The sequence below is a fragment of the Zeugodacus cucurbitae genome, chromosome 3 (assembly GCF_028554725.1).
Source record: "Zeugodacus cucurbitae isolate PBARC_wt_2022May chromosome 3, idZeuCucr1.2, whole genome shotgun sequence".
Lineage (NCBI taxonomy): Eukaryota > Metazoa > Arthropoda > Insecta > Diptera > Tephritidae > Zeugodacus > Zeugodacus cucurbitae.
This window is the reverse complement of record NC_071668.1, coordinates 42535974-42608062: the sequence shown is the minus strand read 5'-3', so window position 1 is coordinate 42608062 and position 72089 is coordinate 42535974. Positions and strand designations below refer to the sequence as shown.

General features: G+C 38.2%; 2 protein-coding genes and 1 pseudogene across 7 annotated transcripts; 2 read left to right on the top strand and 1 right to left on the bottom strand.

The window, feature by feature from the left end:
* The first annotated feature begins 8955 nt into the window (after positions 1–8955).
* On the top strand, positions 8956–17726 carry LOC128920130 (uncharacterized). Its single transcript, XM_054226644.1, has 2 exons — positions 8956–9299; positions 17302–17726. Exons 1-2 carry the CDS (start codon positions 9152–9154, stop codon positions 17724–17726), a joined length of 573 nt encoding a protein of 190 aa, XP_054082619.1. The 5' UTR covers positions 8956–9151.
* A 6333-nt stretch (positions 17727–24059) lies between these two features.
* LOC105219768 (cyclin-dependent kinase 5 activator 1) lies at positions 24060–69883 on the top strand. Of its 6 annotated transcripts, XM_054226639.1 has the most exons (7): positions 24060–25330; positions 25476–25616; positions 43858–44113; positions 46119–46959; positions 49830–49967; positions 55901–56106; positions 69561–69883. In XM_054226639.1, exons 4-7 carry the CDS (start codon positions 46138–46140, stop codon positions 69706–69708), a joined length of 1314 nt encoding a protein of 437 aa, XP_054082614.1. In that variant the 5' UTR covers positions 24060–25330; positions 25476–25616; positions 43858–44113; positions 46119–46137; the 3' UTR covers positions 69709–69883. The 6 variants fall into 6 exon arrangements, with proteins under 6 accessions (XP_054082614.1, XP_054082612.1, XP_054082613.1 ...); XM_054226637.1 differs by lacking the exon at positions 43858–44113; XM_054226638.1 differs by lacking the exon at positions 43858–44113 and having other exon boundaries at positions 25473–25616.
* Positions 31335–31926, bottom strand: LOC128920131 (tRNA (adenine(58)-N(1))-methyltransferase catalytic subunit TRMT61A-like; annotated as a pseudogene).
* Positions 69884–72089: the final 2206 nt, after the last annotated feature.

Genomic DNA, 72089 nt, shown 5'->3' with positions numbered 1-72089 from the left:
AAACATATATCTAGTAAAATAACTTGCATGAAAGCTCTAAACTTCTTCTTCTTGACTGGCGTAGACACCGCTTACGCGGTTGTAGCCGAGTCCAAAACAGCGCGCCACGTATTCCTCCCTCTTGCTCGGCTTCCACCAGCGGGTACTGCATCGAATACTTTCAGAGCTGGAGCACTTTCATCCATTCGAACAACATGACCTAGCCAGCGTAGCCGCTGTTTTTTTATTCGCTGGACTATGTCTATGTCGTCGAATAACACATACAGCTCATCGTTCCATCGTCTGCGGTATTCGCCGTTGCCAATGTTTAAGGGACCATAAATCTTCCGCAAAACCTTTCTCTCGAAAACTCCTAGTGCCGTCTCATCGGATGTTGACATCGTCCACGCTTCTGCACCGTAGAGTAGGACGGAAATGATGAGAGACTTGTAGAGTTTGGCTAGCTCTAAACTTAGCCTAAACAATATAGTGCTTTTATACAATGCGGTCATAAAGCCGATTTGGATGTAAGGCATTCAACTGTGGGGTACGACCTGTGCAACTAATATTGATATAATACAGAGGTTCCAATAGAAAATGCTTATATCAATCACGTCTTCGCCATGGTATATGCGCAATGAAAATATCCATTAAGATCTTGGTATCCCTATCTATACTACTATTATAAAGAGGAAAGATTTGTATGTATGTTTGTAATGAATAAACTCAAAAACTACTGTGTCGATTTCAAAAATTCTTTCTCTATTGGAAAGCTGCATTCACCAAAGGGTGCTGTGTAAATTGCCGGCTAAAAAAGCTCGCGTAATTCTTCGGGTCCGAGGAGGTATGACCAGCGAATTGAATTTCAACTCGGTCATCATGTCTTCTCGGGTTGGATAGGGATTTGACACTCTAGAGCTTACCCACACCTACTCAGTAGCAGCTGCGATCGCCTTATGGAATTGACGTGCGCAAACGAATACGTCCGTAAGCCGACCCAGTTAGCTTTTTTGAAGTTAATGAAGGGACGGTTTTCCACAGAAATAAAGTCAGGAGGTTTTTCGATAGAGACAATTATAGGCAGATGGTCTGATGCCAGAGTTAGCATAGGTCACCAGGTCATGCTATTTATCAGACCACCGCTAGCGATTGTATTATCACGCGAGCTATTACAGGTGCCCAAAATTCTGGTGGAGGCTTCGTAATTTATTGTGCAGAATGTCGTATCGTCAATCTGTTCAGCCAGCTCCATCCCCCGACGATAATTTGGCAGTGAAGAATGCCAAAGATCGTGATGCGCGTTAAAATCGCCAAGTACCAATCGGTTTTTACCACGAAACAGCGCACCGATGTTCGGGTGATATCCTGTTGGGCAACATGTAACAGGATGTATATATTAAATATTTCGAGCTCGACATCGCCTGACCGGTTAGCTATGCCCTGACATTCTAGGGTTATATGCCTGTGGTCGATGTCTCTCTAGATTAAACGATACTTCACAGTGTTGTGCAAGATGAATGCCAGGCCACCACCATTGTCTCGTTCGCGATCCTTATGTATAACGTCGAAACCGGCACAGCTCAGAAGATCTGAGCGGCCGTTTAGCTTGGTTTCTTGGACCGCAGCTATCAATACGCCTTCCCGACTCATTAACTCACCTCGACCCTCCTGGGCGTGAGAGAGCGATGTACAGGTGTTGGTTGTTGCTGCTGCAAAACCCGCACAGGAAGTTATCGCATCCGGGTGTTGTTTGGCGACTCCGTTTGAGACTGTTGCGGGGGCAGACTCCTGCAGCATGGGGCAACAAATGACTCACTCTACCCACGGGTGGTACGCATGCCCTTGGACCCAGGTTTGGCAAAAGGCAACCTTGTTGCAAGGTGTTGCTCAATTGATAACAATTTTAGACTAGAACTTACCGATCCAGACAGGTCTGGGTCGCCGAAATAACAGACTTTGGTCGAATCCGAAAATCCTACCTATTTGTGTATATAACTATTATTTTTAATTATTTATTATTTTATTTATTTAATTATATTATTTTTCGCCAAGAATTAATATCTTTCATCGGTGGGCCGGCAGAGTTAAGTTTTAGTGTCAATGCATAAATAACAGGTCCTGATGCTGTATGATGAAAATAGTGACCAAAACGAAACCGGAGACGAATAAGACACTATTGAAGATGATTTGTCAGAAACAGTCGTCAGTTGGTCTGAGTTTTCCTCGGGCTGGAAATCGTTCGAATTCACTGGTAGATCAGGTTTGCAAAACAAAGTCCGATATTTCTTGTTTGGATGCATTTATTTTATTCATTGACAATGAAGATATTAATTTTATTATCATAAAACAAATACATAAAATAATAACAAGCTCTGAAATTTTACGGCGTTCTACCTTGAATGTGCCGTATCTATACAGATTATTAGTCCATAGATGTGCTATACCAGGCGATAATATTGTAATCGATGGCACACACGTTCCATGTCGTGGAAGCTTTTAGACAATATATACTCAATAAGGCTCAACATTATAGTATAAATCTTATCAAACTCTGCTCTTCTGAATGATTTAATAGATGGGTAAAAATATATCAGGGAAATCTTCTACTGGATTAAGACAAATTGATTTGGCGAAAAACATTTGCGAAAAGCTATGCGCTACATTGATAAGAGGAGGTCAAAAGCTATTTTTATTTTATTTTATTTTTCGACAATTTTTACACGATTTTTGACCTAGGGGTTACTGTGTAAGGCGTTGCGCAAGTGAAAATAATCGCCATACTCTGTAAAGCGACTATGTATTTCGTTTAACCCATTTGTCTTTTCTCCTTCGTTGGTATTATTGCACATATTACTTAATTATTTAAGGATGTGGTCTGATTATAAAACACATTTAAAAGCAAAAATGTGGCGGAACAAACAGAGTATTTCTGGAACACGACCAGTTCCAGTCCATCAAGCCATGGTTTTTTTTACACTATTTGAGGAGCAGGTTAGTCAACTCTTGGCAATGCAAGTATTCATCATTGGAATAAATGACACTTTAGAATTTGGTGCGGCCCAGTTGACGCAACCAATTTTGTTAGACCCCACAGAACAAAATGAACCAACTCCGGTGGAAGAAATTTCATCTTGCTCACAATAAAAAAAACTCCGCGAAAGAAAGGAACCCTTTTAAATAAGCATGTAAATAATCAAATTGCTTACCATTAAGGTTCTTTAAAAGATTTGGCTGAAATAAGTGATTTGGTTTTCACGTGATTTAAACATTTATGAAAAAGCAACATGTATGTGCATGTGATTAGCGTTGCAACCGTTTAGCCGGTTATAGCCGAATCGACGATAGTGCGACACTTCTCTCTCTCCTTCGCAGTTCGGCGCTAGTTGGAGATCCCAAGTGTAAACAGGTCGCTCTCCACTTGGTCCCTCCAACGAAGTGGAGGCCTTCCGCTTCCTCCGGCGGGTACTGCATCAAACACTTTCAGAGCTGGAGTGTTTTCGTCCATTCGGACAACTTTTTTTTCCTCTCGAAAACTCCTAGTGTCTTCTCATCTGATGTTGACATCGTCCAAGCTTCTGCACCATAAAACAGGACGGGAATAATAAGCGACTTGTAGAATTTGATTTTGGTTCGTCGAGAGAGGACTTTACTTTTCAATTGCCTACTCAGTCCAAAGTAGCACCTGTTGGCAAGAGTGATTCTGCGCTGGATTTCGAGGCTGACATTGTACGTGTTGTTGATGCTGGTTCCCAGGTATACGAAATTATCTACGACTTCGAAGTTATGACTGTCAACAGGGACGTGGGAGCCAAGACGCGAATGCGCTGACTGTTTGTTTGATAACAGGAGATATTTCGTCTTGTCTTCATTCACCTCCAGACCCATTCGCTTCGCTTCCTTATCCAGTCTGGAAAAAGCAGAACAAACGGCGCGGTTGTTGCTTCCGATAATATCAATATCATCGGCGTACGCCAGGAGCTGTACACTCTTATAGAAGATTGTACCTTCTCTATTTAGCTCTGCAGCTCGTATAATTTTTTCCAGCATCTAGTTAAAGAAGTCACACGATAGTGAGTCACCTTGTCTGAAGCCTCGTTGGTATCCAACGGCTCGGAGAGGTCCTTCCCAATCATTACGGAGCTTTTGGTGTTGCTCAACGTCAACTTACACAGCCGTATTAGTTTTGCGGGGATACCAAATTCAGACATCGCGGCATGAAGGCAGCTCCTTTTTGCTGTCGAAAGCATCCTTAAAATTGACAAAAAGGTGGCGTGTGTAGATCCTCTTTTCACGGGTCTTCTCCAGGATTTGGCGCATGGTGAATATCTGGTCAGTTGTGGACTTTCCAGTTCTAAAGCCACACTGATAAGGTCCAATCAGTTTATTGACGGTGAGCTTTAGTTTTTCACACAGTACGCTGGATAGAACCTTATAGGCGATATTTAGGAGACTTGTCCCACGGTAATTGGCACAGATTGTGGAATCTCCCTTTTTATGGATTGGGCAGAGCACACTGAGATTCCAATCGTCAGGCATGCTTTCTTCCGACCATATTCTGCAAAGAAGCTGATGCATGCACCTTATCAGTTCTTTGTCGCCGTGTTTGAATAGCTCGGCCGGTAATATATCGGCCCGTCTGCTTGTTGTCCTTCAAGCGGGTAATTGCTATTCGAATTTCCTCCTGGTCGGGTAATGGAACATCTGTTCCATCGTCATCGATTGGGGAATCGGGTACGCCATCTCCTGGTGTTGTACTTTCACTGCCATTCAGCAGGTCGGAGAAGTGTTCCCTCCATAATCCCAGTATGCCCTGGACATCGGTTACCATATTACCATCTTGGTCTCTACTTGAGGATGCTCCGGTCTTGAAACCTTCATTAAGCCGCTTCATTTTTTCATAAAATTTTCGAGCATTACCTCTGTCTGCCAGCTTCTCAAGCTCTTCGTACTCACGCATTTCGACATCTTTCTTGTTTTGTCTGCAGATGCGTCTCGCTTCTCTCTTCAGCTCTCGTTATCTATCCCTTCCCGCACGTGTTGTGGTCGTTTGCAACGTTGTCTGTTTTCTCTCCGCTGCGAGACGGAGATGGGTGTCGTTGCCGAAATCCATTGGTTTCGGCTGCAGCGGTACGCGGTGAGTTTGAGATGCCGTTCTACAGTTCCCTTATACCGATATGCTGATGAGTGCTCTCAGAGAGCAGGAATGCAAGTCGAGAAGATTATTTCATGGCTGTCTGTTGCAATTGCAGCTTTTCGTCGTCGAACTTTCCTTGTGTTTGTTGACGGGCATTCTTCACTGCACAGAGGCGGGTGCGTATCTTCGCTGTAACCAGATAATGGTCCGAGTCTATATTTTGTCCTCGGAGCGTACGCTCTACGTTACGTACGTCTAAAACACAGGAGACATATGTTTCGATCAGGAGACAGCCATGTTGTTTGGTGAATTTTCTTGTGCTGGAATCTGGTACTACAGGGCCCGAGCGAAGTCGATCAGCCTCAGGCCGTTTGGCAATGTTTCGTCTTAAGGCTGAATTTTCCGACTTAGACACCTTCCTTACCCACCCTAGCGTTGAAATTGACAAGCACGATTTTGACATCGTGGTGGGGGCAGCGCCTGTAGGTGCGTATCATTGGTCACATCGTCCTTCTCTTCCGTTGGGGCGTGGGCGCAAATAAGCGATATGTTGAAGAACCTCGCTTTTATGCTGATTGTGGCTAGACGTTTAACCACCGGGGTGAATGCTTTCTTGGATGGCGGTGATGTCAGCTTTTAGTCGTATGAGGACATCAACCAGCTGGGTAGAGGCACTTTCACAAATAAGGATCTAGACATTCCAAGTGCAAAGTCCAAGGTTTCCGTGATTCTTATGTGCCCTTCACTTGGACCTTTGTGCATCTCGTAGCAAACTTTAGGTGATCTATCGTTTCGAACAACCACGAGAGATCGGGAGCAATATCCTCTATTGCCTTTCCACACTCGATGTAAGCAACCAGCCACCAACTTAAAACTGTTCCACTGTGCCTTTGCGACTAGAGGTTCTGCAGACATTTCATCTTTCTTTGGACGTTTCACAACTGGAGCTTTATCTTGAGATTCTCGTTCCTTCATATCACAATCTTTTGTCCATGACATGTCTGTCTTCTCTGGGGTCACCTGCGTCAATATATGTGCCTCCTGCTCCTTCAATTGTGTAGACACCTGTGCTGAAACCTGCGATGGTACACACTCTCCATACACTTCCAGCTGTGTTGACACCTCTTTACTTTTTAAGGTCACCTCCATCGATTTCTCCTCTTTCAACTGTGAGGACACCCCATTCACTTCCAATTGTGTTAACAAAATCTCTTTATGCACTTCATGCTCTTCAAGCTGTCTTAACATGTCTGCTCTATTTGAGGTCACATACATTGACTCCTCTTCCTGCTTTTCCAACTGTGAGGACACCCTATTCGTTTCCGACTGTGTTGACAAAATCTGCCCATGCGCTTCCCAAGGCTTTGACATACGCAACTCATTCGTTTCGGATTGTGTTAACAAAATCTCTTCATGCGCCTTAAAAGGTCTTGGCATACACGTGTCATCCAAATATGTGAACTTATTCTCCCCTTTTAACTGTGAAGAAAATTGAGCTAATATTTCCGTTGACAGTTCTTTCATTTGATCCTTTATTTGGTCCTTTATTTGGGCTTTCATCTCCTTCATTTCGAATGACTGCGCCTGGAGCTGTGACGATATCTGCGACAACATCTGTGATAATGCAGACAAAAACATTTGTATGTCTGATGCCCCTGATGAACCTGGAGAATCTTCCTTTTCCTCTATTTTGGTAGTCGATTCCTCTAACAATGACTCGAAAACAAATTCGTCCACGTTGATGTTTTCTTCTTCCATCGCCTCTCGCAAACGAGCTTGTAACTCAGCTTTCAACCCATTCGTTGCCAAGCCTCGTTGTTCCAACTCCTTTTTGAGTTGTGGTATCTTTAAATCGTTGAACTTAACCATTATCTCATATGGAATTTTATTTGTCAATCCCACTTCTGACACCAATTGTAACGAATTTCCAAAATCTGTCGTTTACTCTAAAACTCTACCCTGAGTTCGATCACTGGATTGTCAAATAAAAGTCACACTTTAATGGCTATACACTAATCTTTATTTCTAATTTGTTATAACTTAACACTTCAGTACTCAATACTCTACTTTACAACTCTAACTTATAACTTGTTTACACTTTGCTCAACAACTCTCTCCTTAGAATTGTCCTCATTCGACAACTCTCTTATCAGAACTGTGTCTTGCTGCCAGTCCGACAGCCCTTATATAGTCGATTGCTAGCATGTTATCGTCACTCGAACATTCTGGCAACTACGAGTATCGATGTCTAGATACATCTGGCAAGTTATCGATTTCGATAGTTAATTCTAGTTTGTTCTGGTGCCATTTTCGTTACAATATCATTTAAACTTACCTTTTATCGCTAAGGCTCATAACATTAGACTTGTCCCTTATAATTTTACGCTCAATTCTTTCGTTTGTAGTGCGCTCCTCCCATAATGCAACAGAATCCATATTTACACACTTTATACAATAAAATTAGCACAATTTATTTAAAACACCACACCATTGAATATTTTGATTTTTCTGTTGTATATATTGTTTTCATTGTCACTTATTTCGGTCAGTAAAATATGTTTACGAAAACAACACTTTTCACAATACGGAAGTTTTACAGAGTACCTATTTATCTTCGCAACGCAATTCACTTTCGTAACGCCTTAAGCGACCACCAGCATTCTGGCGCAATCAACTGATGGTGTCAACAAGTTGTTGGTGCAAAATCATTTTTTTTTACAAATTACACAATCTCAATTTTCCATAAGCACGGCATTGATTCATATAAATCAATAAATTCTCCCCAAATATATATATTTTTTAGAGGATATGCTAATGGTATAGGAAGGATAAACGTGGAAGGATATAGGAAGGATAAACAGTATAGTTTCTACGAAACATGCAACAATAATGTTCTCCACATCGAACGAAGAAATTAATATATTAAATATAAACCATTACCCAGTCGACTGAGAAACCGGTGGATCTGATTGCATACAATAAGAGAAAATCGGGAATTGATCTTTCCGACCAAAGTTCCTCTTACCTAAACAACCTTCGCCAAGTATAAAAATGGTATAGAACATTCGGAATGAATCTATTGCGTTGCACGCGTTGCAAAGGATATTTTAGAATATTTATCTTCGCAACCCATTTTTAAAAGTGCCGGCTGGCATCACGGAATGCACAAACTGATAAGGTGTGCCGATGAACGAACGAACGATATAAGGAGGCAGTCTCTCGAGTGGGGGAGAATTGGAAGGGAGCTAAGCTGGAGGCCGTGGATAAGGCAGATCTGCCGCTACGCCCTAAGGCTCGTGTATGGCTGCCTGCCGAACCCTCATCCCCGGGGGAAATCGAGGATATTATTCGGTATTGTCTTTGCCTCGCTGCCAACGCTCGATCGGAAGGTAGTACGGGTTGAGAAGACCGCGGAACCTTATCCGCAAGCGCTGATTCTTCTAAATGCGGAGTCCCTCGGTCATCTCAAAGAATAAAAGGGAATCATAACCTATGGGTTTGAGAGAGTGGCTCTAAGGATCCTCTCTTTGGATCCCAAGACCTATGTCCAACAACCTCCAAGTGCGAAGAAGAAGGAGGAAGCGGATGGTCAAACGATCATGGAAGTAGAGCACGCTCCATCAGACCTGGCCAGTATTGGCGGCGGCTCGTCGATTGATGAGCTTGTCGTCGCGGAGCAGGACTAAACCAGCCCAAGCGCTGAATTAGCGCTCTTGGAGGAGCGTCCGGAGAATGAAGTTTCTCCAGATTAACCTCCAACATACAAAGGCTGCCTCCGCAGAACTATTACTTTGTCTGGAACAGGACGGAGTCGATGTCGTCCTCATCTAGGAACCGTGACTGAGCAGTAACGGCATTTCTCGATTGAGGACGAAGATTCATAAGCTGTTAGCGGTAAATGAATCAGGTAGAATCAGAGCCTGTATTCTAGTACGAAACGAACTAAAAGTGTTCCTCTTGCCTAATTACAACAATGGAGACGTTGTGATTGCTAAGCTGGAGAGTGGTGGAGATGGACTTTGGCTGATATCAGCCTATATGTCTCATGAGGATGAGTTGGAACCACCCCCCATGTTGCTAAGAAGGGCCCTAGAGGAGGCGGATAAAGCCGGAATCAGGGTCATCACAGGATGTGACGCGAACTCACGACATCAAATCTGGGTCAGCTCGGATACAAATAAATGGGGTGAGTCACTTTTTGAGTTCATCGTAGATGTAGATCTTTTTGTCTGTAATAGGGGAAACACCCCTACCTTTGGCTCCTTGACGCTCACTTTCCGAGCAATCCTTCCCCTGGTGGAGCGCACCTTGGAGTGCTCCTTTCTGACCACGCAACCTTTCCGGACCTTTTGAGTGAGCGGAATATCGTATGGGCGATAAACTTATTTAAACCATTCAAGTCCCCTGGGCTGGATGGTAACATACCAGCGCAGCTGCTGAAAGCCATCAAAACATCATGCAGCTGGTTGGCCCCTATCTATGCGAACTGCATTAGATTGGGTCACATTCCGGGGTCTTGGAGACAGGTTAGAGTTACGTTCATTCCCAAGGCTGGAAAGAGCTCGCATGTCGCGGCCAAGGATTTCAGGCTCATCAGTCTCTCCTCTTTCTTATTGAAAACTTTGGACAGGTTAATTGATCGGGGGAAGGATACCAGTAGTTCTTTTATCAAGCGCGCAGCACGCTTACTTTAAAGGCAGGTCAGTAGGTACTGTGTATGAACTTACACAAAGTTATCTTGGCGTAGTAACGAAATGGGCTGCGGAATGTGGCCTATCAGTAAATCCAAGCAAAACTGAAATGGTTCTGTTCACAAGGTGGTACAAAATACCGGAAGCACCCTTGCCATTGATGGGCGGAACTTGTCTCCATCCAGCGGATAGAGTCAAGTACCAAGAGCTCATCCTGGATAGAAAGCTCTCATGGAAAGCTAATATAGAGGAGAGAGCTAAGAAGGCCTCGGTTCCCTTATATTGCTGCAGAGGCGCCATCGGAAAAAGATGGGGTCTCTCACCTAAAAAGGTTCTCTGTGGTGGAAGTCTCTGGAAAAGGCTTCACTAGCCAAAAGACTAGTAAGTGTTCAACGAGCGGCTCTCGCAAGTATGAGTGGCGCGCTCCGAACGTCACCAATCTTGGCACTTAACGCTTTACTGCATATAGTACCCGAGGGTATAGCTGGACGGTGTTTGGCTGCGAAAGCGGCTGTTAGTCTTGGGGAATCCGATTTTTCAGACGAGTGCGTGCCTGGGCACTCATGCCGCCGAGCTAAGCCCTGGCAAAAATTTCTCTGCTCTTATTCCCTCAAGGGTCGTATGGGCAGGAAGGAGTCGTTGGAGGCGAGGCGCGGTGAGCCTCTTTACGGATGGGTCGAAGTTGGCGGGGGAGTTTACTGTCGGGAGCTTCGCATCAACCTTAGTTTCAGGCTTCCCGATTACTGCAGCGTTTTTCAAGCGGAAGTTGCTGCTATTAAAGCAGCGATGGATATATTTCTTCGAAACGCAACAACCTTTAGGGAGATGGCGATCCACTCGGATAGTAGAGCGGCGATACTAGCCCTGAGTTCATTGACCATGCGCTCAGGGTTGGTTAAGGAATACCTATTCTCACTGTCGGTGGCATCGTTATACTTTTTAATTGGATTAGTCTGGGTTCCTGGCCACTGCAGAATCGCGGGAAATTGTAAGGCTGATAAGCTTGCAAGTTCGGGAACGACGAACTCACTATTAGAAGCATGGAATCATGTAGGTGCACCATTGTCCTATTGCGGTCTGCTATTGGACAGATGGGCTTCGGTTGAGCTAGGTAGGCGCTGGTCAGTTACCAACACATGCTTAGTCGCAAGATCCTTCTGGCCTAAGGTAAACCGCGTTTGGTCTACTGAACTTTTTGCCTTCAGTAAACCTTACCTCTCCTTAGTCGTAGGGTTTCTTACTTTCCATTGCCCCATTGGGATCCACGCTGTAAGGTTAAAAATCTTACCGGATGCTAGCTGCAGAAGCTGCATGGAGGAGGATGAGGTTGAATCGTCTCATCACTTTCTTCTGGAATGACCCACCTTTGCGAGATCAAGAAAGAGATTTCATGGATTTCACTTTTAGAACAGGATCGCGAAATAGCGAAAATAGAAGTTAAAAATCTCTGCAGATTTGTAGTAGGTTCAGGGCAGTTTGTCGACTAATAATTGTTAATCTAGGGGGGGATCCAGGCTTCACAAAGGACTATATTTTAAAGTCTACGTGTGTTTGCCCTTTTGGGAAACCGCCTTACAACCTAACCTAATCAACCAAATAAAAAAGTAAGGAAAGGCTAAGTTCGGGTGCAACCGAACATTTTATACTCTCGCAATTTATTGAAGATATTTTATTTTTGAAAAACCTATAATTAGGTATATGAGAGCAAGGAGATGTTATGACTTGATTTTAATAATTTTTGGAACAGAGACACACTGTTAGAAGAAAACAATTTCCTCTGAATTAAATTAAATTATCTGAGAGATTTACCCATATTTTCGGTTAAAATTTATCCTTAGGTGCTGAGTTCAACATGTTTGATATCTGGGGCCTTGAAAAGTTATAGTTCGTTTTCGACAATTTTTTCACAAGTGAAACCAGAGAAGATATGCACTATTTGTGTAAAGTTTTATTCCGCTATCTTAATTGGTTCCTTATGTACACATTATAAAGTTAAGAAATCGGATGGAATTCAAAATTGAGTTATAAGGAAAGTAGTCGTGGTTGTAAACCGATTTCGCCCATTTTTTATCCGAGTTATCAGGGTGTCAAGAAAATGTCATTGAAATCTGTTGAGTAGATCCTTAAATGTGGTTTTTGACCAATAAGTGGGCGATGCAACGCCCATTTTTCATTTTGTAAAAAAAAATCTGAGTGCAGCTACCTTCTGTTATTATTTCTGTAAAATTTAGTATTTATGACGTTTCAAAATACCAGATTTAATTGATTTCGCTGTAACCAAAAATATAGATAGATCACTTGTGACAGTTGATACATGTACAGACTTATCTTCAGATCATTCACCTGTACTAATAAAGTTGTGTGAAGAACCCATATTCGTTGAGCCAAAGGTGGGTCTAACATCTCAAAATAGATACAGAAAGAGATATTGATGAAGGTATAAGAGAATTTAATGATGTAATATCAAATGCAGCTGTCATAGCAACACCAAACATAAGCAATATAAGAAACAATGGGCGATGCAACGCCCATTTTTCATTTTGTAAAAAAAAATCTGAGTGCAGCTACCTTCTGTTATTATTTCTGTAAAATTTAGTATTTATGACGTTTCAAAATACCAGATTTAATTGATTTCGCTGTAACCAAAAATATAGATAGATCACTTGTGACAGTTGATACATGTACAGACTTATCTTCAGATCATTCACCTGTACTAATAAAGTTGTGTGAAGAACCCATATTCGTTGAGCCAAAGGTGGGTCTAACATCTCAAAATAGATACAGAAAGAGATATTGATGAAGGTATAAGAGAATTTAATGATGTAATATCAAATGCAGCTGTCATAGCAACACCAAACATAAGCAATAAACCGATTATCCGCAGAAAACTCACTAATAATGAAATAGAAAAGCTTGTAAATGAAAAAAGGCGAGCTAGACGTGAATGGCAGTTAAATCGCTCCCCTTCTACTCAGCTGCAACTAAAATATGCTGTACGAAAACTAAAAACAGCGCTTAAACGTGAGGAAGAATACCACACTCACAATTATATAAAGAAACTGTGTCCAAATTCAAACAAAGGAAATTCTCTTTGGAAAGCCCAAAAGTCAATGAAGCCTCCAGTCGACTCCAACTTGCCTATAAGAGGCTTGGGTGGAAACTGGGCAAGAAGTGACGAGGATAAGGCAAATTGTTTCGCAAATCACCTAGAAAAGGTATTTCAACCTAATTGCCCAAAGAACAGCTTTAAGCTGCCAATCATCTCCAATAGCGCTAACGAGTCGCTTGGGTCTATTCAAACGTCATCTTCTGAAATTATTAAAATCATAAAAGAGCTGAATCCTAAAAAGTCGGCAGGACACGATAAAATTACTCCAAAAATGCTAATTGAGTTACCATATATTGCTTTAACAGTACTCTCCTTGCTCTTTAACGCTATTCTCAGTTTCGGGTACTATCCAAGTTCATGGAAAAAGTCGCAGATCATCATGATAGAGAAAACAGGTAAAGACTTGACACAGCCGTCTGCATACAGACCAATCAGTCTTCTACCCTGTCTTTCTAAAATATTTGAAAAAGTGTTACTATCAAAGATGTCTCCTTTCCTCCTTGAAAATAATGTAATACCAACGCACCAATTCGGTTTTCGTGCAAAACATGGCACTGTAGAACAAGTAAATAGAATTACTAACGAAATCAGAAGGGCGTTCGAGTATAGAGAGTACTGTTCTGCTATATTTCTAGATGTGGCTCAGGCGTTCGATAAAGTGTGGCATGACGGGCTTTTATATAAGATTAAAAAAAGCTTACCTCTCGAAATGCATAAAACCTTGGAGTCTTATTTAAAAAATAGAAAGTTTACTGTCAAAGTAGGAGACTTCATATCTGAAGAACGACCAATAAGAGCTGGTGTACCTCAGGGCAGTGTTTTAGGGCCAACTCTATACATAATATATACAGCAGACCTTCCAACAGCTAGTAATATTTTGACATCAACTTTTGCGGATGACACAGCTTTAGTGAGCCGAAACAAATGCCCAATTATAGCATCAAAAGTATTAGGAGCGCATTTGATTTTTGTCGAAGAATGGCTAGCAAACTGGCGTATAAATGTAAACGAACAGAAGTGCAAGCATGTTACATTTTCTCTAAGACCAAAAACGTGTCCGGCAGTTAAAATGAACAATATTTTAGTACCCCAAACGACTGAAGTAACATATCTTGGTATTCACTTGGATAGAAGGCTCACGTGGAGAAAACACATATCGAGCAAAATAACCTGCATGAAGATAAGAGCAGCACATTTAAATTGGCTTTTAAATAAAAATTCAAAACTTAGCCTAGACAACAAAGTTCTATTATACAACGCGGTCATAAAGCCGATTTGGATGTACGGCATCCAACTGTGGGGTACGACCTGTGCAACCAATATCGATATAATTCAGAGATTTCAATCAAAAATGCTTAGAACAATCACGTGCTCACCATGGTATATGCGTAATGAAAATATCCATAAAGATCTTGGTATTCTCATGGTAAAGAAAGAAGTAGAGAACAGCAGAAATAAATATTTGTCCAAACTCCGCGATCACCCAAACCCATTGGCTAATGCTTTATTACATTCTTGTAATCAATCACGTCTAAAAAGAAGAGATATGCCAGCACACTGAGGAGCAACGTTTCACCAAAACAACTCAATCAATTGGTTGAGCTTGTCTAGTTTTAATTAGAATTAAGATTTTATAACTTATTGTTAGGCTCCAAAGAGCAGATTCAATAAATAAAGAATTATATGAAAAAAAAGTGACGTTTTTCTTTGGTGAGTTAGCCCACTATTAGTAATAAATCTAACCTTTGTATGGGAGGTGGGCGTGGTTATTATCCGATTTCAACTATTTTCATGATGTGTGGTGGGGTACGTAAGATAACTGACTGCAGAAATTTTGGTTTATATAGCATTATTGGTTTGCGAGTTATATAGAAATAACCTATTTGTGGGCGATCCTTTATTCCAAATTTTACTTTTATAACTTCATTTATGGCTTAGTTTTGACACTTTATGTGTTTTCGAAATTTCGAAAGCAACCCTCTCACGGTCCCAAGGAATATTTGTGCCAAGTTTCGTCAAGATATCTTAATTTTTACTCAAGTTACAGCTTGTACAGACGGGCAGACATCCGGATTTCAAATCTACTCGTCACCCTGATCACTTTGGTATATATGACTCCATATATCAAAGACTTTTAGTTTTAGGTGTTACAAACAACCGTTATGTGAACAAAACTCGAATACTGTCTTAGCAACTTTTGTTTAGAGAGTATAATAACAGTGTTCATAAATTAAATGAGCCGTTCATTTTGAAAGTTACTTAAGTCCATTTCTCTTTAATTTGAAATACTTTTCGTTTCGTTTTTACAATATTAAAAATATACGTAAGATATATGTATGGTTGACTAGCAATGTTAAATCGCATTTAATCCTATTATAAAGTTGCTATTATTAAGTTAGGTCACTTTCAAAATAAAAATGTGTTTTGTTACAAAAAGAGAAAGAGCTTAAGTCCGTTACATATAGCTTAAAAATAGAAAAAAAACATTTAAATTATAATATATTTTTAGATAATAGAAATAAATTTAGTAACAAGTTATTTGTTAACATTATCAGTATGAGGGAGTGACTTGAAGTAGTTATGGTGTTCCGAAGGTATATACCCCAATAAGTCCATCATGTGTCGGTATGTTAGTGATGAGATGCTCCTTATACTTTTATACATATAACGATGGCAATACAATATTCCCAAATTTTTAGGCCTACCCCGATGTGGCAATAAATCAAGAATTTTAAATTATGCATTCTCATCCATGGTTGTTTTGTATAAAGTTTTATAAGGTTAATTTCTTAATTTGATGTTTCTGTTTTGTCCTCCACACCTTTTACTATATGCAATGATGTGTTGTTCACCTTTCAGGGTTTTTAGATGTCTCAAGAGGCATGACGCCACTTCTTGTGAACCTTTAGCTTTTGTTTCATCCCAAGCGTACATGGATACATTATTGTTGTGGAAATGGCATTCACTATTTAAAATAAATATACATGTTACATTTATAATAAGCTACTGAAGTAGTTGGGAATGGTAACGCTTTCTGCAAATCGATTGAAAAGCCAAAATAATGATGTGAATTACTTGATACTCACTCTTGATCTTGTTTTAACGCATTTCTAGCCGATTCTGCAAGCTTCAAATGCGTATCATGTTTTTCCAAACGTGTTTTCCGTTCTTCATGGTTTTCTGATGCTTTGATATTAATGTTTAATAGTTCACATCTTTGACATGTGTCTTAGCGTGGTTGGTGGAAATGTAGATTAAAATCCTTTTTGAATATTTTTCTATAAGTTAATTCATAACTGCTTTTGAATTATTTTCTTCACAGCATAGCTCATAAAAATTGAATATTTGCTTATAGGCAGTTCGGGATGAAGATATTTTCTGTCGGGAATATGGTCCCTAGTATAATGGGATTCAAATTTCGGCAAACTGTTAATATGGTTTTGAACAATCATATTTGCTTCATCACATATTTTTCTTAACGAACCAAGCAAACGCCCACGTAAATCGTTGCCAACGTTTTTAGATTTTAATACACGTTTCAATCGTCCTTCGTATATTTGAAAAAAAAATTACAAATAGCAACTTTCATCGTTTTATAATTTACCAATACGTGAAATTCTCTTTTCTACATGAACCTTTTCTGTTTCTCTGACGTTTCCTTTTTACAACACTGCGTCCGGTCGCTTCGCATAGCAATATTTTGCTTATCAAAGTCTCCTATGTTCCAAAACATTTCGAAAATACGTTTTCTTTCTGTTTCATTTAAATTTATCAAGCAGTCTTTTTTTTTTCTTATTCTAAATTATTTCCTCTTCCTCTGTTGAAGAGTGAACTTCTAAAATTCTCCTTCTTTCTTTAAATCTGTTGTATGAGTTTAATTCCTCTTCACTTTCAGAGTAAATATTATTTTTGAAGTGAAAACTTTTTATGGCGCGTTGGGCAATTTTGTGGGTGAGCATATTCAGCCGTTCTCGCGACAGATGAGTTTTTACACAGATATACTCCGCGTGTATTCTTATAATATATGTATACTATACGGGCTCTTTGCATGGGCATTCGTTCGTGCTCCCGCGACAGACGAGATTACATACCTATTTGTATACTCAGAGTGTATAGGTATAGGTATGCGAGAGCGCTGCATTCTATACACAGTCTTTGCATGGGCATTCGTTCGTGCCCTCGCGACAGACGAGATTTAGAGTTTTTTATATTTATTTTATAAATGAATATTAAACGGAAAATTTATTAATTTAAATATTTCATTTGACTTGTGTTGCTGCTATGGTATTGTGTTAAAAAAAAAAAAACAAATCTAAAGTATTAATAAATAACGGCGGTACTGGTAAGCAAAAAGCTGTATTCCCATGTTAACTTAAATCTCTCCACAGATGACCTGACGGTGGTGGCGGTAAAGGATTGCAGGGATGAGCTCATACTCCTTGCATCCTGTTACCTGCCACATGACGGCGAGGCACCGACTGTAGAACTCCAGAAGCTGGTGGCTACATCCAGCAGAAGGAAACAGTCGCTGGTAGTTGGGGCTGACGCTAACGCGCACCACACGATTTGGGGAAGCCGAGACATCAATGCAAAAGGTGAGTCTCTATTAAACTTTATATTAATGAGTAGTCTAGTGATAGCAAACCGGGAGGAGGAACCTACGTATATAGGACCAACCTCGAAAAACGTCCTAGACTTTACACTTTACACCAGTAGGGGTACAACGGTTGAGAACTGGAGGGTGCTAAGTACACCGTCATTCTCTGACCATAGATATATACATTTCTCTATTAGAAAGGGGGTTAAAGCCTGACTTGAGGCTAGAAGAAACCCCAGAATTACAAACTGGGTACGTTACCGACAAATACTGTTTGGTAAAAGACTTAGACCGTGCGTGTTCAACTCTCCACAAGAGTTAGAGGAGGGTGTGAATCTCTTCTGTAGCACTCTTACTAAGGCTTATCATTCCGCTTGTCCTATGCTGCGGCCCAAACGCAAAACGAGACCCCTTGGTGGAACAAGGAGCTCGAATCGTGTAGACGCAGTGTATGGAAAATCTTCAACTTGGCCAAGCTAGCGGAGAGCGAGGAATGTTGGAATGAATATAAGGATCTGTTAAGAGACTACAAAAAGTTAATGCGCAGGAGCAAACGACAGTCCTGGAAAAATGAGGTGGCAAGACTTAGAAAACTGTTATCTAAAAGCCCCCCTTCGCCAGGCCTGGTTCGCATAAATAACGGAGTGTGGACGGAGAATTGCAGGGACTCCTTAGAGGTTCTCGTTAGCGCACACTTTCCGGGATGCAAGAACCCGGTTAACACTCCACACGAAGGAAATACTGATCTTATCCTGTCCGAGTGTATAATCACGGAGGATAAAATAGAATGGGCAATCCGCTCCTTCGACTCTTACAAATCTCCCGGTACGGATGGCATCTTTCCAGCCATGCTAAAGAACGCAATGCAGCTGGTCGTGCCGTGGTTGCGAGTGATATTCAGAGGATGTTTAAGGTTTGGTTATGTACCGCACTCATGGAGAGAGGCTAGGGTGGTTTTCATACCGAAGGCAGGTAACTTACCTCTTTCCTTCTGAAGGCGCTGGAGAAAATACTAGATGCACATATAAGAGACACAGCGCCATTCATTGGTATATAACATTGAAAAAGCTCTAGAATACAAGGAATATGCTCTGGGAGCATTCCTGGACATTTCGGGAGCATTCAATAATGTGTCTACGGAATCCATACTGCGAAGTATTGAGTCAATGGGTGTTGAGCCTGTCATACAAAGGTAGGTGAAAAACCTCTTGATGTCTAGAAAGATAAAAGCAGAATGGAAAGATGCCAGTGTGACCAAAGCTCCCAAGATAACAGCGTATGCGGATGACATCGCCATCTTAATAACGGGAAAATGTCTGCACACTGTCAGCAGTATAATGACCAGCACTCTCAGCACTGTCAATAACTGGGCAACACAAGCGGGACTGGGGCTCAATGCGGAAAAGACAGACCTTCTGGTGTTTACTAGAAGGTACAAAATACCTGCATGGAGGCCCCCGTCGCTAAATGGGACCGAGCTCCCGCTCAAGGACCGTACCAAATACCTAGGGGTAGTCTTGGACACCAAACTTCTGTGGAAGTACAATCTGGAAGAGAGAGTGAGGAAGGCCAATAATGCTCTGTATGCATGCAGGAAGATGCTTGGCACTACTTGGGGGCTTTCTCCCACTCACATGCACTGGTGCTACACAGCAATAGTGAGACCAATTCTGCTCTACGGGGTTCTGGTATGGTGGACGGGTACCAGAAAATCTACGTATCGGAAGCCGATGGAAAAGGTTCAGCGGCTTGCAGCGCTATGTATAACGGGGGCCCTAAGAACCACCCCAACGGCTGCTCTAGAACGAATATTAAACCTGCCACCTATAGATCTCTTTGCCGAAAGCTGCGCGGCGAAATCGGCGGGTCGACTGATGGCAATAGGGGAATTCACATACAGATCCTTCGGACACATCTCGGTTGCTAAGAGCAGTCTGACAGGTATCGACTATCTGGTCCCATTCTACAACTGGGAAAGAGGTTTCATGGTAAATATGGAAAAGGATGGTTGGCGCAAGGGTACCGTAACTACACGCAACACCTTAAATATCTATACGGATGGCCCTAAAATGGATGAAGGAGTAGGTGCAGGAATTTACTGTCCGGAATTAGGCATAAGACAACCGTTCAAACTGCCGAACCACTGCAGTATATTTCAAGCAGAGGTCTTTGCTATTGGAAAGGCAGCAGAGCTAGCCTCCAGCACACAAGGCCAATACTCTAAAATTAACATCTACGTAGACAGCCAAGCGGCAATCAAGGCAGTAACATCGTGTCGAATATCGGCCAAAAGTGTCCTGAGCAGCAGGGCAGCAGTGGTGAGGGTCGCCAGAAATATGAGGCTACACTTCTACTGGGTGCCAGGCCATAAAGGCATCGAGGGCAACGAAATCGTAGACGGGATTGCCAAGAGTGGTGTACAGCTGTCACCCGGAAACATGATCAACATCGCTAAACCCATGCACATTCTATACGATGACATAGACAAGTGCATGGCAAGAAGAATCATATCTCGCTGGAAGGATCTGCCGGGGTGTAAAACTGCAAAAGTCATGTGCAAAGCGGTAGATCAAAAATATACAAGGTTCCTACTGGAGCTCGATAGAAAAGGCTGTAGGACCATGGTTGGCATTCTTACCGGTCACAGCCTTGTAGCGGCGCATGCCTATAAAATTGGGCTGTCAGATAGGGAGGAATGCAGAAAATGTCAAGAGCAGGGCACCAAGGAAACAGTGGAGCATCTCTTGTGCGTTTGTCATGCGTTAGCGAGACAGCGTTTTAGGTACTTAGGGGCCCCACAGTACGATAAGTTAGAGGAGATATCGTCAATAAAGCTTCATAAACTATTGAAATTCACGGCGCAGGCATCCTGAACGATGACTACTACTAAGGCAACACGTAAAGGTACTCCATTCTGGTATCGCAAAGGACCATAACTGGTCTATGCGTGGCCTGCAGGCCTACCAGACTAACCTAACCTAACCTAAAGTATTAATAGAATTAATAAAAACATTTAATCAGTTTGAACTCAAGAAAGTAATGCGACAATAGACTATTTTCTCCGATTTTAACGAAAATAGGAGATGGAACTATTTTAACACAAGAAGAATTGTACCTTGATTTGTTACTAAAGAATATGCGCAATCTGTATGTCCGGAAGGGACAAGACTTATGTTTACAAATATTGCTGTCAACGAATACAACAATACAATTTTGAATAGTTATCAAAATAAAATTATTTCATTGGCATCGGATGTTTTCGTTGGCTGTCATAATGCCGACCAAGAAGCTTATGTTAGACAAATGTTACACAAAATGAAACCGGACGAGACCGGCGGCTTACCATACGAATTAATTCTAGTTCCCAACCGGCCTTATATGATAACTACAAATGATGGTTTATCTAATGGCACTGTAGGTACATTAATTCATATTGAATCAAATGAAAATTATGAAATTACAAGAATTTGGTTAAAGTTTCAAAAAAACTGCTGGTCAAAAGCGCAAAACTAAGGCAAGAAATGACATTGAACGCTTGGGAATCGACAGAGATGCTGTGCCAATTTCTGCTCAAACATCATCAATACCACTGAACAACAACAAAACTATTGTGGCGAAAAGAAAACATTTTCCACTAGTTTCGGCTTTGGTTATGACGATTCACAAGTCTCAGGGAGGTACTTTTGATGCTATTGTTTATGAATACAGTCGTTCTCACTCAAGAGAATTGGTTAACGTAGCCTTATCAAGAGTAACTAATATAGAAGGTTTGTTCTTACTAACTAAAGAAGATACAGGAGCGAGCTGAAATTTTCATCATGGCAGAGAAGGAAACGCACCGACGGATGATTCAAACACAAACAAAAACCAAAAGACAACTCATCCAGATGATTTATCCACCGAACGATTACATGATAATAACTTACAAACTGTTACTAAAACATTTATTGATTTCATTTCTACAAAAAAGGGTTATCTATTTTTCATTCAATTGTCAAAGCTTACGACACATATACATGACCTATCAGTTGATGCTCTTGTTAAGAAAATGAGTGTGTTAATATTATCAGAAACTTATGTGAATAACGAACCATTGACATTCCAAATTTCAACTTTATAGCAAGTTTCAAAAAAGAATCGGGTGGCAGGTGGCTATTTATCATCGGTGCGATGATACTATGGCCGCATTTTCTACAGATCATATGGAAGTGCATGCGAGATATACCAGTATGTTTAGCACTAATGTTTCGAGTATTGGTGATAATGTATTTCCCAATGCCATTCTAATGGACATACAATAATAATAGCTGCCGTTTATATTTCACCAAAACAGTCTATACTTTCTTGTATTCAAATTTATTCATTTATTCTAAAGCTGCTTCCGCACTATTTATAATGAAAATTAATAGAAGATTTGATCATTATCCTATGATTTTGAATGGAGATTTCAACATAAACTTTGCAGATGTAAAAAATCAATCAATAATTGAATTTTTATACTCTCGCAACAAAAGTTGCTAAAGAGAGTATTATAGTTTTGTCCACATAACGGTTGTTTGTAAGTCCTAAAACTAAACGAGTTAGATATAGGGTTATATATACCAAAGTGATCAGGGTGACGAGTAAAGTTCAAATCCGGATGTCTGTCTGTCCGTCCGTGCAAGCTGTAACTTGAGTAAAAATTGAGATATGTTAATGAAACTTGGAACACGTGTTCCTTGGCACCATAAGAAGGTTAAGTTCGAAGATGGGCGGAATCGGACCACTGCCACGCCCACAAAATGGCGATAACCAAAAACACATAAAGAGCTATAACTAAGCCATAAATAAAGTTATGAACATAGGATCGCATTAGGGAGGGGCACATTTGAATGTAATTTTTTTGGAAAAGTGGGCGTGACCCCGCCCCCAAATATGTATATTGTATTTTGGATAATAACCACGCCCCCCTCCCATACAAAGGTTAGGTTGAAAATGACTAAAAGTGCGCTAACTCACTAACGAGAAACGTCAGAAACACAAAATTTCACAGAAATGATATCAGAAGGAAGCTGCACTGAGATTTTTTTACAAAATGGAAAATGGGCGTGGCATCGCCCACTTAGGGGTCAAAAACCATATCTCAGGAACTACTCGACAGATTTCAATGAAATTCGGTATATAATATTTTGTTGACACCCTGATGACATGTGTGGAAAATGGATGAAATCGGTTCACAACCACGACTACTTTCTTTATAACTCAATTTTGAATTCCATCTGAATCCTTCACTTTATAATATATACATTAGGAACCAAAGATGATAGCAAAAAAAAACTTTACACAAATACAGTATATGATCTATGGCATCACTTGTGAAAAAAATGTCGAAAACGGACTATAACTTTTCAAGGCCCCAGATTTCGAACATGTTGAACTCAGCGCCTAAGGTTAATTTTTAACCGAAAATATGGGTAAATCTCTCAGATAATTTAATGTAATTCAGAGGAAATTGTTTTCTTCCAATAGTGTGTCTCTGTTCCAAAAATTATTAAAATCGGGTCACAACATCCCCTAGCTCCAATATACATAATTATAGGTTTTTCAAAAATATCATCCCCTAGCTCCAATATACCTAATTATAGGCTTTTCAAAAATTCGTTGGGCTTTATTACGCATATATGTATTGGTTAATATGTGAAATATCTTAGCAAAATTAAATGAGCGTATAGTATTGGATATAGTGTACCTTGCTGATGAAATTGAATGAAATCGGTTCAGGAATTACCTCAGCCCTCATATCTATATATGACGATTTTCGTTATTCTATTCAAATTTATGCCGAATTTATGGGTAAATTTAGGCGTTATCTTAATAAAATTTCTTCAATAAATTGCGAGAGTATAAAATGTTCGGTTACACCCGAACTTAGCCTGTCCTTACTTGTTATATGAAAAATTTGATGTAACGATGTCCAATGATCGCAATCTTAGTACAACAAAATTCAAAACTACTATTGATGCAGTATTCACAAGATATATAAATAGATTTAAATCCAAATTGTTCATTTCATACTTTAGTTACCATAGAACTATTGTTTCAGTTTTAGAATTTGATGAAAATTCTGATAATAATGATGAAAATGCTGATAATGATGATGTAAGAGTTGTTGAAATTATGGATGAGAATTGATAAATTTTTTATTTATTATTTACTAATATTTACTCATTTAAATAAAACCATTTCCTTACAATTTCTATGTCGCGAGCGCATCTAAAATAAGTTCAAGTTTTCACTTCTGCCTGCACTCCCGGAGTGCAACCCTAGTTTTAATTTCAATTTTATAACAAAACGTAATTTAAATTACCTTCATCACTGCTTTCAACATTTTGGGCCTCACTTTTTGACATCGTCAATAAAAAGTGGACTTAGGTCTGTTTCAAAATTAGGATATTCAGTATTTACATTATTTTGAAAATGTACGTGATATAGAATTTTCAAATGTACTAAGTATATTTCAATACTATTTATTTTTTGACAGTTCAGCATAAATTATAAATGTCACAACTACCAACATGATAAAAGAGGAAAATGAACTTAAGCCACTTTCAAAATAAACGGCTTAAATAGCAATTGAAAAAAAAAAACAACCTTGGAGTGGCCAGGAACGGTTATTTTGCATATGGCTCAAGCAGCTCACGACTTCCGGTTTTAGACGAAGTATCCTAAAAAGATGAGCTAAGGTAATAACAAAAGGATTATTACTCCAGGAGGAACCCACGCAAGTGGCAATCCACCCAGAGCTTCGGCTGTGGCCGGGGCACGGATTCTGGAGGCCCCAACCCCGCCCAAAGACGAACAAAAATGTTCGCCAAAACAAAAAACAGAAAGTCTATCAAACGCTCCGGTGGCGCTAGACGCTAGACGCGCAGCGCGCAAACATGGGCTAGTGGCTGCCGGAACAAGCCTTCATGACAGTGGGACCCCCCTCTCGTTACGAACGAAATTCCGCTGGAGTCAGGGAAAAGCCCTCAGGTTCGGGGACCAGCAAGGAGAGCAACGCCAGTGCAGAGAAGGACAAGAGGTCCTACGCAGAGGTGACCCTTCCTTTCAACTATGCGATCCTAGACGCGGGTAGACCCGGGGGAGAGCATGTCGACGAAGCAGCAGACCTTGTTTGAGGCGGCTTCGGTGACGATCTAATGGACCTAATCCTATCGTCGACTTCCAACAGGTTTGTCTTCAAAATCGACATGGCTCGATTCGAGAAGGGTATCTTCCGCCTGGCCATCAACTCCTTGGAGGACACTTCAGCCATCCATTCCATGGTGGAGAGTCTGCCGGAGCTATGCGGGAACTGTAAGCTGCGCATCATGTCCACGGAGTCCATCGTTAAGATGCTGCCCAAACAGAACACGGCACTGAGGACGGATCTGTGGAAGATATTTCATCGCAGCAGCACTCCGGAAGGGGATGTCATCGTGATGGGTATAGATCCAGATTCATACTCGTTCCTGGAATCTGTCCGTCCTGACGAGGACCATTCTGCCAAGGCTAGTGCGAGGACACAGGTGGTACCACCACCGGTTAGAGTGACGACCGGAAGACCCCCGGGAACCACGTCGTCGACAGCACTGTCGAGGGTACTTAGGGATCCTCTCTCAACACACAGCGCATTGGGACAGGAGACTGAGACCGACGCGGAAATGGTGGACTTCTCAGGGCTGACCCCTTCTCAGGAGGATAAGCTCCTGAGTAGCCCTAAGCAATGCTGATCATGCAGATCAACTACCACCGAAACAGTGTGGCGTCCATTAATCTGGTCGACAGACTAATAAAAGGTAAGGTTGACATTTCCCTAATTCAGGAACCAGCCGAGTTACTGAATTAAGCTTGGAAAATCTTAAAATATTCTATGGTAATGGCAGGTCCAGTCCAAGGACCATCATTTTATGCAAAAATATTATAACTTTTCTCTTTCAGCAGACGTGTCGATAGAGGACATCCCAGTGGTCAAAGTAACCGACCATCCAATGCTTTTAGTGGTATTTTACCTGCCCTTCAACTCCCCATCTCCGTCCCCACGGAAGAGCTAACGGAAGATAACGGAGTACGCAGAAAAAACAGGTATGCAATGCAACGGACACTAATTCCCATCATACGGGCATCAGACTGTAATCTTAGGGGATTAGCCCTTTTCGAACACTTTAATTCTAAGGACCTTCTGACCATGAATTTAGGTAATACTCCCACCTTTATTAATAGGCGAAGAAGGGAAGTCCTAGATATAACGATATGCAATACTAATGGAGGGTCTCATTGGAGCACTCATTTTGCGGTCACCGGTACATTGTCTTTAGAGTCAACACCGGGGGCACAGAGCAACCGACGTTTAGGAACCAATCAATAACCAATTGGTGCAAATATCTGGCTGAACTAAGTCGCCTATTAGGCAGACTAGCAATTACAGGCCAGTTGAACTCCGAGTCAGCTTTTGACATAGAAGTGGGGAATCTCACACAGTAAAAAGCTTGTTCTTCTTCTTTTGTACAATCTACTCAGGTTGACGACCTCTTGTTCACTCCGGAGATGGTGATCAGGGCTTTTCGGAGTTTCAAACCTTTCAAAGCAGCAGGCACTGATGGTTAATTCCTTGACCTATTATAATACGGGGCAGACTTACTATCAATCGGGATGACAAAAATATACCCCGCCTGTGTCTAGCGTACACCCCAAAATCTTATAGGTCGATTACTCTAACCTCCTTCCCACTTAAAAGTAAAGAAAGAATCTTAATTAAACAACAAATTCCACCCAAACGTTTGGTCTTACAATTGTACCTAGTATACAATGATTAAATACTATCAACAATTCAATTATAATAACTTAAAAATAATGATTAAAAGCTAAATGTTAGATAAATTCATTTGTTGCTAGAGTTGCCTTGCTACGTTTCAGTCTTTTTTCTCGTTCAGCAGTACCGATGAGTCTGGATGCCTCTTCATTTACATGCTTTATAAGCTTCAGTTCGTGAGTCTTTGCAAGTTTGGTTATTTCGTTTACTACTGAAATCACACCAAGATCACGGTGAAGGTTAGCAGATCTAACATACATACCAAGGAGCATTAACTATACTTCTTAGTACCTTATTTTGGAAGCGCTGAATGCAGGCAATACAGTTTTGACCTGAGCAACCCCATAGTTCAGCTCCATATGCCCAAATTGGTTTTAGTACTTGATTATATATACACAGCTTGTTTGCAATTGAAAGCGTGAATCTCCTACCGACCAAATGGTAAAACTTAGCAAATTTTAAATTCAATACTCTTTCCAGCGAAACTTAGCATCTAGGGTAATTCCTAGGTACTTAGCATTATTGTGATGTGGTATAGGAGTACCATTTATATAAAGGGCTGTGTCATCCGCAAATGTCGCTGTCACATAACTTGAGTCAGTGGAGATATCACTTGTAAAATGCAAGTAAAGCATTGGCCCCAATACGCTTCCCTGGGGAACACCCGCTTCTATCGGTTGCAAGTTTGAGTATTCATCCTCTTGCTTTATGCGAAAGTATCTATCTTTTAAGTAAGAAGCAATTATTTCGCAATATTTTTTGGGTAATATGCATTTCAGTTTCAGCAGTAGACCCGAATGCCAAACTCTATCAAAAGCCTGAGACACGTCTTGCAAATACTGCAGCTTTTTGTGCATTCGTTTTGGCCCATTCAGTTTCGTTTAATTTTATTGGTGCGACATGTTTTATGTGTTTATTTAATTCCTTGCAGCTTTAAAGAGCGAATAATCGGTAGTTTTATCAACAGTGAGTTTGGACAAATACGTTTTGAAGGACTAGTTTTTAAACTGTTTAAATTTTGTTTTTAGTTCCGCTGTACATCTATTAAGCTCTGTTTTGAGAGCATCCGACATAGTTTGCTGCCATCTTCGTCGAAGTTTGCGTTTTTTATGGATGCCATCTAAGATGTATTTTGGGAATTTGTTTCCACTTAGATTCACGCGAATATTCGGTGTACTGTCCCACGCAGCGTTTTGAATTACTTTTGTGAAGAATTCAACTTCACAATCTAAGTCGGCATCTGTGCGCTTTAGCTTAAAATCGACTTTATTTAGTATAGTCTTAAATTTATACCAATCAGTATGTTTATTAGATAAAGAACACGTGCCGGACGAAATTACTGGTTTTTCACATAAAATTACTGTTACATAAACTGGTGAATGATCAGAGCTATCTTCAATACGTAAATTTTCGATACTTTGTTGATGACAAAAAAGTCAAGTAGATCTGGTAATTTCCTACTATCTGCAGGCCAATAAGTGGGTCTCCCTGTCGAAATGACATTGCATCCAATAACTTGTATAGCTTTCAGTAGTTCTCGACCTTTGGTTGTAGTTAAACGTGATCCACAATGAGTGTGTTTTGCATTAAAGTCACCACCCATGATGTACCTTCCGTCTTCTCTTCTTCTCTTTCTACAAATAGTTTTTATAAACTTTCGGTTCACTAACAAAATCTTATAGGCCGATTAGTCTAACCTCCTTCTTACTAAAAAGTAAAGGAAGGATCTGTGGCGATTTCATTAAACAACAAATTCCACCCAAGCGTTTGGTCTCCAAGCAGCATGCGTATGTCAGAGGTTAGTCGGTTGATTCCGCTCTACATGAAGTAGTCGGGACCATCGAGAGTTCTTTGGATAAGAAAGAGTTCACCCTCGCGGTTTTTATAGACGTGGGGGGTGCCTGGCTAAGTTGAGTCATGTGCTCAGTAACAGACGAGCCATTTACGATGGAAGAATAAAAATCTCTCTCCAGAACACTTGTGGAACCCAGCAAGGAAGAATCCTGTCCCCTTGCTGTGGGTCACTCTGATCAACAAATTGATACTCTTACTTGACAGGGAGAATGTCGTATGTTATGTGGATTCACTGTTCAGGGAAAAATATCACGGCTCTTAGAGAAAGCCCTGGAAAACTCCTCTATTTGGGCAGAGAGACATGAGCTCTCGGTAAATCCGGAATAATCAGAAATCTGTCTTTTTACGAGAAAGACGAAAATTCCACAATTTAATCCCCCATCTTTAAGGGTAAAACCACTAAACTCTCTAGCTCCGTAAAATATCTTGGGGCTATCCTAGAATCTGGAGCTTTCGGCCACAAACGGCTGTATACAAGTGTTATTCGACCGATACTAACATATGGTGCACTAGTTTGGTGGAAAGCACGAAAAAGTGCCGGATTAAACCATTGGAACAGGTTCAGAGGACCGGTTTAATAGGGATAACCGGTGCTATGAAAATAACTTCAACAAAGGTCTTGGAGGTTATCCTAGATATCCGGCCAATACATATCCATGTGAATTATGATGCAGCGCTCACAGCGTGTAGGCTAAAGATCTTGGGCCATTGGACCCAAACATTGCACCAATGGGGATAAGGTATCATACTAAATCTTGTCACTGAACTCCGTTTAGGTTGGTTTTGAGACCGGGAAACTGAGATTGTTGGGCAAATAAAGGCACGGCGGTTAACAGAAGGTTTCTAGACCGAAGCATTCTCTTATAGGACCCCCAGAGGTGATCTTGTGCTTGATGCCCAGAGTATACTGAATTTTTAGGGAGAACATTTCTCCAGCCTGCTAAATGACAGTGAAAGTATAAACAAATTCGAATAGTAATTACCCGCCTGAAATACAACTTAGCGGGGGAGGCTAATGGATTGCCGGCCGATCTTTTAAAATGCGGCGACGAAGAACTGTTAAGGGACATGCATCACCATTCTGCAAAGAGGTCACACGAACGCATGCCTGACGATTGGAATCTCAGTGTACTCTGCCAAATCCATACATAGAGATCGCATAGAAGTTCCTGTCGTATTGTGTGAAAGACTAAAGCCCATAGTGTCCATGGATCAAATATTCACAATGCGCCAAACCTAAAAAAACGATACATACCACCTTATCATCGTGATGTATTTAATTTGGTATCTCCGCAAAACTAATACGGCTGTATTGAGTAACACCAAAAACTCCGTCAGGATCGAGAAGTACCTCTCCGAGCCGTGTGGTACCAAACACCTTGTGTGAACTCACTCTCTCTATCTAGAGGAATTAATACGAGCTGCTGAGCTAAGTAGAGAGGGTACAATATTCTATAAGAGTGTGCAGCTACTGGCGTTCGCCGATGGTATCGATATCATTGGACACAACCACCAAGTTCGGCTTTTTCCAGACTAGATAAAGATGCGAAGCGAATGGCTCTGGTGGTAAATGAGAACAACACGACATCATGACATCAAACAAACAGTCAGCGCACTCGCGATTTCCATCATGTTTTATGGTGTGTGGAAGCGTGGACGATGTCAACAGTCGATGAGAGGGCACTAGGAGTTTTCGATAGAAAGGTGTTGGGAAAGATTTATGGTCCTTTGAACATTAGCAGAGGTGAAAGCTGAGAGGAAAACCTCCACTCCGTTGGAAAGACCAGGTGGTATTACCGCCAAACAGCGAAAGGAAGAAACGAATGACGTGCTGCTGTTAACTCGACTATAATCTTTGTAAGCAGTATCTACGTCAGTAAAGAAGAAGATGTCATCACTTTCAAAAATCATCACTTGACGTTATAGCAAAGGGATTCAGAAGTTTAAGGAGGCAATCGGCAAAGACCCACAAAACACAATTAAATCAATTCAGTTCAGCATAGACAACATTTTTAATCAATTCGAGTAGCCGCCAGCGTCAACTGATCTGATGCAACACGAACAATCTGTTCTTCGGCAATCACGATCGTGTAAATGGTATGGCTGGCCTCGGTTGCAATCGTATCATGTCAGTTCATAGCGTTGCGACGATTGTTTGAATTGAAGTGAAACTTTGGGTAAACTATTTATAAGTAAATCTACGAGTAAAGTGCTGAACACAAAGACGACGTAGTGACGGCTGATCACAAATGTTGCTTTGAAGCCAGCGCCTTGAACATTTTGAAGACGGCAGCGACATATCAAACAGCAATTTCATTGTTACCGTACTAAAATCTTTCACTTCAATAAAATTTACATATTTAGTTTAAAGTGAAATTATTTGTGCAAAAAATTAAAAAAATGGTCGATTTATTTGTTTTAAATAATCGATTGTTATTATAAATGATATATCAAAGCCATTTTACGTTTATGCTGGCAAAATAACGTCATATTTGTTATAACTTTTAATAATTTTACATTTCATATATTAGTGGCAACTCTACAGCTGCCCATTGTCGTCGCCAAAATTAGAAACATTTTTAATTTAGCGACAACGACAACTACAAGCCTGTTGTCGCGTAGTCGTGCTGTTGTCAAAAAATCTGTGCCCATAAAAACGCGTGTTTTAATATTTGACAGATGTCGCTCGTCGATTGATACACGCTTCACTTGCCATAGCTATACCCGCTATTTTCGGTTAGTTCTACCAAAATCCCAAATGAGAATTTAATAACAAAATCATTAATTATATTTCATATTTATTTAAAATATCATGCCATTTAGGTGTCTTTTATTATATTTACTTTATAAATGTATTATCGTACTACACTATATATGTACATATGTAAAACGTATTGAATAGTTGAACAATTTTTGCTATCTGACAAAGGCTGGATGAAGAGTGGCAAATGTCAAATACCCCGAGCGGCCTGGAAGTGTAAGCTGCGCACATTATGTGAGGACTCTTTTGGTTTCTTTAGGAGTTTTTGTAAGATCTGTTCTTTCATTAATTTCACTAGTACTAGATTCTATAAAATATAAAGTAAAATTTGAATTTTTACAACATTAAAGTTGGTAATAATTACCTTATGTTTCAGGAATTCTAAATATATCACGGGCAACGTTCTAGTCATAACATCCATGCTTTTGCTGTAGTATTTCCATTGAACTAATTTCGGTGAATCCATGTCCTTGTAAAGTGATACAACAACGTTATGATTGCTCAATACAAGGTGAAAATGAATCAAAAAAGTTCTCCTAATTGAACATACAAGAAGTTTTTAAATTTCTATGATCACAAACATTCACTTAAATTTAACCTTTAATTTCTGAGTTTTAGCTGCTAATGGCACGGCCAACTGAGGGGCCGGTAATTCTAAAAATACTGCAACGGCTTTGCCCTCTAGCACATTGGCAAAACACAGTTTACACACGTCGCGATGATAAACTGTTACAAAAGCACCTAAACCATGTCGTTTCAGTTCTTCCCGGGCTTGTGTTGAGCAAAAGGTTTAATTGCACGTAAAAAAGTTACATTAAACCTAATATCTGGTGTGTAAATGATTTGTGTTCGATGTAGCAGCGTTTGCATCCATAGTTCTGGATTTGATTGCAGCACATATTCCATCGATTCGAAAGTTCTACGCTCCTACCATAAGTGACACCACTTAGGTTGCGTACCTTTAACGCGCCGTATGAGGTTTGAAATATCTGTATGGAAAATTTTAGAATTTAAGGCATGATAATATTATTATATTCAACAATTACTTACGTATTCAATGGTTCGCCCTTGATGTTGACCATTGTTGGCGTAGCTTCTATTGTGTGCTTCGAATTGACAATTCAATGAAGTATTACTGTATCAATCTCTTCAATTCCATATTTTGGCTTTAGAAAACTTTTATTTTACGTTTTTAAAATGCGTGCTTCAATAATTTAAACTTTAATTAGGCTGCAGATCACTGATTTAAATAAAACACGCAAAATAATACTTCACAAGCAGCCATGATATAGCTCAAAACAAAACTTGTTCAAACACACGAGATCTTTGGTTGTTTCTTTCTCTCATTCAGGGTGCTCTACGAGAGAAAAGTTGAGGTAAATGTTCATGCACATTTTACCCTTTGTTGCATATGTGTGTACGTAGTGGTGTTATTAAAATTTCTTTGAATGTGATGGAGTTTCAGTACCCATGACTTGCTGGGTAGTTTGTATCACTTCGGGTATTTGCTGCTGATGCGAACATTCATAAACAAATCAGGCATAAGCTGCTCGCTAGTGATTTAAATTTGTTCTCTTTCCCTTATTTGAGAAAGTGCCTCTGCCCAGCTGGTTGATGTCCTCATACGACTAAAGGCTGACATCACCGCCATCCAAGAAGTGCGATGGACGTGATAAGGACCGAAGAAGGTGGGTCCTTGTGACATCTACTACAGCGGCCATATAAAGGAGCGCAAATTTGGTGTGGGATTCGTGGTGGGAGAGAGACTCCGTCGTCGAGTCCTGGCATTCACTCCGGTGGATGAACGTCTAGCCACAATCCGTATCAAAGCGAGGTTCTTCAACATATCGCTGATTTGCGCCCACGCCCCGACGGAAGAGAAGGACGAAGTGATCAAAGATACCTTCTATGAGTGCCTAGAACGTACCTATGAGCGCTGCCCCCGCCACGATGTCAAAATCGTGCTAGGCGATTTCAACGCTAGGGTGGGTAAAAAAGGTGTCTTCGGCACAACAGTCGGAAAATTCAGCCTCCATGACGAAACATCACCAAACGGTCTGAGGCTGATCGACTTCGCCGGGACCCGAAATATGGTCATCTGTAGTACTAGATTTCAGCATAAGAAAATCCATCAAGCTACTTGGCTGTCCCCGGATCGAATCACTCGCAACCAGATCGATCATGTTGTGATAGATGGACGACATGTCTCCAGTGTTTTTGATGTGCGTACTCTTCGTGGTCCCAACATCGACTCGGACCTCTATCTTGTAGCAGCTAAGATACGCACCCGCCTCTGTGTAGAAAAGCGCACACGTCAACAAACACAAGGAAGGTTCGACATCGAGAAGCTGCAATCACAACCGACAGCCGAACGATTTTCTACTCGACTTGCACTCCTGCTCTCTGAGAGCACTCATCAGCATCTTGGTATAAGGGAGCCGTGGGACGGCATATCAAACTCCTTACGTACAGCTGCAACCGAAACCATTGGATTTCGGAAAAGCCAAAAAAAACAGCTGGTATGATGAGGATTGTCATCTCGCAGTGGAGAGAAAACATACTGCCTACCTCGCAATGTTGCGATCGACCGCAACACGAGCGGGATGGGAAAGATACCGCGAGCTGAAGAGGGAAGCGAGACGCATTTGCAGAAAAAGAAAGAAAGAGGCAGAAATGCGTGAGTATGAAGAGCTTGACAAGCTGGCCGACAGGGGTAATGCTCGAAAATTTTACGAAAAGATCCGGCGACTAACTGAAGGTTTCAAGACCGGAGCACACTCCTGTAGGACCCCCAGCGGTGATCTAGTGGTTGATGACCAGAGTATACTGTGTTTGTGGAGGGAACACTTCTCCAGCCTGCTGAATGGCAGTGAAAGTACAACACTAGGAGATGGCGAACCCGATTCCCCAATCGACGACGATGGAACAGATGTTCCATTGCCCGACCGTGAAGAAATTAGAATAGCAATTACCCGCTTGAAGAACAACAAGGCGGCGGGGGCCGATGGATTGCCGGCCGAGTTATTCAAATACGGCGGCGAAGAGCTGATGAGGTGCATGCATCAGCTTCTTTGCGAAATATGGTCGGAAGAAAGCATGCTCGACGATTGGAATCTCAGTGTACTCTGCCCAATCCACAAAAAGGGAGACCCCGCAATCTGTGCCAATTACCGTTAGATAAGCAAACTAAATATCGCCTATAAGGTTCTATCGAGAGTACTCTGTGAAAGACTAAAGCCCACCGTCAACAAACTGATTGGACCTTATCAGTGTGGCTTTAGACCTGGAAAATCCACAACTGACCAGATATTCACCATGCGCCAAATATTGGAGAAGACCCGTGAAAAGAGGATCGACACACACAACCATTTTGTCGATTTTAAAGCTGCCTTCGACAGCACGAAAAAGAGCTGCCTTACGCCGCGATGTCTGAATTTGGTATCCCCTTAAAACTAATACGGCTGTGTAAGTTGACGTTGAGCAACACCAAAAGCTCCGTCATGATTTGGAAGGACCTCTCCGAGCCGTTCGATACCCAAAGAGGTTTCAGACAAGGTGACTATCGTGTAACTTCTTTAATTTGATGCTGGAATAAATTATACGAGCTGCAGAGCTAAAAAGAGAAGGTACAATCTTCTATAAGAGTGTACAGCTCCTGCCTTACGCCGATGATATTGATATCATCGGAAGCAACAACCGCGCCGTTTGTTCTGCTTTTTCCCGCATGGATAAGGAAGCGAAGCGAATGGGTCTGGAGGTGAATGAGGACAAGACGAAATATTTCCTGTCCTCAAGCAAACAGTCGGCGAATTCGCGTCTTGGCTCCCACGTCACTGTTGACAGTCATAACTTCGAAGTTGTAGATAATTTCGTATAGATGGGAAACAGCATCAACAACACGAACAATGTCAGCCTCGAAATCCAGCGCAGAATCACTCTTGCCAACAAGTGCTACTTTGTAGGCAATTGAAAAGTAAAGTCATCTCTCGACGAACCAAAATCAAACTCTACAAGTCGCTTATCATTCCCGTCCTGCTTTATGGTGCGGAAGCTTGGACGATGTCAACATCAGATGAAACGACACTAGGAGTTTTCGAGAAGAAAATTTTTCCAAAGATTTATGGACCTCAGAACATTGGCAACGGCGAATACCGCAGACGATGGAACGATGAGCTGTACGAGTTATACGACGACATTGACATAGTTCAGCGAATAAAAGACAGCGGCTACGCTGGCTAGGTCATGTTGTCCGAATGGACGAAAACACTCAAGCTCTGAAAGTATTCGATGCAGTACCCGCCGGAGGAAGCCGAGGAAGGGGAAGGCCTCCACTCCGTTGGAGGGACCAGGTGGAGAGCGACCTGGTTACACTTGGAATCTCCAACTGGCGCCGAACTGCGAAGGAAAGAGAGGAGTGGCGCGCTCTCATCGATTCGGCTATAACCGGCTAAACGGTTCAACGCCAATTACAAACATACGTAATCTTAGATGTATACTAATATGATGATTTTCGTTATTTTAATGGACTTTATGCCGAATACATGAGTCAAATTGTGCTTAAAGTGAAGTTCTTCAAAAAATTTAATGTAATGCATCTCAGAGATAATCATGAAGATCTGGCCCAAATATAAAAATAAGCAATTTACTAAGGGACATTTCCTCATACAAGTTTGTTTCACTTTTCTTTGCAAAAAGAAAAAATAGCAAATAAAACCGATCTTAGAGATTTACCGATATATTTCAGTAAAAAATGTCACACCTGAAATGCATGTGCAACATAATGGGAGACTATAAAAGCGAATCACATTTGTATCACATTTACCCAGATCTCTATCATGTTTATGTAGTATAACTCTTGTAAAAATGTTTATCTACTTAGATCTCATTTGAACACTGAAATGACAACAATAACAGGGAATAGCCGAGGTTCAGTAACATAAAATATAATAGAAACAAGTAAGGAAGGGCTAAGTTCGGGTGTAACCGAACATTTTATACTCTCGCAATTTATTTATTTAACTTTATTTATATTAATAATACACAGTTTGACCCACATATTCGTCATATATAGCGCATAAAGTCCATTGAAAGTTGGAAACCATAATATTAGGTTAGAAGCTCCGAGGCCCTCGTGTTCGATATATGAGGCCTTAAAAACCTATGGTCCGATTTCGGCGATTTTAAGAATGGGGCTGCCACACTATAAACATAGTATTTGTGCAAAGCTCTGCACAGATATCTTCACTAGTGCTTACTTTATATATTGTAAAGTAAGCGATTCAGATAGTCTTCAAAGTTCTGGTATATAGGAAGTAGGCGCGGTTGTGAAGCGATTTGGCTTTTTTTCACAACATATCATTGGGATGTAAGGAAACTATTACAGACCAAGTTTCATTGAAATCGGTAGAGTAGTTCCTGAGATATGGTTTTGGACCCATAAGTGGGCGACGCCATGCCCAATTTCCATTTTGTAAAAAAATCTGAGTGTAGCTTCCATCTGTCATTTCTTATGTGAAATTTAGTGTTTCTGACGTTTTTCGTTAGTAAGTTAACCCACTTTTAGTAATTTTCAACCTAACTTTTGTATGGGAGGTGGGCGTGGTTATGATCCGATTTCTTTCATTTTTGGACTGTATTAGGAAGTGGCTAAAAAAACGACTGCAGAAAGTTTGGTTTATATAGCTCTATTGGTTTGCGAGATATGTACAAAAAACTTAGTAGGGGCGGGGCCACGCCCACTTCCCCAAAAAAATTACATCCAAATATGCCCCTTCATAGTGCGATCCTTCATACCAAATTTTATTTCCATAGCTTTATTTATGGCTTAGTTATGGCACTTTATGTGTTTTCGGTTTTCGCCATTTTGTGGGCGTGGCAGTGGTCCGATTTTGCTCATTTTCGAAAGCAACCTTCCTATGGTGCCAAGAAATAAGTGTGCCAAGTTTCATCAAGATATCTTAATTTTTACTCAAGTTACAGCTTGCACAGACGGACGGACGGACGGACAGACAGACATTCGGATTTGAACTCCACTCTTCACCCTGATCACTTTGGTATATATAACCCTATATCTAACTCGTTTAGTTTTGTTAGTAGTTTCGTTTAGTGTTACAAACAACCGTTATGTGAACAAAACTATAATACTCTCTTTAGCAACGTTTGTTGCGAGAGTATAAAAATGAACATTTAAATTTTTCTTAATAAAACAATTTAATTTTTTCTGTTATTTTATGTCTTTGAACCCCAAAAAGTAATTTAAATTAAAACAAGTAAGGAAAGGCTAAGTGCGGGTGCAACCGAACATTTTATACTCTCGCAATTAAAAAAAATGATTTAGATAACACACAAATACCAAAAAATAGAATAACGAAAATCAGCATATATAGTATATGAGAGCTGATACATATATACCGAATAAAGGCCACCGTATTTTTTAAAAACCTATAATTAGGTATATCGGAGCTATATTAGGAGATGTTACAACCAGATTTTAATAATTTTAATTTTTTTTTTTTATTTTTTAATTTTTTAATTTTTTGAACAGACACACATTTGCATATGCACTATTTGTGTAAAGGTTTATTCCGCTATCTTCATTGGTTTCTTATGTATACATTATATAGTGAAGAAATCAGATGGAATTCAAAATTGAGTTACAAGGTTGTGAACCGATTTCGCTTTAGTTTTTATCCGTGTTATCAGGGTGTCAAGAAAATATTATATACTGAATTTCATTGAAATCTGTCGAGTAGTTCCTGAGATATGGTTTTTGACCCATAAGTGTTCGATGCCACGCCCATTTTTCATTTTGTAAAAAATCTGAGTGCAGCTTCCTTCTGCCATTATTTCTGTGAAAGTTAGTATTTCTGACGTTTTTCGCTAGTTAGTTAACCCACTTTATGTAATTTTTAACCTAACCTTTGTATGGGAGGTGGGCGTGGTTATTATCCGATTTCAACTATTTTCATGGTGTGTGGTGGGGTACGTAAGAGAACCGATTGCAGAAAGTTTGGTTTATACAGCTTTATTGGTTTGCAAGATACATACAAATAAACGATTTGGGGGCGGGGCCACGCCCACTTTCCCAACAAAATTACATCCAAATATGCCCCTTCCTAGTGTGATCCTTTATTCCAAATTTTACTTTTATAACTTAATTTGTGGCTTAGTTTTGACACTTTATAAGTTTTTGGTTTTCATTTCCATTTTGTGGGCGTGGCAAAGGTCCGATTTTGCCCATTTTCGAAAGCAACCTCCTCAGTGTGCCAAAGAATACGTGTTCCAAATTTCGTTAAGATATCTCAATTTTAACTCAAGTTATCCGTTGCACGGACAGACAGACGGACAGAGAGACTTCCGGATTTCAACTCGTCTCGTCATCCTGATCATTTTGATATATATAACCCTATATTTAACTCGTTTAGTTTTATGACTTACAAACAACCGTTATGTAACAAAACTATAATACTCTCTTAGAAAATTTTGTTGCGAGAGTATAAAAATTTTGTTTTTCTGTATTTTATGTAAACAAATGTGGAAACTTTAGTGTGTTATTACAATCGTAGTTAATTAGCATTTGTTGGAATTTTAATGTAATTTTGACGATGTATGTATGTACATATTTTCTCAAATAACTAGGATATTAAAAAAGGTAACATGGAGTCTGGGACTCTTAAAGTCGAGTCATGACTAAAATAAGTAATTATAAAACTAACAGTTTATATCATGTGGGTGTGTTAAGTTAGAAATCACGAATTTACAATTAACTGGCCTTGCGTAAATGGAAGAAAACGTTTGAAATTAATTTTTGATATGTTGTGTTGTTAAAGATTACATTGTAATATAAATTGTAAAATTGCAACATTGTGAGACCATAAATATGACTTCTTACTGAGCATGCTCTATGCTTAGTATGTATTTATATATGGAGTATACTAATAACGTATTTACCCCAGTTATGCGACTGCGCTTTAAAGAAATCAATTTCGGTGAAAATAAAAACATTTCTAAAAATTTACACGGTGCCACTAATTATACTTATTAAAAAGAACAAATGTACCGTAAATTCTTGTATTCCCATAAATACGGAGATTAATAAAAGTCTTCAATAAAATTATATTAAAAGGAAAATAAAAGCTTACATTAGCTGAGCTATGTGCATTGGATATTTCCTTGAAGTAAATGCTATCCATGATGTGTTATTAATACAAACTTCATATTAAATATATACAATAATTGACATTGTGAAAAGGTAAAAAATGTTAAATTTCAAATTCACATTACATTAAATGTTTATTCTGTTAATTTTTAAATTAATTATGGGAGTGTGGTGTGTACATCCAGCATCGATTTTTAGACCCAGTGAAACAATTTTTTCTAAATAATATATAGTATAACAACTAATATTTAATAAACTTAAAACTAACTATTAAAAAATAACCACAAATGGATACACCTAATTTGCAATATACAACGTATTACATGAATACGAATCAAAAGTCGTCTACTAATTTACTTTTTCTTTATTTTTTTAACATTTCACATAAATACTAGATAGCAGATTTGAAACTTGAACATGTGTTTGTAGATGTAACTACTTTGCCATTAAGTATGTTTTAATTAACCAACTCTGATGATTTCTTTGTTTAACAATTATTTCTTATTAATATAAATGTAAGCTAGTAAAATGAAAACTTTGCAAGTTATATGTACATAAACATGTATAACATGTTAGGATTTATTATATTTAGGCGTGGCAGTTTGGCCAAAGGACAAAAGTCTATATGGAATATATGTATGTATATACAACTTATTCTGTACTTATAATAGTCATTAATTACAGAATGTATTTATTATATTTATATCTGTTCAAAAATGTCGTATTCGCAGGTTTACAAACAAAATTTACTGGATTAAAATTCACTTAATTATTTAGATTGAAAACGTATTCAATTTATTTGTTGTTTTAAATTCACCCATCCCATTTAAAAATTGTTGAATCAAAAAAATTTAAAGACGAATAGTTATTATTCTTTAACACATCGTTTGAAAAGTATAAGATATACATATACATATATACATACATACGAAGGTGAATGTCGATATGTTTCACGTTAATCTGAGCTGTGTTTGAATCGTTTAAATCGAATATTAGTAAATAATTTAATTGCGGAAATCAGTTGCTATGGTAAGGAGTGCGTCGGGGTATGTGGAAAGAGTTGAAATAAGTTTCGAGGACATCATGCAAAATGCATCATTCTTTTCAGTATTTCAATTTTTAATGAGGTTATCTCTTGTTGACTTCACTTAATTGGTCAACTTAATATAACTCAGTGTGTCACAGAAACATTTTCATTACTGCTTGTATGTCAATCAGTAAACATACATAATTATTTCCAAGATAGCAAGGGGGACTCTTATTTCGCTTATAAAGCAGACCACTTTTTATTCACTAAGAAAAGAAAATTGGGACGCTGAAATTTCAGCGGCGGGAGTAAACAGCTATTGAAAAGTAATGTATATACATATGTGAGATTATTAGATAAATAATATTAACTAGAGGAATGTTACCTTCGTAACTAATAGATGTGGACACCAATACAGATATATTATAACTATTAGCTATTTTATTTCTAGAGTTCTTATCTAGAAACTGTATTTTTAATACAGCTTCACCTGCATGTTTGTATGTGTTTGTTTGACACTTTTTCCACTAAAGTGGCCCTAAAAGTATGCAACGTTTCACTATAAGTTTCAACAGTAATTCTATACGATATACGTTTTTTGTCGATGGTGTTTTTATACTCTCGCAACAAAAGTTGCTAAGAGAGTATTATAATTTTGTTCACATAACGGTTGTTTGTAAGTCATAAAACTAAACGAGTTAGATATAGGGTTATATATATCAAAATGATCAGGGTGACGAGACGAGTCAAAATTGAGATATCTTTATGAAACTTGGAACACATGTTCCTTGGGACCTTGCGAAGGTTGCTTTCGTAAATGGGCAAATCGGGCCACTGCCACGCCCTCAAAATGGCGAAAACCGAAAACACATAAAGTTTCGTAACTAAGCCATAAATAAGTAAGTGGGCGTGGCCCCGCCCCTAAATTGGTTATTTGTATATATCTCGCAAACCAATAAAGCTATATAAACCAAACTTTCTGCAGTCGTTTCTTCTAGCCACTTATTAATACAGTCCAAAAATGAAAGAAATCGGATAATAACCACGCCCACCTCCTATACAAAAATTAGGTTGAAAATTACTAAAATAACATTAACTCACTAACGAAAAGCGCCAGAAACACTAATTTTTTCCAAAGAAATAGCAGAAAGAAGCTACACTAAGATCTTTTTACAAAATGGAAAATGGGCGTGGCATCGCCCACTTATGGGTCAAAAACCATATCTCAGGAACTACTCGACAGATTTCAATGAAACTTGGTATATAATATTTTATATTTATATAATATTATTGACACCCTGATGACACGTGTGGAAATTGGATGAAATCGGTTCACGACCACGACAACTTCCCATATAACTCAATTTTGAAGTCCATCTGATACACTCTACTGCTGTATATGATCCGTGGCATCACTTGTGAAAAAATTGTCGAAATCGGACTATAACTTTTCAATGCCCCGGATATCGAATATGAAGAACTCAGTGCCTTATGGTAATAATTAATCGTTTTCTTCTAATAGTGAGTCTCTATACCAGAAATGGTTAAAATCGGGCCATAACTTCCTCCCTAGCTCTCATATAGCTAATTAAAGGATTTTTAAAAATACGATGGGCTTAATAGCTTATAAATAAATAGCCAAATTAAGTGAGCATATACTCTCAGTTATAATGTATGTTGGTGATGAAAATTAGTGAAATGGTACAGGAATTACCTCAACCTATGTACTATATATGATTATTTTCGGTTTTCTATTAGACTTTATGCTGAATATATGACTCAAATTGTGTGTGATCTTAATAAAAATATAGCAATAAATTGCGGGAGTATAAAATGTTCGGTTGCACCCGAACTTCGCCTTTCCTTACTTGTTTCAATAACTTATGTTCTCAAACAAATATTCTTGAAGAAAATTAAAAGAGTACGTGTAGCTAAATACAAAGTTAGAATTATATCCCTTTACCTTTTTCGAAACAGTATTTTACCTCTATTCACGATCTTTCTATAACTAAACATATGTATGTACTATTCTAAACTAATCAAATCTGATGGGTAATTTTTCCCAATTTCTACTGGCAACTAAATATGTTTCAAAAAATCTCTATCAAAAGACAAACGACACGCTTTGGTTAAAAAACGTGGGTTACTTCGTATTATATTTTTCTCATTTTAAGCTTTTTAACCAAGAATACAAGTATTTTTCGTTAATTATTTTTGTCAGCTTATATTAAACATTATTTTTATTGTCTGGCATCATTTCAAACTTCATAGTAATATATAATCATATATTGTAAACTTCATGTGAATATACCATTTCCACAAAGAAAAATTCGTATCATGAATTTCGTGCGAATCAAAACTTATACAGTCCAAAGTGTATTCAACAAAGTGAACTAAGTATTTGACATACCCTTGTTTGACAATTAAATAGTAAACAATTCATGTATTTGTTTACATTAACCCGAAAAAGACCCCATAATTTAGTTGGAAGCTAAAACATAAAGGAATTAATTAAATACCATATGTAAATATTATTATTAATTTCTATATAATTTGTTTTTAAGTTATTCAAATAAAATTGTTCGTTAGTTTTTAAAAACTAGTTGTAGTGATATCCAATATTGTTATAGTTTTAAAAAATGTTTGTAATAAAAAAAAAATTGTCAGTTGGAGCACAAAACATTAGTAAATTGCTTACATGAATTGTTTTGCACAAGCAGAAAGTATTCGTCATTTTCTTTTATTTATTTAAAAAATGTTTTTTTTTTTTTTTGGTTTGAAATTTGTTTACTTTTGAATTTCAAAATTTGAATTTTTGAATAAATGTAAGGGTTAATTCAATGGCAACAAACATGTTAAATTCGGGTAAAGAAAAATTAAATGTCATATACAGTGGAACTTCTCTAACTCGAATCACCATAATCCACAAAAAAACTTCGAATTATAGAATTATCCAAAAAGCTGTAAAATATAGATTTATACACAGTTTTATTTATTTCATTGGCAAAAAGTTTTTGCACATATGTTAAAACATGTATTATGTAATTTTGTTTGTTGTATTTTGCTATTGTTTGGCTTGACGTCTGTATCTCATGCCTTGTGTTAGATGATTTATGCAATCCATAAGTGTAATATAATATTTTTTGTTCGCCTCCATACTATATAGAGGGACTCTTTTAAAATTCTGCCTCGATAGTAAAATTTTAAATTTTGTATTATGCCCTTGTCTAAAAGTTCGATTTATGGAATGAAATTTTTATGAAAGTCGCCTTCTATTGCCTCTTCAAGAGTTCGGGTTTAAAGAGAACTTCGAGTTATAGAAATTCGAGTTAGGGAAGGAAATTTGTATAAAATTTGGCTTCTAAACGCTATTGCCACTCCAAAAGTTCGAGTTATGGAAGTTCCACTGTACTTAGCTCACTTTGTTGAATACACTTTGATACAGATATACCCCTCTTATAAGCGTCGTTAAAAAAATCACAACTTTTGTCCCTTATATCCGTATAAAGCTTATATCTGAAAACCGACTTATAAGCGGCTGAAACGAAATTTTGATTTGTGGAATCAAACATATATATATACTAAAATTCAAATCCGTCTAATTATATGAACAATACTCATAAAATTGTATTAAAACAAAAAAAAAAAACAACGAACACATTTATTCTTCCAACATAATGTTGTCCAAAAACGTCATCTGTGTTTTGTTAATAGATCTTCAGCTAGGTTCAATAGCTGTTCGCCACAAGAGGAGAAAGACATAGACTATAAGAACAGTTCTTTGTGAAGTCAGGAAAGCGCCCAAATCAGATGTTAAGACTCGAACCTACTACAAATCTGCATACATAGGTGTTTTACTACTGAATCCTCTAATTCGCAAGGATATTCAAAAAAGTGATATTCAAAGAATTTTAGTCTGGATCTCGCATAGACCTGGACGGCGCAACCGTTTAGCAGGAAACCACAACAGGTTAGTAGTGCTCCTACTTGTTGTCATTTTACTGTAGGTTAGCTTGACCTGCCTAGCCTGGTTAACTCAATTGTGAATTAGCTCAGTGCCACGGTGGATGGGATAGGGGTTCCTTTACCAGAACTGGCAGTCAGTGAACTTAACGCTAGTATAGCCGTAAAGTAAATAATAACTTCGCTGAATTATGAAGCCCAACATGTCGAGCCGAGCTATTCGCAAATAACTACATAGCAAACCTTAGTTCATATTAAAAAAGTTGTAAGAAATTATTAAATTGTTACTATTGATACTTATTCCCCTCAATAGATTTTGTGACAATTTCGTAGGATTTCACTTGTACAATTTTGGCACAGGGGCACACTGGTAGAAAAACCAGATCCCCTTTGAATATCTTTAGAATATCTGAGAGATTTAAGATTAAATTCGGCAAAAATAGTTCACAAGCACTGAGTTCCTCATGTTCGGTATCTGGAGTAAACTATTCAGATCGACTTCAAAGTTCTGGTATATAGGAAGTAGGCGTGGTTGTGAACCGATTTGGCCTATTTTCACAACATATCATTGGGATGCAAGGAAAATATTACAGGCCAAATTTTATTGATATTGGTCGAATAGTTTTGGAGATATGGTTTTTGAACCATAACTGGGCGGAACCACACCCACTTAAAATTTTGTATACCAATTTGTGTGGAGCCCTTCTATAACTTATGAGCGTGGCAGTGGTCCGATTTTGAACATCTTTGAAAGCAACAAAGAAACAAGTATGCCAAGTTTCATCAAGATATCTTAATTTTTACTCAAGTTACTGCTTGCACAGACGGACGGACGGACAGACAGACATCCGGATTTGAACTCCACTCTTCACCCTGATCACTTTGGCATATATAACCCTATATCTAACTCGTTTAGTTTTGGGTGTTACAATCAAAGCAAAACCATAATACTCTCTTAGCAACTTTTGTTGCGAGAATATAATAATGGTAAAGTTGGGCGATGCATTTTAAGAGATGGCTCAAATCTTTTAGATATTCCCGAGTCAATGTAAGTGCATTTACATATGTAGGTATAAACTATATGCCCAGTGTTAACATGCAGCATCTGATTATTTACAGATTCTTATCGTTCTACAGGATAAATGAAGAAGCATTTGAAAATATTATAAATGATATAAGACCTTTAATGAAACCAACGACAATAGCTGTCAAACTGGAACAGCACTTTGGAATTTCTTGCGGAAAAGGGATTTCAGAGATCCTGCCCTAATATGATGCATAGTGTTGTATAGATTTTAATATAAGTATATCCGACACATATGTATGTAAGTTAATATTAATACCAAATATTAGTGTAATCCTTTACCGGATTCCTTTAAAGATTTGTCTTCACCTACAAATGTTTCCCTGCCCTTTTTCTTTTTCTTTCCCTCTTTTTCGAATGACCACTTTGCGCGGATACTCGTATTGATATAAATAACCTTGTGACTTTTTATCATTTCATCAAAACTATTTAACGTTTCACCAAAACTACTCAATCACTTGGTTGAGCTTGTCTAGTTTTGATTAAAATTAAGATTTTATAACTTATTGTTAAGCTACAAAGAGCAGATTAAATTATTCGATTCGATTCGATTCGATTCATGACATAAGATTTTTTTGAAAATTTAGTCACATACCTATATAATTTATTTATTATAAATTACCTTATTGACATAAATAAAAAATATTACAGTTGATCTCCTTTTTGCACGGGTAACTGGGGCATTAAATTACTCGAAGAAATACAGAAGTTCGAGCGTATGTAGTGCACAAAACATGTTACTATTTCATATTATACAAAAAAAAAAGATCTTATTATTATACATAAATTTGTTGCTTTCATGCTATATATTATGTTTAAGATATTTTTTCTGGTTTAGTCGATTGAATATGCGTTTCCGAGAAAAACCTTCAAAGTCCTTTACTAACGGACGGAGCTCTATATTTTGACTTATATTACTATTTTTCAGACGTTATCAATTCTGCATAATGGGGACGGTATTGAGCTTTAATCCAAGAGAGCGCCATCCGTTTTATTCATCCCAGACTAGCATCCAATATAACCAACAATCTGACATTCGAAATGAATATATACTGGAAGGTTCTTCCTTAATGGACTCTCATTTGAACAACTTTTGCTACGAACAGTTGAATAATGCAAAAAATCAAGAAACGAAGCAAAGTATTCGAGTCCCGCTGGCTAAAAATGGAATAATTGCCCATAATGGATGTGGAAGAATCAATTTAAGCAAGCAGAGTCATGTGACCAGTTATAGTTTTAATAAATTGAAAGGTACAAAAGATGCAATTAACAATGACTTGGATTCACACAATGAAAATTCAGCACTTTTTACGGAAAAAAATACTATTGAAAAGAGTATGAAAAAGCACTCATTATTTATAAGTGCTTTGTCTTGGAAAAAACTTGCTGCGTCGCATAACAAAAAGAAAATTGAAAATAAAAATAAATGTGCGAATATACCTACTGGCTGTTTCAAAGCTCATCCATTAGATACATCGAATGTATCTTATACCGATAAAAATAAAAATGTTCGGTTGCATTTTAACCAAATTAACGACAGTCAACACATAAATTTAAATCAAGACGACACTCAGCCATGCAATACACACTTTTCAAATTCTAAAACTAAAAAGCAAATAACATCACAAGATCTTGTTAGAATTAATACCACGAATTTTAATAAGCATAACAAATTGATTCAAAAAGAGCCTCTGACTTTATCTTTGCCACCACAATCGCAAACAATTCAAAATAAAAACAGCCATATTCCAAGGAAAACTGTAATTCAGGTGAGTTTTAATAATGTATTTAATAAGTACAACAGTAACCTTAATATCACATCCATATACATACATATATGCTACATTAGTTGCATTGTGTGGTCAAGCGAAAGTTTATGAGGTGCCCTAATGCGCAAAGCCCAGATCAAGAGAAGGTTTGAAAAAAATTATTATTTATTTTCACAACATTATTAATTATTAACACACATTATTAATTCAACTGTTCAATAACAAAACTTTCAAAAGTTCAATTCTAATAATTCTAATGACTAGGGAGTCTTACTATGTGTACCATATGTTTTTGGGGTCACTGAATCGGAATCCGAGGCCCATTTCACCCCACCAGATCAGCGTTTTGACAAAACCCCAAAAACACAATATGGCGAATAGCGTTTTTATAAATTGATCGGGTTTTATCTGCGGACTGATAACGCTTCTTTCGCATGTCTTGTAGAGGAGTGGATATTTTTAATAATTGAGGATTTCACGAATTCTTTTACTTTCCTGAATGGTGCAGCTGTTTGGACAATTCAATGAAAAAAAATTGAAATTTAGTTAATTTGCTAAAAAGTAAATTTAGCTATCTTAGAATAGTTTTCGATTGAGACTACCACCTTGACTCGAAGGTGGCTGACTTTACTCACTACTTTTCGATCTGGATAGTGTTAGACCGCCGAAGGGACAACCGTTGGCTGGATTCCAAAATTGTAGAACCGACTGCATCATTAACACAATAAGAGATATTGAAATATGATGTATAACTTATACATATTAAGTTTATAACGTGAAAAGTTTTATTTTTTATCAGTGTTTAAAAAACTGCCGGCAATTTCATTTCTTTGCTTTTGCTTCGCCTTCTGCTTCGGAAAAAAAAACCGAAGTCGCAGTCGAAGCAGAGACAAAAATCAAATAGCAGCAACACTCGCCGTTTTAATTTTTTTGCTTCTTGCTTTGCTGTTGCTTTCGATCATGATCATAAGTCGAAGCAACAGCAAGTGTCGACTGTCGGCAGTCGCAGTCGCAAAAATTGATGTACTCGACTGTTTGCTGTTTTTGATTTCTGTTGCTATTGCTTTCAGTGAGCTGCAGCTATCATCGACTGTTTGCTTCATGTGATTTGACGATAAATTTTTTGCCTGCTGGCTTGTATAACTGATGGTCTAAGATTTGTTCGGTTATTAAATTGCGTACTTCCACTTTTCATATTTTTTTATTTTATGTATATACGTATAAAATAGGGAAAATGGTATATGTATATGTATTATATATTAACTTTGTTCTAACAAGTTATATACAGCCATGGTCACGAACATAGCACATTTATTTATAAGCAGAAATAAATGATTATAGGTACAATTCATAAAGATCTTTAAAAGTGTAAAATGGAATGAATAGTATGATTACATATTTATTCATTTAAGTAAAAATAGCAAATATTCATTCTGGAATGTATGCATTTATACGAAAATTATGATATTAAAATTTATAAGTAAAATTAATTTTCAAAAAGTTCCAATGTATCGATGGCTTTGTTCAAAAAGCTGGGATTTAATTTTACCAGCAAAAAGTATTATATATTAACTTTGTTCTAACAAGTTATATACAGCCATGGTCACGAACATAGCACATTTATTTATAAGCAGAAATAAATGATTATAGGTACAATTCATAAAGATCTTTAAAAGTGTAAAATGGAATGAATAGTATGATTACATATTTATTCATTTAAGTAAAAAAGCAAATATTCATTCTGGAATGTATGCATTTATACGAAAATTATGATATTAAAATTTATAAGTAAAATTAATTTTCAAAAAGTTCCAATGTATCGATGGCTTTGTTCAAAAAGCTGGGATTTAATTTTACCAGCAAAATGTTTTCAAGAACATCCTGGTTCAAGCGACTGCGGTAGTCAGTAAGCACATGTTTTAATATAGAAAATTATGTTATATAATAATTTAAGGAATTCGTTAACTTTAATCAATTGAAGCATTTGAATTTACCTGAGTTGGCGATATAGCATAACAAACAATACATAACCGAAATAAACATTAAACTCGGAATTTTAATTCTTGCGAGTGCGACCAAGCAGGCAAAAAATTTATCGTCAAATCACATGAAGCAAACAGTCGATGATAGCTGCAGCTCACTGAAAGCAATAGCAACAGAAATCAAAAGCAGCAAAAAGTCGAGTACATCAATTTTTGCGACTGCGACTGCCGACAGTCGACACTTGCTGTTGCTTCGACTTATGATCATGATCGAAACAAGAATTCACTATCCACGAAAGGGAATATTCAACATATAACTTTTTTGTACTATTGTTGTTAAATTCCGCCATTGCGGACTTCTTTTTCAAGTTAATTCATTTTTCACTTAGAATTTTAATTATTTTAATAATAATTAAGCACTAGCCTTGACTTCTGCTCTTTGTTTTGGTTTTATTGTTTTGTACCAACGTGCAATTTGTCAATTTTTCTTTCGGTTTTTGTTTTGCTCGCGTGTTCGGGGGTCGTGAAAGTGACACTCAGCAGGAAATCAAAACCCAAAAAAGCTAACTGTAAACGAATGACGTAATCTTGTCTTCTATCATTCTTGGATCGAAAGCAACAGCAAAGCAAGAAGCAAAGAAATGAAAACGGCGACTGTTGCTGTAATTTGATTTCTGTTTGATTTTTGTCTCTGCTTCGACTGCGACTTCGGTTTTTTTTCCGAAGCGGATGCCGAAGTCATAGCTCATTTTAAAAAGTCGCCGACAGTCGAAGCAGCAAAAAGCACAAATATTGCGACTTCTGCTACTTCGACTGCAGTTTTTTGAACACTGTATTTTATCACCTGGTTATAAAAGTATAAATATATTTATGTGCTTTACTTAATAGGCATCAACTTCTGAACTACTGAAATGTTTGGGAATATTCTTACATTATCGATGTAAAAAATTGAAAAATTTTGAAGCCGGAGACGCCGTCATGTGGTTAAGGGCTGTTGATAGAAGTCTATTACTTCAGGGGTGGCAAGTAAGTATATTTTTAATAATATTCTAATAACAGATATTATTTTTTATTATTACATTATTATTTAACATAATTTAAAAATTCGATTTTTTATTACATTTTATCTCACTGTGCGTTTTGGGATTTTTATTTCAGTGCAAAAAATGCATAATACTGTTTTTATCCTTCGGTCTGTCCATCTGCGTAAGCGATAACTTCAATAAAAATTAAGATATCTTAATAAAATTTGTTGCACATATTCATATGAGAGGGTTGGTATTGCAGATGGGCGAATTCGAAAAAAATGACAAAATGACGTTAACCGATAAGCTCTAAAGTGCTATAACTATAAATAAAGCTATAAAAGAAGAATGTGTTTCAGACAATCATAGGATCAGAGGATATGTACACATATCGTAAACTACTAAAGCTATAGCAACCAAACATTCTGGAGTCATTTCCCTTAGACACATCATTATATACCTTGAAAAATCGGATCATATCCACGTCTACTTCCCATACAAATGATATGTTGAAAACTACTAAAAGTTCCTAAACTCACTAACTGATAACAACAGAAACCCTAAATTTTATGGTAGAGAAACATGGATAAAAGAGCTGTACTAAGATTGGAATAAAAATGAACGTGGCGCCCCCTTATTATAAAACTATATTTCAGGAACAACACGACCAGTTTTAACGAGATTCGGGTTATAACGGGCAGAAACAGGCATACTTATACCAGAATTTTGAATTTCATCTGATTCGTTCACTTGTATGAATTGAGTGCCAGTGAAGATATCCGAACAAAATTTTGCAAAAATACTGCATTTATAGTGTGGCATCTTCAAAGAATCTTAATTAAAATGTTCGGTTATACCATAACGTATCACTAGTATGTATGTATGTATATGGTATATCTCTCAATTTATAAGTAATGTTTAAAAAACTATGAAAATAGGGCTCAGTAACCTGTTTAACATCATCCAAGATTTATCAACACTTACGCATTTTTTCCATGCAATTCGCTTCATGCACGTTTGGAGCCAGTCTTAAGTTTTGGAAACTCGTAGTCGTTTTGATACTCTTGGCGTTACTAGGGGTCCCTACTTGTCTTTGGACGTTCTTCCTATGGTTCACTAGCGATGAAGCTTTTCTCTGGCCCAAAACTGCTAGCATCTTGAATTCCATTAACGGCTACGAAAATTCCACAAATCCTGGCAACATATTTCTCGCTATTTGATAGGTTATGCTTATTGAAGGGTCAACCGCCGTTTTCTCTTGACTCCAAATTGTTATGCCCAACCTTTTGCGAATGTATACCTTCCAGTCAGACCATATCTTAACAATTAAAGAAACAAGTAAGGAAGGGCTAAGTTCGGTTGTGACCGAACATTTTATACTCTCGCAATTTATTTATTTATTATTGTATAATAGACAATTTGACTCACATATTCGTCATATATATGGTATAAAGTCAATTGAAAGTTGGAAACCATAATATTAGGTTAGAACCCTCGTGTTCGATATATGGGGCCTTAAAAACCTATGGTCCGATTTCGGCGATTTTTAGAATGGGACTGCCACACTATAAACATAGTATGTGTGCAAAGTTCTGCACCGATATCTTCACTAGTGCTTACTTTATATATTGTATAGTAAACGATTCAGAGTTCTGGTATATAAGAATTAGGCGTGGTTGTGAAGCTTCTTCTTCTTAACTGGCGTAGAAACCGCTTACGCAGTTATAGCCGAGTCCACAACAGTGCGCCACGCATCTCTCCTTTTGGCGGTTTGGCGCCAATTGGTAATACCAAGTGAAGACAGGTCCTTCTCCACCTGGTCCTTCCACCGGAGTGGAGGTCTCCCTCTTCCTCGGCTTCCACCAGCGGGTACTGCATCGAAAACTTTCAGAGCTGGGGCACTTTCATCCATTCGAACAACATGACCCAGCCAGCGTAGCCGCTGTCTTTTTATTCGCTGGACTATGTCTATGTCAACAACACATACAGCTCATCATTCCATCTTCTGCGGTATTCGCCGTTGCCAATGTTTAAGGGACCATAAATCTTCCGCAAAACCTTTCTCTCGAAAACTCCTAGTGCCGTCTCATCGGATGTTGACACCGTCCACGCTTCTGCACCATAAAGTAGGACGGGAATGATGAGGGACTTGTAGAGTTTAGTTTTTGTTCGTCGAGAGAGGACTTTACTTTTCAATTGCCTACTCAGTCCATAGTAGCACCTGTTGGCAAGAGTGATTCTGCGTTGGATTTCAAGGCTGACATTAATATCGGTGTTAATGTTGGTTCCTAGGTATACGAAATTATCTACAACTTCAAAGTTATGACTGTCAACAGTGACGTGTGAGCCAAGACGCGAATGCGCTGACTGTTTGTTTGATGACAGGAGATATTTCGTCTTGTCCTCGTTCACCACCAGACCCATTCGCTTCGCTTCCTTATCCAGGCGGGAAAAAGCAGAACTAACGGCGCGGGTGTTGTTTCCAATGATATCGATATCATCGGCATACGCCAGCACTGTACACTCTTATAGAAAATTTTACCTTCTCTATTCAGCTCTACAGCTCTTATAATTTTCTCCAGCATCAAGTTAAAGAAGTCGCACGATAGCGAGTCACCTTGTCTGAAACCTCGTTTGGTATCGAACGGCTCGGAGAGGTCCTTCCCGATCCTGACGGAGCTTTTGGTGTTGCTCAACGTCAACTTACACAGCCGTATTAGTTTTGCGGGGATACCAAATTCAGACATCGCGGCATAAAGGCAACTCCTTTTCGTGCTGTCGAAAGCAGCTTTAAAGTCGACAAATAGATGGTGTCTGTCGATCCTTTTTTCACGGGTCTTCTCCAAGATTTGGCGCATGGTGAATATCTGGTCAGTTGTTGATTTTCCAGGTCTAAAGCCACACTGATAAGGTCCAATCAGTTTGTTGACGGTGGGCTTTAGTCTTTCACACAGTACGCTCGATAGAACCTTATAAGCGATGTTAAGGAGGCTTATCCCACGATAGTTGGCGCAGATTGTGGGGTCTCCCTTTTTGTGGATTGGGCAGAGTACACTGAGATTCCAATCGTCGAGCATGCTTTCTTCCGACCATATTTCGCAAAGAAGCTGATGCATGCACCTCATCAGCTCTTCGCCGCCGTATTTGAATAACTCGGCCGGCAATCCATCGGCCCCGCCGCCTTGTTGTTCTTCAAGCGGGTAATTGCTATTCTAATTTCTTCACGGTCGGGCAATGGAACATCTGTTCCATCGTCGTCGATTGGGGAATCGGGTTCGCCATCTCCTAGTGTTGTACTTTCACTGCCATTCAGCAGGCTGGAGAAGTGTTCCCTCCACAAACACAGTATACTCTGGTCATCAACCACTAGATCACCGCTGGGGGTCCTACAGGAGTGTGCTCCGGTCTTGAAACCTTCAGTTAGTCGCCGGATCTTTTCGTAAAATTTTCGAGCATTACCCCTGTCGGCCAGCTTGTCAAGCTCTTCATACTCACGCATTTCTGCCTCTTTCTTTCTTTTTCTGCAAATGCGTCTCGCTTCCCTCTTCAGCTCGCGGTATCTTTCCCATCCCGCTCGTGTTGCGGTCGATCGCAATATTGCGAGGTAGGCAGTATGTTTTCTCTCCACTGCGAGATGACAATCCTCATCATACCAGCTGTTTTTTTGGCTTTTCCGAAATCCAATGGTTTCGGTTGCAGCTGTACGTAAGGAGTTTGATATGCCGTCCCACGGCTCCCTTATACCAAGATGCTGATGAGTGCTCTCAGAGAGCAGGAGTGCAAGTCGAGTAGAAAATCGTTCGGCTGTCGGTTGTGATTGCAGCTTCTCGATGTCGAACCTTCCTTGTGTTTGTTGACGTGTGCGCTTTTCTACACAGAGGCGGGTGCGTATCTTAGCTGCTACAAGATAGAGGTCCGAGTCGATGTTGGGACCACGAAGAGTACGCACATCAAAAACACTGGAGACATGTCGTCCATCTATCACAACATGATCGATCTGGTTGCGAGTGATTCGATCCGGGGACAGCCAAGTAGCTTGATGGATTTTCTTATGCTGAAATCTAGTACTACAGATGACCATATTTCGGGTCCCGGCGAAGTCGATCAGCCTCAGACCGTTTGGTGATGTTTCGTCATGGAGGCTGAATTTTCCGACTGTTGTGCCAAAGACACCTTCTTTACCCACCCTAGCGTTGAAATCGCCTAGCACGATTTTGACATCGTGGCGGGGGCAGCGCTCATAGGTACGTTCTAGGCACTCATAGAAGGTATCTTTGATCACTTCGTCCTTCTCTTCCGTCGGGGCGTGGGCGCAAATCAGCGATATGTTGAAGAACCTCGCTTTGATGCGGATTGTGGCTAGACGTTCATCCACCGGAGTGAATGCCAGGACTCGACGACGGAGTCTCTCTCCCACCACGAATCCCACACCGAATTTGCGCTCCTTTATATGGCCGCTGTAGTAGATGTCACAAGGACCCACCTTCTTCCGTCCTTGTCCCGTCCATCGCATTTCTTGGACTGCGGTGATGTCAGCCTTTACTCTTACGAGGACATCAACCAGCTGGGCAGAGGCACCTTCCCAATTATGGGTCCGGACATTCCAGGTGCATGCCCTTAAATCATAGTCCTTTATACCTTTGCCGTGGTCGTCATCAAAAGGGGGGTTTCTCATCCGAGGCCTGTGTTTCTTATTCACTGGTTATTCGTTTTTATGTGGTGGGTCCCAAGCCCTACGCACAACCGCATAAGCGGGATTCGCCTTCTCACTTTAGCTCGCTTCCAGACGGATGTCTGTTGGCTACCCAGAGGATACTTGGTTTAAGACCGGAAGTTGTGAGCTGCTTGAGCCACATGTAAAAGAATCGTTCCTGGCCACTCCCAAGTGAATGGCAGTCAGAAACTTTCCTCACTTACGTGAACTTCTACATATGACTCCATCCTCCGTGGTGGTTGTGAAGCGATTTGGCCTATTTTCACAACATATCATTGGGATGTAAGGAAACTATTACAAACCAAGTTTCATTGAAATCGGTCGAGTAGTTCCTGAGGTATGGTTTTTGACCCATAAGTGGGCGACGCCACCCCCATTCACCATTTTTTAAAAAAATCTGAGTGCAGCTTTCATCTGCCATTTCATATGTGAAATGTGTTTCTGACGTATTTCGTTAGTGAGTTAACCCACTTTTACTAATTTTCAACCTAACCTTTGTATGGGAGGTGGGCGTGGTTATTAGCCGATTTCTTCCATTTTTGGACAGTATTAAGAAGTGGCTAAAAAAACGACTGCAGAAAGTTTGGTTTATATAGCTCTATTGGTTTGCGAGATATGTACAAAAAACCTATTTTGGGGCGGGGCCACGCCCACTTCCCCAAAAAAATTACATCCAAATATGCTCCTTCATAGTGCGATCCTTCATACCAAATTTTATTTTCATAGCTTTATTTATGGCTTAGTTATGGCACTTTATGTGTTTTCGGTTTTCGCCATTTTGTGGGCATGGCAGTGGTCCGATTTTGCTCATTTTCGAAAGCAACCTTCCTATGGTGCCAAGAAATAAGTGTGCCAAGTTTCACCAAGATATCTTAATTTTTACTCAAGTTACAGCTTGCACAGACGGACGGACGGACAGACAGACATTCGGATTTGAACTCCACACTTCACCTTGATCACTTTGGTATATATAACCCTATATCTAACTCGTTTAGTCTTATGATTTACACAAAACCGTTATGTGAATAAAACTACAATACTCTCTTAACAATTTTGTTGCGAAAGTATAAAAATATAACATATAACAACTAATTCAATCGCACATACCTCCATTCATTTCAATTTTTAAATTAATGGCGGCTATTTTAAAAGAATAACGATTATAACTGTAGTTACTGGATTTAATTTTGAATCTACTGATCCGTACCATTTTATTTCAGGATGTGGCATTTATAAATCCGGCAAATGTAGTATTTGTGTACATGCTCATAAGGGAACTAGTAGATGGCGAAGAAACTAAGGAATCGGAGCTGCAGGCATCTGTTCTAACGTGTCTATACTTATCATATTCTTATATGGGCAATGAGATAAGCTACCCACTGAAACCATTCCTAGTTGAAGACTGCAAAGATAAATTTTGGGAAAGGTAAGTTGTATAAATCTTTTAAGTTCAATAAAGGTGAATCCGTACATTACCATGTTGATAGGTTTAAAGGTTCCAAAGATTTTTCATGTGTAATCGCTTACAATCAACCAGAAAGACGAAAAGCATTATATAATGTTTATAGAGTTAGAAGAACGTTTGGGCTGACTTCATATATTTCAAATCACATTCACCCCTATTGTAAACTTTATGTGAATAAAGCATTCCCATGAATTTTTATTTCCACACAAAAGAAAATTTCGACTGTTATTGCATAAAAATATAAATTATCATTCCATATGGAAGTGTTGAGATGTTTCCACCTCATCTTATTACAGGCCCGGTTCTAATTTTTGATGGGACAATAACCCTTTCAACTAAGAAAAAAAATATTACTGAGGGCAAAGAGCTTCCAAGATGTCGAGATTATCCTTGGGTCAGAAGGATCTTTTTACTGACTAGCGCTTGTGCAGCTCAGCTGAAGCCCAATATCACAATAGGATAGGTAGTGTTCCTACTTGTTTCCATTCGCCTGTCGATAAGACTGACATGTGTAGTCCAACAATTTGCTGAATTGCCATTAATCTAAAGGACGCTACGCTTCGAAGCAGTAGGTCCGCTGCTAGTTTTTTTAGTAGCTACTTGCACTTTAAAAACGCTAAAATAGTCTTGAAGTCCTTGAAGTCCAAATTTAATTTAACTATGGTGCCAAAGAACTAGCATACCATAATTCTTATTCAGCCTTATGGTAAACTTCATATAAACTATATTTCCAATGAAAAAACTAACACATTTGCCTTTTTCGTATCATGTATTTCAAATGGGGAAAATCTCACATCTTCGAAACTTTTCCTTATTGAAAATGTAATTTTGTTCATGTGAAACAGCTTAATTTGTAAATACATTGTTGGGGACAAGTATCAATATAAACAATTTAATTAATTTTAAAAACTTTTTAATATCAACTAAGAAAAAAAATATTACTGAGGGCAAAGAGCTTCCAAGATGTCGAGATTATCCTTGGGTCAGAATGATCTTTTTACTGACTAGCGCTTGTGCAGCTCACCTGAAGCCCAATATCACAATAGGATAGGTAGTGCTCCTACTTGTTTCCATTCTCCTGTCGATAAGACTGACATTTTTTTTTCAATATTTCCTTATTTATTGAATCTGCTGCCTAACAACAAGTTATAAAATCTTAAATCTATTTAAAAGCTAGACAAGCTCAACCAAGTGATTGAGCTGTATTGGTGAAACGTTGCTCTTTAATACGCAGGCATATCCCTTCTTTTTAGGCGTGTTTGATCGCAGGAATGTACTAAAGCATTAGCCAATGGGTTTGGGTGATCACGGAGTTTAGATAAATATTTCAATCTGCTGTCCTCTACTTCTTTCTTTACCATAGGGATACCAAGATCTTTATGGATATTTTCATTGCGCATGTACCATGGTGAGCACGTGATTGATCTACGCATTTTCGATTGGAACCTTTGTATTATATCAATATTAGTTGCACAGGTCGTACCCCACAGTTGAATTCCATACATCCAAATCGGCTTTATAACCGCATTGTATAAAAGCACTTTGTTGTCTAAGCTAAGTTTAGAGTTTTTATTTAAAAGCCAATTTAAATTTGCAGCTCTTATCTTCATGCACGTTATTTTACTAGATATATGTTTTCTCCACGTAAGCCTTATATCTAGGTGAATACCAAGATATATATCTTTATATAATTTTACAGCAAATTTTCTATTTTTTAAATAGGACTCCAAGGTTTTATGCAATTGGAAAGGTAAAATTTTTTTAATCTTATACAAAAGTCCTTCATGCCACACTTTATCAAACGCCTGAGCCACATCTAGAAATATAGCAGAACAGTACTCTCTATGTTCGAATGCCTTCCTAATTTCGTTAGTTATTCTATTTACTTGCTCTACAGTGCCATGTTTTGCACGAAAACCGAATTGGTGCGTTGGTATTACCCTATTTTCATGAAGGAAAGGAGACATCTTTGATAGTAACACTTTTTCAAATATTTTAGAAAGACAGGGTAGAAGACTGATTGGTCTGTATGAAGACGGCTGTGTCAGGTCTTTTCCCGGTTTATCTATCATGATTATCTGCGACTTTTTCCATGAAATAGGATAGTATCCGAAACTAAAAATTGCATTAAAGAGCAAGGAGAGCACTGTTGAAGCAATATTTGGTAACTCAATTAGCATTTTTGGAGTAATATTATCGTGGCCTGACGATTTTTTTGGATTAAGCTCTTTTATGATACTAACAATTTCAGTAGTTGAAGTCTTAATAGACCCAAGTGATTCGTTTGTGGTATTGTGGATGATTGGCAACTTAAAATTGTTCTTTGGGCAATTTGATTGAAATACCTTTTCTAGGTGATTTGCAAAACAATTTGCCTTATCTTCGTCACTTCGTGCCCAATTACCATTTGACTGTCTTATAGGCATGTTGGAATCTACCGGTGGCTTAAAAGACCTTTGGGCTTTCCAAAGAGAGTTTTGCTTGGTAGAATTTGGACACAGTTTCTTTATATAATTTTCAGTGCTGTATTCTTCCTCGCGTTTAAGCGCTTTTTTTAACTTACGTACAGCAGATTTCAGTTGAAGCTGAGTAGAAGGAGAGCGATGTATCTGCCATTCGCGTCTAGCTCGCCTTTTTTCGTTCACAAGCTTTTCTATTTCATTATTAGTCATGTTTCTAAAAACCTTAATTTTTTTTTTTGGTGTTGCCAAGACAGCTGCATTAGTTACTACATCATTAAATTCTTCTATACTGTTATCAATATCTCTTCCTGTATTTATTTTTAAATCTATGTTAATGTGGCTACTGATATATTTTCTATATTTCAACCAGTTTGTTTTATGAGTTGTTAGAGAAACTTTCGGCTCAACTATCATGGGCTGTTCGCATAACTTTATTAGTACAGGAGAATGATCAGAAGATAAGTCAGTACATGTATCTACTGTTATTAGCGATCTATTTATGTTTTTGACTACAGCAAAATCTATTAAGTCTGGTATTTTGTTTCTATCACTGGGCCAGTATGTCGGCTTACCAGGAGATATTATATCAAGGTTATTGTGCTTATTTATAATAGTGTAGTACAGCTGCCGTCCTTTCGGATTAATAAGACGTGAGCCCCAGTACATGTGTTTTGCATTGTAATCACCACCTGCTAGAAATCTTGGACCTAGCGTTCCAAAAAAGTCTTTAAATTCGCAATCTGTAATTTTAAAGCGACTGACATGTGTAGTCCAACAATTTGCTGAATTGCCATTAATCTAAAGGACGCTACGCTTCGAAGCAGTAGGTCCGCTGCTAGTTTTTTTAGTAGCTACTTGCTCTTTAAAAACGCTAAAATAGTCTTGAAGTCCTTTGAAGCGCGTATTGAAAATGTAATTTTGTTCATGTGAAACAGCTTAATTTGTAAATACATTGTTGGGAACAAGTATCAATATAAACAATTTAATTAATTTTAAAAACTTTTTAATATGAACTAAGGTCTAGGTATATTAAGTAGTTCTTTGGCTAAATGATACCAAAGATAAATTAATATTTGGCGGTATTCTTTTGTGGTGAAGGCTTCAAAACGCTTCACGACTATTTTAGTGTTTTTCAAGCGCAAGAGGCTGCAAAGACTAGACTAAACTGGTAAAATATGACTACCCTCACCAGCAGTTTACATCATGGGAATTGCAAAATCAGCATTCTGGATCATGCGGCAATCCACTTGAGGCTTTGGTTAAGTAGATTTTGGTAGGTGTTAGGAATTTAGGTGCAGACACCGAAAAGTCAGCCATAAGAACTCGATCGTCGGTAACGACTGCCATACGTAGTAGGGTAATAAATTTTTTTTATAGTATAAAATTTATTTGCAATCTATCAATTGACAATCAGCAAATTTTTTAAATACAGTAATAGTAGCAGGATTGATTATTCTCCAATGAGACTAATCAATATATTCTTCAATTACATTATTTGCTAAAAATATTCTTAAAACTACCTAAAATCTATATGGGAGATCCAAAATGTGAGTTCGTTTTAAGCGTCTAACAGCCATACTGTTGTCCAGTAAATTTATTGCCAATGAATTTTCATGATTAGACAGTCTATCTAGGTATCTTCGACAGGCTTTGCCAATTTCGTCTTTAACAAAAGGTATATTTAAGTCTTTGTGGATTTCGAAGTTGCTTATATACCAAGGAGCACTTACAATGCTTCTTAAAGTTTTCGATTGATATCTTTGGAGGATTTCAATGTTCGATGTACTCGCCGTGCCCCATAACTGCATTGCATATGTCCATACTGGTTTCAGAATTGACTTGTAAAGTCGTACTTTATTTTCAAGGCTCAGTTGTGATCGATGACCTAAAAGCCAATACATTTTTTTAGTTTTAAATTTCAGTTGCTTCGTTTTCTCTTTGATATGTGTCTTCCAAGTGAGTCGTCTGTCCAAATAAAGACCAAGGTATTTGACAGTTTCACTTTCAGGTATTGTAGAGCCATTTAATGTTACAGGAGGACATTTCCCAGTCCTTAATGTAAACGTTATCTGAATGGATTTCTGTGTATTTACCTCTATCTTCCAATCCTTTAACCATTTTTCGACAACATTAAGTTGTTCTTGTAAGTGAAGTGAGGCATCACTAGGATTAAAACTTGTGGCAATAAAGGCCGTATCATCAGCATAAGTTGCTACCTCTAATCCACTAGCGATCGGCAGATCAGCTGTAAATATTGTATATAACAGAGGTCCTAAGACGCTTCCTTGGGGAACTCCAGCGCCAATCGAATATAATTCAGAAGATGCACCTTTTTCCTGGACATAGAACGTATGATTGCTTAAAAATGATTTTATAAGTAGATAGTAAGGCGCTGTAAGCCATGTAAGCCATAATTTTAACAATTCGATGACATTGCTCAGGAGTTCCATGCCCCCTTCTAAACCCAATCTGGTGTTCAGGTAATATATTTTGGTCTTCTAAAACAGGTAACATTCTCTTTAAAAGTATCTTTTCAAATACTTTAGAGAAGGTTGCCAGTAAACTAATTGGACGGTATGAAGAAGGGCGGTTTTCAGGCTTATTGGGTTTCGGAATCATTATTATTTCAGCGCATTTCCATTGACTTGGATAGTGGTCGAGTCTAAGCATAGCATTGTAGATATAAGTAAGCATTCTGATACATTTTTGGGGCAGGTGTCTAAAAGTAAGTCCATCAATTTTATCAAATCCAGGCGATTTTCGAAGTTTAATTTTCTTTATTTCAGTCGTTACTTCCTTAATACAAATTTTTCGAATAGGCAGGCTCATCTGACAAGGCGATTCTAGGAAGTTATGTACCTCAGCAGTGTTTTCGTTATCTGGAAGTACGTTTGGTGTAAAAACTGAATGCAAATGGTGAGCAAAAGCTTGGGCTTTCTCTTGATAATCTCTGCACCTGTGACCATAACTATTTTCAATAATCGTATTTCTCCTGGTGGGTCTCTTCAGATATTTAGTTGCCTTCCACAGGTTATGATCTGGGTTGTTTGCATGGGGATCTAGATTCCTTAGATACTCTGATGTTTCTTGATCTTTTATTTCCCGCAGTTTTGACTTCAAGTCGTTGGTTGCTTTGTTTAAATTTTTTTTTTGTCAAGAGGACTCCGACTAATTTGCCATCTTTTCCTGAGTAATCTTTTCTCTTTTACTAACCGTCTTAATTCAATAGGAAGAAATGGTTTTTTAACTTCATTAGCGTTTGATTGTGAAGTGAAAAGAAATCCCGCTTCATGAATAGCAATTGTAAGCTTTTCAACTGCTAAGTCAATCTCATCGCTAGATTTTAAGGGTACATCTAAATTAGTTCGATTCTCCAGCCAGTTTCTAAATGCTGCTATATCAGTATTTTGCGTAATAATCTTGTATGGTTTTTCAATACTCGACACAGTAGTCCCAAAAGTTACTATCATTGGTGAGTGGTCAGAGTTTAAATCAAAGCTCTCCTTAATGTGGAGTTGGTGTTGTGATATGCCGTTGTACACAACAAAATCTAACAAGTCCGGTCTCTTTCGAGGATCACTAGGCCAGTATGTAGGTTTTCCAGTAGAAATAGTTGAGTAATTAAACTTTGTTATACATTTAAATAGCTCAGTTCCTTTAGGGTTAGTCAGTCTAGATCCCCACCAAGGATGCTTAGCGTTATAGTCCCCTCCAGCAATAAAGTGGTTACCAAGGCTTTGAAAAAATATTTTGTAATCATCTAATTTAAACGCAAACCGTGGAGGTAGGTACACCGCCGCTATAGATACATCAATATGCATACATTTAATTTGAACAGCTGCAGGTTGTATATTCACTAAATTAACGTTATCTAGTTTTTTAAATTTAAGAGTGTTTTTAACAATCACTGCTGCACCTCCATGTGCTTTATCAGACGGATGATTAGCATTTATAACTTCATATCCTTTAATATATAGATATGATTTCCTGGTAAAGTGAGTCTCAGAAATTAACATAATGTCAATGTTATGAGATTTTAGGAATAAATTTATTTCATTATAGTGATTGGAAAGTCCGTTAGCATTCCATATGGCTATACGAATATCTACATACATAATTTATTTACAAGTAGCATTATCATATTCAGTAAATTACTTATTTGTTCAGCTTGTCTTTCTAGAAGTTTTTCAATTCTGGACAATACATCACCTTGATTGTTTATATTATCATTTCCCACTACCTGAGCATAAGTTGGCTGGTTGTTGTTGTTGTTAATGTTTTTTAATTGATTACTAGGACTTATGAAATTTGGCTGGCTGTAATTGGCTCGGTTATTTTGAGATTGACTCTTATTCAAAACATTAGTAGCAGACTTTTTGTCGGACATAATTTTTTGATAAATTTTGCAGCCTTTATAACTGGCAGCATGGTTCTCAAAATAATTAGCACATTTAGCTGGAATATTTTTGTCTTTTGGGCAGTTGTCACTTGGATGTTGTAGTGAACATTTAACACATTTAAATTTTTTATTGCAAAATGATTTTGTGTGGCCGATTTCCTGGCAACGAAAACATTGCACGATATCGCTTACCTTCTTTGGTGATTCTATATTAACAACAGCGTTTCCAATATATTTTAAGTTGTAAATTTCCGCGTTACTATTATCTGGCTCAAGATCTAAGAAAAACATATTTAGTGGCATCTTAGTAATGCGATTTTTTATATTATTAAGACCTCGAACAGCATGCCCAAGCAGCTCAACTTCGGCTTTAATTGTTTCCAACGGCGTAGTGTAATGGAGATTTTTGATTACGACACGAAAAGCTCTGTCTTGCTTTAGTTGAAAAGTATGAAATTTAACATTATCATTTCTCATAATTTTGATGAGTTCTCTATATTTATCGACGGTTTTAACCATGATTCGGACATTACCATCTCGTTGTGCTTTATACGTGAATTCCTTGGCATTCATTTTAGTTTTAAGGTAGTTTAATAGACCACTAATTTCACAGACGTCACCGATAAAAATTGGTGGAGGTTTTGGAGTTTCCAAAATTTCCATTCTCTCACGTTCTGGTTCAGTTGTATTTTTATCATTTATTATGCCATCAGGGTTTGTATCCTTCATAAATGTTTCTCCAACATCGTTATTTAAGATATTGAATTGGTTAAAATTATTGGAAGTGCATGCGCCATAATCCAGTGCCGGTTGTTTTCTAGTCACATTTGGTGAATTCTATAATGATCTTTTCGCGGGCCGTTTTCTTACTTTTTGCCATTCCATACCAGCATCATCATCGTCATCACTCATGTTGTTGTACTTGCCAGCGATCGCAAAGCTGGTATGTGTTATTGTAGCTATTGTTTTTGTCGAGCCAAACAGGTTTTTGTTTTGGTTGTAATGAACAGATGTCACACTTAAGAATTGTTTTTTTTTCACTTTCGTTTTCGCGTTTTTTTTTGGTTGTAATGAAGAAGATAAATATACATTGATCTATGACCGTTCTCAATGAGAGATGTTTTGCAACTGGGTAATAAATACAATTTAAAAATCAAACGTTTGGTTTTTAATTACTTCTACTGGACTTCAGCTGAGCTGGGTAAACGCTGGTCAGTCACAAGATTCTTCTGACGCAAGGAAAATCATAAGATGTCTAGGGCGCTCTTCGCCCTCAGTAATACTCCCTTAGTTGTAGGAGTCATTGAGCAATTAAAAATTTTATCGGGTGCTTGCTGCTGATGTTTCCTAGAATAAGACGAGTTGGAATCATCTCAACACTTCCTTATGGAGATCGATAAAATTCCTGTGATCTCACTTTTTTGAACATCTTTGCGAATTAGCGAATTTTGAAGTAAAAAACATTTGTAGTTGGTTCACTGCGTTATTAGGGTATTTTTCTGACTTGCCAAAGCACTATCCTAGTCTAAGTGTATTCCTTCTCTTGTGGGGAACAACCATTAAAACTAATCTAAGGTATATTAACAAAACACAGTTGAAGTGTATTTGATTAAATTCAAATATACTATTACAGTACTTTTCGTTTAATTGACCCTATGGTTAATTGGTTTCCCCGTTTAATTGAACGGTGTAAATTTTCTCGAATAATTGGACTCGGTTAAGTGATTTTCCCGTTTAGTTGGTTCAAAATATATCTCTTCAAAAATCATTTTCCTTTTAAATTTCCCCGCTAAATAATATTGTTGAAAAAAACAATCTTCTAATCAACACTCTATAATTCTGTTATAATATAATTTGAATAACAAATATATATATGTACATATGAACATAAAAAGATTCATAGATACCTACCTAATATATGAAAGTACATAAAATTGTTATTGCATTTTTTCCTATAATGGTAAAAAATATTCAAATATTTGAAAAACTTTAAGTTCACATATGTATGAGTATATTTAAATTTTTTTAATGTATACAATCATATATTTCATTCAGCATATTAAAGATACATATTTAAACAGTATTTTGTGAAATTTATATTTACAAATTCCGAAAGCTTACCACATCTTCCATGAAGTATCCAAAAAAAGATTATTGCCGTGGACATCATAACTCATTGTTCATCCAAATCAACAAACCAAAAATATTTGTTGTTAATGAACGAAGGAAAAAAGAAAAGATTAAAAACTGAATTCTTGATCGATTTTGAACAAAAAAACTAACTTTTGTGGTAAAATTTTCACCATATACTGACTCGAAAAATAATTGTAATAAAGATGTGTGGAAACTTTTCAACAGAATCGCTTCATAACTTTTCAAGAAATCGTATCCACTGACTTCAAAATTCTAGTTTTGAGATAAATCCGTTTGAAATTTTACATTATTGAAATTTTAATCATATCGATTTCATACTTTTGGATAATATTTTAATATTGTACTATTTAATAAGACAAAAAACTTTCAAATTTTCATTCCTACGTAATCGCCTAATTCACCAAATAGTCCAAATAAGCGTGATTCCTGTAATTGAACCAACTGTTCATTTAGACGGGATTCTTTTAATTAAACAAATTTTTCAATTAAGCGAGTATCTGTTAATTGATTCCTCGGTTAATTGAACGAAAATTTGTACAAATTTTGATGTGCAATTAAGCGACAACTACTTTGCGTGGTGGAGAATGCAACTCGGGCCAACACAGAAAATTTTTATGAGGATAACTTATGCTTTTATGCTAAAACAATCGCGTAATTGGCTTTATAAACGGAATATTCATTTGTATGTAGTTCCAATACGAATAATCAAAAAATCAATACAAAATTATTTGTGACACAATGCCGAAATTCGAGAATAATGCCCGGTTTCACAGTTCGTACTTAAGTTGTGCCCAAATAAAATCTTAGCTAAGCATTGTTGTTGACTGAGTAGTCATTTGCGTTTCACAGTCGATGCTTATTTTCTATAAAATTCTATTATGATATATGGCAGCACAATGAAAAACATTTGTTTACGAATACCATCGACAAATTGAAATTATTGTTGATGAAAAATAACTTTGCGACGAATAAATTTAGAATCTGAGAAATGGACGGAAACAATAAAAGGACACCGAATTTCACCGCAAGCGAGTGGGGGCACCTATTGCAACTCGCAGGAAAGCATATAACCATCATTGAATGCAAGAAATTCCAAAATTTTTTTCAGCAAATAATTTTAATTTAATTTTTTTGACAAATAAGTCAATATTTAAAACAAAAATCAGCTGTTACTTAAGCACTGCTTAAGTCTCCCATTTTCAGTACTTAAGCATAAATTAAGTATGAACTGTAAAACGCAATATTTCTGTTTTGCCTTAAGCACAACCTAAGCACTGACTGTGAAACCGGGCATAAGTTTTCATTCACACGAAATTCATGATACGAAATTTTCTTTCATGTGGAAATAAAAATTCATCATACAAAAAAACCGAAATGTGTGTTCATCAATTCTTATTTGGCGTAGGCACCGCTTATGCGATTTTGCCGAATCAATAATAACGAGCCATTGGTCTCTCTCTCGCAATTCGGCGCCAATTGGAAATATCAAGTGAAACCAGATCGCCTCTTTACCTGGTCTTTCCGAAGTAGGGGAGGTCTTCCTCAAGGTCAATAGTGACGTAAGAGCCATGTCGCGAATGTGCCAACTGTTTGTTTGATAATAGGAGATATTTCGTCTAACTAACGGCGCCAATCGTTTCTGGCCATTCCTATTTGAATGGCAACCAGAAATTTGCGTGAACTTCTCGTTTATAATTTTTGCTTAATATATCTTACCACAAACTATTTACTGGTAGAGATCAAAATAAAGAGTTTTCTTAAAAATATCCATTTTAGGTAAAAATCAAATAGAAATAGTTTTATAAATTGTTGAGAAATTTTATTTTTTTTACTTCTTCTTCTTGACTGGCGTAGACACCGCTTACGCGGTTGTAGCCGAGTCCAAAACAGCGCGCCACGTATCCCTCCTTCTGGCAGTTTGGCGCCAATTCGTTATACCAAGCGAAGCCAGGTCCCTCTCCACCTGGTCCTTCCATTGGAGTGGAGGTCTCCCTCTTCCTCGGCTTCCACCAGCGGGTACTGCATCGAATACTCTCAGAGCTAGAGCACTTTCATCCATTCGAACAACATGACCTAGCCAGCGAAGCCCCTGTCTTTTTATTCGCTGGACTATGTCTATGTCGTCGAATACCACATACAGCTCATCGTTCCATCGTCTGCGGTATTCGCCGTTGCCAATGTTTAAGGGACCATAAATCTTCTGCAAAACCTTTCTCTCGAAAACTCCTAGTATGACTGTCAACAGTGACGTGGCAGCCAAGACGCGAATGCGCTGACTGTTTGTTTGACGACAGGAGATATTTCGTCTTGTCCTCGTTCACCTCCACACCCATACGCTTCGCTTCCTTATCCAGTCTGGAAAAAGCAGAACTAACGGCGCGGGTGTTGTTTCCAATGATATCAATATCATCGGCGTACGCCAGTAGCTGTACACTCTTATAGAATTGTACCTTCTCTATTTAGCTCTACAGCTCGTATTATTTTCTCCAGCATCAGGTTAAAGAAATCACACGAGAGTGAGTCACCTTGACTGAAAACTCGTCTGGTATCGAACGGCTCGGAGAGGTCCTTCCCGATCCTGACGGAGCTTTTGGTGTTGCTCAACGTCAGCTTACACAGCCGTATTAGTTTTGCGGGGATACCAAATTCAGACATCGTGGCATAAAGGCAGCTCCTTTTCGTGCTGTCGAAAGCAGCTTTAAAGTCGACAAAGGGATGGTGTGTCGATCCTATTTTCACGGGTCTTCTCCAAAATTTGGCGCATGGTGAATATCTGGTCTGTTGATTGATTTTCCAGTTCTAAAGCCACACTGATAAGGTCCAATCAGTTTATTGACGGGGGGCTTTTGTCTTTCACACAGTACGCTCGATAGAACTTTATATTATACGCGATGTTGAGGAGGCTTATCCGACGGTAATTGACGCAAATTGTGGGGTCTCCCTTTTTGTGTATTGGGCAGAGTACACTGAGATTCCAATCGTCAGGCATGCTTTCTTCCGACCATATTCTGCAAAGAAGCTGATGCAAGCACCTTATCAGCTCTTCGCCGCCGTATTTGAATAGCTCGGCCGGTAATCTATCGGCCCCCGCCGCCTTATTGTTCTTCAAGCGGGTAATTGCTATTCGAATTTCTTCACGGTCGGGCAATGGAACATCTGCTCCATCGTCGTCGATTGGGAAATCGGGTTCAATATCTCCTGGTGTTGTACTTTCACTGCCATTCAGCAGGCTGGAGAAGTGTTCCCTTCACAAACTCTGTATACTCTGGTCATCAATAACTAGATCACCTCTGGGGGTCCTACAGGAGTGTGCTCCGGTCTTGAAACCTTCAGTTAGTCGCCGGATCTTTTCGTAAAATTTTCGAGCATTACCCCTGTCGGCCAGCTTGTCAAGCTCTTCATACTCACGCATTTCGGCCTATTTCTTTTTTGTCTGCAAATGCGTCTCGCTTCCCTCTTCAGCTCCCGCTCGTGTTGCGGTCGATCGCAACATTGCGAGGTAGGCAGTATGTTTTCTCTCCACTGCGAGATGACAATCATCATCATACCCGCTGTTTTTTTGACTTTTCCGAAAGCCAATGGTTTCGGTCGCAGCTGTACGTAAGGAGTTTGAAATGCCATCCCATGAGACATGTCGTCCATCTATCACAACATGATCGATCTGGTTGCGAGTGATTCGATCCGGGGACAGTCAAGTAGCTTGATGGATTTTCTTATGCTGGAATCTAGTACTACAGACGACCATATTTCGGGCCCCGGCAAAGTCGATCAGCCTCAGACCGTTTGGTGATGATTCGTCATGGAGGCTGAATTTTCCGACTGTTGTGCCAAAGGCACCTTCTTCGCATTTCTTGGATTGCGGTGATGCCAGCCTTTACTCTTATGAGGACATCAACCAGCTTGGCAGGAGCACCTTCCCAATTAAGGGTCCGGACATTCCAGGTGCATACCCTTAATTCGTAGTCCTTTAAACGTTTGCAGTGGTCGTCATCAAAATTGGGGTCTCTCATCCGAGGCTGTTTCTTCCTTTTCATTGGGGGGTGTTTTTATGTGGTGGGTCCCAAACCCTACGCACAGCCGCATAAGCGGGTTTCGCCTTCTCACTTTAGCTCGCCTCCAAACGGATGTCTGTTGGCTACGCAGAGGATACTTGGTCTAAGACCGGAAGTCGTGAGCTGCTCCACTCCCAAGTGAATGACAGTCAGAAACTTTCCTCACTTACGTGAACTTCGTGAACTTTCCTCACTTACGTGAATATGACTCCATCCTCCTCTACATGTGACTCCATCCTCCACTTAGATGTACAATATTAGCAATACGATTTTATGCTTTTATAGGTTCTGGATAATCAAAATAAAGCTAAAATAATCGTCTTAACTTTTCAATTTTATATTTTTCAGATGCCTTATCATTGTCAATCGCTTGAGTAGTAAAATGTTAAAAATCAATGCTGAACCAGGATTTTTCACGGAGGTCTTCACGGAATTGAAATCATGTGGGCAAATATTATCCAACACAAATGGAACCTTTACATGTACCAGTGCCTGATGTACAGGACAACTATACATATTAAGGCTTTCATTTACACCATACATTCAGGCCCAAGCGATAAACGCTTAGTATGTTTAATAACAATTATATGTTAAATTACAAAACACGTCAACCTATCTTAGACATTAACAGCGTAAAATGCTGAAAATAAAAAGTTTTAGAAAAGTTAAAAGTTGGAATACTGTTTTTAAATTATAGACATAATCAGGGGTAAGTATAACTAAGCCTTAAATAAAGCTGTGAAAGTAAAATTAGGTACAAAGGATCGCACTGTAAGGGGGCATATTTGAATGTAATTTTTGTACATATATCGTAAACTACTAAAGCTATATCAACCAAACTTTCTAAAACCATTTCTTTTAATCGGATTATAACCACGTCCACCTCCCATACAGAGGTTAAGTTGAAAACTACTATTACTAAATGCTTTAATTCAGTAAGAAACAACACCAGAAAACTGAAATTTCATTATAAAGATGGTACATAATTGCTGCACTAAATTGGTATACAAAATTTTAAATTGGCTCCTCCCACTTATGGGATCAAACCCTACCACAGAAACTAATCCACCAATTTCAATGAAATTCGGTTCATAATATTTTCCTGCCATCCCAATAATATGTTGTGAAAATAGGCCAAATCGGTTCATAACAATGCCTACTTCCTATATACCAGAACTGTGAAGTCAATCTGAATCGTTTACCTTACAATATATAAAGTAAGTACTAGTGAAGATATCGGAACAGAACTTTGCACAAATACTGTATTTATAGTGTGGCATCGCCCTTCTAAAAACCGAAATTGGACCATAAGTCTCGTTACACCCGAACTTAGTGCTTTCCCCGTTAATTGAATGCCAAATTTTTGCTCAATTTCTTTTACACATGTTTCTACTGTTGCTTTCTTTTATTTTTAATCCTTGGTAATTGATTGAATTTTATTTTTAATGCTTGGATTTAGTTTTTTTTACTAAAAATTTAGAAATGTCGTAAGTTTCTATTTTATTATTATTATTTGATCCTACTTCTACTTCGCTTTCACTTGACGACACGTTTGCACTTCTATAACAATTAGGTGTTTGATCTCCCGTTGTTCAAGTAATTGCAATTGGTTTGAACTCATTTTTATGCATACGAAATTGAGCAAAAGCTGTTGCTGTTTGATCGAACTCGACTTACGAGCAATTGCTCACATGCCTCAACTCAGCGCTTTTACTCGTTTTTATGTATGAGGCCCATTGTGTTTAAAAGCAGCACAAAAACACAAATAACTAAATGCGCGGCAAACAAGTAAAGAAGGGCTAAGTTAGTGTGTAACCGAATATTTTATATTCTGGCAATTATTATTATACTCTCGCAACATGTTGCACAGAGTATTATAGTTTTGTTCACATAACGGTTGTTTGTGTCACCAAGAAATAAAAGAGTTAGATATGGGGTTGAAATCCGGATGTCTGTCCGTCCGTCTGTCCGTGTAAGCGATAACTTGAGTAAAAATTAAGATATCTTACTGAAACTTCCCTGCAAGACGGGTAGAGTTACTTATCTTATGGAATATTGGTCACCGGTAAAGAAAGCTTGTATTATTATTTTGGTCTCTTTTGTTCTAGCAGCAGGAAAAAAGTTACCATTTCTCCTCTTTTACGGCATGTCGGTGTGATTATCTTGCTCGCTCTCTCTCATTGATTTTGGTGCCAATGCTGCATATGTCTTTCTGCTCTAATTTTTCTTTGTTTTGGAAAGGCATATGTCACTCTGTGGTTAGCGAGCAGTAGTTTTTTTTTGTAGTAGTTTTTTTTTTAATCAGTCATCTATCAGTGGAGACTGTTCGATTTATCATTTTCAGGGTAACCCTTTAATCACAGGTATTGGTCATTTGTTGAGTCACCGTTTCGTTACTTAAATTTGGTTCATTGGTCTCCATTGGTCTCCATTCTATAGGTCACCTACTTTTCCGTTTAAAAATGAAAAATTTAAATTTTTTTATTTTTATTTTTATTAATTTATTATAATTGTATGATATATTTACATTTATAAATTAGTATTGTATAATATTTTAAATTTTTAATTATCATTATAGATTAATTTTTAAATATTAGCATTTCAGTACAAAGTGAACTTTTTACATACGTTTTTGCAGCTATTTATACATTGATTTTTTACAAACGTTTTTGCATTGAATTTTTATACATTTATACATGACAAAATTTACATATTTTAAAAATAAAGTTAATATTAATTATTAAATTTTTACTTTTTACATATTTCATATATAAATTTAGTATTAAGTATTAAATTTTTATTTTTTGTAGTTGTTATACAATTCAAATAAAATTCCATTACTATTACGAATGTTATTAGTATTCGAAATTCATTTGT

What these genes read in the sequence shown, in the direction of transcription:
- LOC128920130 (XM_054226644.1), top strand. Translation starts at nt 9,152, where the DNA reads ATGTCTCATGAGGATGAGTTGGAACCACCCCCCATGTTGCTAAGAAGG. An exon ending in CTCGGATACAAATAAATGGG is followed by an intron (nt 9,300 to 17,301) that starts GTGAGTCACTTT and finishes ATCTCTCCACAG; the next exon opens with ATGACCTGACGGTGGTGGCG.
- LOC105219768 (XM_054226637.1), top strand. Translation starts at nt 46,138, where the DNA reads ATGGGGACGGTATTGAGCTTTAATCCAAGAGAGCGCCATCCGTTTTAT. An exon ending in CAAGGAAAACTGTAATTCAG is followed by an intron (nt 46,960 to 49,829) that starts GTGAGTTTTAAT and finishes TTTACTTAATAG; the next exon opens with GCATCAACTTCTGAACTACT. An exon ending in TATTACTTCAGGGGTGGCAA is followed by an intron (nt 49,968 to 55,900) that starts GTAAGTATATTT and finishes ATTTTATTTCAG; the next exon opens with GATGTGGCATTTATAAATCC.